Below are 60,948 nucleotides of genomic sequence, written 5' to 3'. Positions count from 1 at the left end.
GAAATATCAAATAAAAGCAAGTTTGGATGAAAAGCTCACGTATTTGCCAGTAGAAAAAGCTTGGAGGCGGTCTAAATATCTCAACCCGTACATTCTCGGATTTGTGTGTGTTTTGATAGCAAGCTATTAAATCTTTGTGACATATAATTTGTGTTCACATTTATAAAGAAATATCTTCTCTTCGTTCACAGAAACATTATTATTGGCGCATTATAAGATCTATTTTCTCTTCCAATTCATGTATGAAATAAGCCTTTAATTGAACTTAAACTGTCCTTCATTTAACGACAGAGATACACATGGAGAACAACAGTACTTAGCCTCTTCCGAAAGTTTGATGAAATAAAAGCAGTTTTTTTTTTCAAGAAATTTGAAAATTATCTACTGACATTCCTATTTATTCAGAATTCTTCTGCCCACATAACAATGACCCTATGCCATTTAAAAGTAACTTTACTACAAATGAGCCGCGCCATGGGAAAACCAACATAGTGGCTTTGCGACCAGCATGCATCCGCGCAGTCTGGCCAGGATCCATGCTGTTCGCTAACAGTTTCTCTAATTGCAATAGGCTTTGAAGCGAACAGCATGGATCCTGACCAGACTGCGCGCATGCTGGTCGCAAAGCCACTATGTTGGTTTTCTCATGGCGCGGCTCAAATGTGTTCAGTGCAAGATTAATCATAATCATAAAAACTTAAATATTATACAGGTCTTAAGTCAGTGAAACTGTCAAAATAAGATATGTTTTCCTAATCAAGTCTAAGACGTTACAATCTCCTTAACGTCATTCTAGAGAGCGGTCACCTTCAAAATCTGGATAGCTTGCAGCTCCTTCGACTGGTTTTGTTACATGTGTTGTGTACTCTGCATTAAGGCAGACACATTGACAAGAGGAATCCAAACACCAACCGGTATGGTGTACGGCCGCGCAAATTTAGTCAGGACTTGCATCACGTAAGCGTCATACGTTGAAAAATGGAAACCATCATGTCGTGAAAAAGTATCTTTTACAATGTAGCTCATCTCCTACATAAAAATCAAAGAAATAAACAAGTCATAGAAATAATATTTAAATATCTTTTATTGATATCATAGCATGTATACTGAGAATCTATTAACACTTACATATCTATTCAAGATGTCACTATTCCTGGGACCGTAGACTAGGTCCATTACCGTACAACCACCTGTTAGAATAATTTGTAAGAGTATGTCTACTGTTTTGATAATTCACTATGTGTATTATCTCTTTCTAACCAAAAGACTTCCGTAATATTCACTGCTTCAAGGACCACAATTAAATCAGTAAATTTGAAAATTGACAATACATACCTAGCCAAAATTCATCATTTATCTCTCCGAAGCCGTTATCATATTCAGAGGAGCTTCGAAAAAAGACGATTGAACCGTCAAACCGATTCTGAATTACCTGCAAAATGATGAAAAAAAAACAGTAAATAAAAAAATTGTAGAAACTGTACAGGGGCGTTTCAAAAATTCTGTTCATGCTCACAATAATTTATGCAAATGCATTTGATGCGCTTGGACATGAAAAGTTCTATTGCCGAGTTGGACACTCTGTATAGATTGGAAGTAGCCGGAAAATTGTATTTTTTAACAGAATATTTCGGTCTTCGTGATAAACATATCCGAAGTAAATCAATACATGTTGCCTATTTTATTGAGGCAAAATCTTAAATATTTATCTTGTCAATACTTAATCAGCATAGCTATGTTTCAAGTTTGTATGCATAAAATTCATTTACAAATTAGCTACCAATTAAGTTAACTTAATTAACAAAAACATGTTATTCGACATAATTTTATTTTCTGGCCATATGTAGGACATTCGTTGAAAGTCTGATATCAATTGCATTACAATCCTGCAATGCTTTGTAATATTATCAGTCACTTTGATGTTTTCCTTCAGAAACATTTCAGGTAAGCAGGCAGACAATATAAAAAGATTTTAATAAGCATTTAAAGAAAAAAAAAACAGTTCAAACTAAAATGAATAGTTTTGCCAGCTTTTAATAATAATAATACAAATTATGCCCAAAAAAACCTGCTTGAATTTCACAAGTGAATACAAACAGGCAGAGACAAATTCCGTATTGTACCTTTTGTATTGTATGTTGCCGAAGTATTTGCAATAAATATGCATGACCAGACACGGTTCTATAAATAGCGCACAGAAAAACTACATTCAGTTTGATTTTAACGTTATCAAGCTTTGCTTTGTAAAAAAAAGCTTGTATGCAACCCGTTGCCGATTTAATTTCGTGGAAATAGTTACTTTAACATGTTTTAAACTTTTAGAAAGTTTGTTCATATGTAATTTTATGATATGAGGATTTGCTAGATTTTACCAGAAATATTTATCGACGCTCATCGGTTACAACATGTCAGACGTTTGCTCCACTTTACATGTATAATCAGCGCGAAAATAGTTTATCGGATCCTATATCTGATACAAAATTATTATTTTTATACTAGTTAATTTAGGTGAATCCTGAAACAAATTCTACCAATTAGACATCAGTCTCCACATCTCAATAATACGAGATTACGATTTTGAGAGAAGAGCCATTTCTATCTGCATAATACTGAGCATATTAAGGGAGCAACTGGTGCCAGTTTTCACATCCTTGGTACGCGACCGGGGATCGAATCCGCGACCTTCCACACCTGAAGCAGACGCTCCAAGCATTAGACAAAATTATTTCCTCCGACACCTCTTGTTTCTTTATCTATTTTCAAGTCGTGACCTGTATTGGTACGTTTACATATTATTTACATTCCATAGCCAAAGTTTGGTGGTTTTCTTGCTCTTGTGTACTCATTTATTACACGGGTACATAAAAGTTCAGACATCTAAACCAGATCGATTTCACAGGCATTTCAATAACAGACATGTAACTGAAAATGGCATTGTACACGTAATGAAATAACACAATATTACCGTACTTAAATCAATTAATTTTACTGACTGCATTTTGCTAATTTATACACGATGTTTTTAGTAGTTTAGCAAGAGTTTTAATACATTACAAAGAAACCCAATCAGCAGCAGTTTTGTGGAAAAAGTAATAAGCAAGCATTTATTTCCAGTTTAAATACTGAGGATAATAGAACATGTATAAAACACGCCAAGGTCTGTATGACAACACAGGTTAGAATAGAGAACCTCTTCGTGATCTATGCAAATATTGTAATTACATATACCTTTGCCAAACCTTTATATTTTTTTGTTATTTCAAAGCTGAAATTGAATAGTATGTGTCTCGCGGAAAGCTAAGCTATTTAACAAATCCAGGCGTGTTGTTGAACGAAGCTTGTTGAATTTGAAACCTAATTGTTATCTTAATACAATCATCATGTTAAATGCCCCACGATTATTTTAATAGATATAAATCACATACAAACTTCTAAGGCTTGTTTGGTCCTTGTGTGTTTCTCAATATTTTACGTTAGAGAGGCAGTTGATACAATGACGACAGAAAAGCTACTACGGGCGCACATCTACACAAATAACTAAGGGTTGATTTCTTCTTCCGATGCAGAAAGTAGTACCACAAACGGTGTCAGTTTTAAAGACTGTTCACATATTTATTTGAACTACAATTCTGAACGGATGAAATCTGATAGTATTGTGTTTTAATTGAAAATTCTATTATGAGAATTATTTACAAATACGACTGGTCTAATGGCAAAACGTTTTGAACTACTGAAACATTTTATACATATATACCTAGAGCGTGTATGTGACAAAAGTCACGTTGCTTTGAAACAGGAGAAATAGACATAAGTAAAAATATTTGTCTTACGCATTCAAAATTTGCATGTGTCTGCAAAAAATATCATATAAAAAATACATTTCGGTTTAAATTAAGAACTACTAGTTTAAGTGAAAAATATGCTGCTTTCTTTCTGTTATTTTCTGAGTAGCTGAGTTTCCTTGCACATTTAGCATAAATTGTCCCTTGATTAAAATGATTACTTCTTTTAAATATCTCGAAATCATCAGTAATTGGATTCTAGTATTACAACTGTCGAATATTTCCCGTTGCTTTCGCTAATGATTTCATGCATTCTCAAAAGAAAAATTACAGAGTCTTACAATTTTCTTTGTTGTAAAAGGAGGCCGTTTAAAATGTTATGGGAAGATATAAATTATACTGCCAAATATACCATCAAGTGCTTAACCGTAATATGAATTTTAAATTTTACTATAATAGTAGTCTTCATGACTAAGTTAAGTTTCTTTTGATCAAAAGGTTGTTTACGATAACAGTGTACGTATAGAACATCGCAGAAGTTACTGCCACCAATTTAGTGTATATAAACAACCCTTGCTTTGAAATATATGGTAAAGGATAAAGCAATACACTGTCGTTAACAAAACCAAATTTAATGAAAACGAATATTTTGAGTAGTAATCTTTGCGTTCTTAGCGGATTTGTTCTTAGAGATTCTCTAAACTGTTATAACTTTCAACATTAAAATGAATAGATTTACAGTACACTATATTTCAATGTATCTTTTGCATAGCCCGAACAAACTTCAATTTACATTTGAGCCGCACCATTAGAAAACCAATATAGTGGCTTTGCGACTAGTTAGATTCAGACAAGCCTGGTCAGGATCCATACTGTTCGCTAGCGGTTTCTCTAATTTCAACAAGTTTTGAAAGCGAACGGTATGGACCCTGACCAGACTGCGCGGATGCGCAGGCTTGTCTGGTCCATGCTGGTAACCAACTATGTTGGTTTTCTCATGGCGCGGCTCATCTATAGATTCCTGAAAAGACAAACACGCATACGCAGTTCATTGAAATAGTGAAATCTAGACTATTACAGTCATCATATATGTTGTAAAACTCCCTGACTGAGATACAGAAAACAAACCATTATATGAGCCGTACCATGAGAAAACCAACATATAGTTGTGCGCATCCGCACAGTCTGGTCAGGATCCATGCTGTTCGCTTTCAAAGCCTATTGTTATTAGAGAAACCGTTAGCGAACAACATGGATCCTGGCCAGACTGCGCGGATGCGCAGGCAGGTCTGGATCCATGCTGGTCGCAAAGCCACTATGTTGGTTTTCTTATGACGCGGCTCATATGTTTATAAAATTATTATATGTGTAACATTGAGATACTCCTTCAAAGATGACCTTTTTTCGAAGCATGTATATTGTAACTTAAAAAACAGGTAAGAAGGAATGGAGTAGTCCAGTCAGTATTTATTATTTAAGAAATAATATATCTCATCCAGTGATTTGTCGTTGAATAAATCATTGTTTGGAGTTCAGATGCGAAGGAATTATATTACGAGGGCGCAGCCCGAGTGATATAATAATACGCATCTGAACGACAAACAATGATTTATTCAAGCGCAAATCACTAAATGAGATATATTATTTCGATTCTAACACGTTACCAGGGATTATTAAGTACATCCTTGATGACATTCATTAAATATTTGCCCGTTTTCAATTGGTTTCTTTTCCAGCGCGCCGCTATGCCGTTTGACGCCATGACGTAATAACTGTGATATCAGAACAGTGATTTGTTGTATAATAATTCACTGTTTTCTGCCTTCTTTGTTTAATAGGAAAATGAATCGGATCGTGTTAGAATTGTTTATTTATTTGTTACGAACCTTCTGTCACTAAGGGGAATGTATTGACGTATACCTGTCTTCAAACAATTCATTAAGGTACTGCGCAGTTACGTGTGAAATGTATTACAATATCGATAGAAAGAACCTCTTTGTAAATACTATTTATATGTATATAAAGAAAATTTAAAAAATGTTATTATTTAACAAGCTTGTGTTGCAGTTTCGTATTTCACAGCTTCATGTTAGTACCGCCTCTCAAAACAACCCTTTAATTTTATTTTAATCTGATCTTCAATAGCACTACTGTTTTAAAGCAAACAAAAACAAGGAAAAGAAAAAAAAACATATTCAGGATTTTGCCAGGCTTTGATCCCACGAGACATTTGCATTGACGGAAGTGACTATAAAAAGACACAGCAATAAAACAAAAGTATGAAAACTATAATCTAAAAATATAGAAAATTATGATTTGAGAAAAATAGGAATGAAGAAAACCATATGTTATTAAATCATTATAGGCCTAGAGATTTTTGTAGACCCCGTTTTTTTGAAGCCCCTTGTCTGTAGATCATATTTCTGAATTCTGCCATCTGGCAAGCGGGTTCTCTGTGAATTACAGCATGTTCTTTACGTTACATTAACAAATAGTTAATAAATGATAAAACTGGAATGTGTTGATTTATATGGTAGAAACAACCAAAATCATTAGCAAGTGCATTTAGTGATATGCAGAATATGCTGTTGTCAATGTTCCTGTTTAGTTTTGTTCTCTCAATCAATCAATTTTGTAATTTACGTTACATCATGTTTTATAAAAATACTCATATAAATTAATTCAGTAGGTTTAATTGTCAGAAAATATCAGATATGTCTAAAATATAGTATTTTCATATACACATTACATTTGTATTTAAGAATTTATCATTCAACAGTTTCAAGAATAAGTACGTTACCATTATTATATACGTTACTAAAATTGGTGATATAATATTTTCATTTCTTAGTCAATAGATTGTCTATGTAATTCGTATAATGGTGTTTAAACTTAGATAATGCAAGTATCTTATTAAGTTTGAACTAATTTGATATAAAAATGCATATAGCACAGCACTGACATTGTAACCTACGTTACGATACGTTACTGAATGTGTATTTTAGTAACTGAACAATACACGCTTACAACTGCTTATCTGCTTAACCAAACAAATTCACGTAAATCAAAATTGAGAAAACAATTAAGTTGTAGCATTCATCTTTCTTCTGCTACCTTGTAATAAGCAAATTAGTATTTACTGCTATTAAAAGTTCTTTTCAGATTGATATTTTCAGTCACCTAAGTGGTCATAATCACTGTCTGTTTCGTAACCTATATGGTGTCAATTATATTGGTCATCTCTACTTCTTCACAGTCATCATCAGAATTCTTTTCTATTTCCATGATGGAGATTATCCATGATTTGCATGAAAAAAGTGTGAAATACATGACATGAATTCCCAGTCCAATATTACCACTTTGTATTTTCGCAGTAGCGAACTGTGGCAAATCTATATCTGCATGTAGGTCTAGTGTGGCTATCGGTGTGTAACATTACCGTATTCACATTAACCGTTACTTAAAGGCTATAGCATTTATCTTTATACATCGGTATTCAAGAAATTAGAAGTGTTAAAGACCCACCAATACCGAGTGGTCTACTTTTCCCTCTCACATGAACTTGGTGCAAATAATCGTGCATACTACTATATTAATTAAATAATATTTAGACATAAAATACAATGTCTTAGCCTTATATCTGTTACTGTCAAATTGTAACTAGATACTTGTTATTTCTCATTTCTCCATACAAAAAAGGTATAATTACCATCATGGAAATACAAAAGATTACAGATATTTTGTGGTGTGTCTTTAAGGTAACTTGACATTAGCCACTACTGACCTTGACATTTTATAGGGTAAAATACAAGTATATATAACTCTCAAAATATACTAAGTATTTAGAATGGAAGCTCAAACAAGAGCTGGCACTATTAGTGACAAACGCCCCCGAAGTGTGCCTAAGAATGCAACAGTTGTCTGTGCAAAATATGCCAGAATAGTTTCGATATGACTCATTTTGCGACCAGATTAAACAAGTTCTCCGAGTGATGTGCATTTCACATTTCGTGCAGTAGATAAGTCAGCTGGTGATGTGCATTTCCGCCCAAAGTCGTTAATAACAAGCAATTGCCTTACAAAAATATTGAAATATTTTTGTCTTAAGAAACCATTAAAAGTTAAACCTACTAAAAATACTATGTTTTCTACAAAAGATAGTGAAAAATCAGAAACACCACTTCACTTGTTTAGGCGTTATGTCTTGTTGAAATATACTGCTCTTGTTCGTATTTTTGCTTTACGATACATACGTTATGCAACATTTAGGTGCACTTATTCACGATTTTATGGATACATACAAACAAGAAATTATTCGTGGTTGAAGCTATAACTATGTATACGACTTTTGATAATCATGATTACCTATTACATTATAAGTTAACGTTGGCTTCGAGTTATAAAAGAATATAACCTCGCAAGTTCGCTAGTAAATTTTATTGAACGAACATTTAACTGTTACAAAACATATTTAAATACATTAACAAAAGGTAAATTGCAAACATAATTGGCTCATATAATCATAGATACACTCTTACGATACCATAAGCATATACATTTGTTAGAGGAATTTGAATATTTGATGCGTCCTGCTTGTAAGTTAAGATACACTACAAACGTAACGTAAGTATCATTAGATTGAATGACATGGGTATGAGAGAAAAATACATTCAAGTTAGATGTATTATGTGGCAAATATGATTGTTATTTACCAACATTATGTGTCTGATAACACGAATTTAAGTTAATTTAATAAAGCTTTTCTTGGATCTACCATAACGCGTATTAAACTTGTCAAATCATAAAACATACAATTTTACCAGAATACTTCTTGACAACAAATGTTTCTGTTGTGGTTATACTTACTTTTGTAATGAAACCGTTGACATATAATCAGCATAATCTTATGCACAATATGACAATAAAGTCTTGGTTTACCATCTGATCAGAAATATGCTGATGGTAACGTATGTATCCTAACTTAAGTATAACGAATCAATTCATTTGCGGGCACCAAATATCGTGTTCAATATTGCCATCAAATTAAGGCCGTCCATTGTAAATCAAAAGAACAAATATTTATTAATTATTTCTTACGACTGTCAAATTAATGATTCGTATTTTCAAAGCCGGCTTTGATAATCTCGTCCTCTTGTATATTTGTAAGGTGGCAGCCCTTATAGCAAGTGCTATCCATGAATCACACAACATCAAGCTGTATATAATGATATGCACGCCAAACAATGCTTATTCAAATATTCAAAAAATAAATGCAACCACAAAGTCACCGTGTCCGAAATATTTACAAAAAATGAAGAACAGATGATTTTATTTAAGTTGAGCACCACTGCATTCATGCACCAAGCATCACCACAATCCGACAGTTCTACATATAAAATTTCTTTCAGAATGAACAGTTTTATTAAGTCTGTACTTACTGTAAAGACTTTTTCAAAATCTATTTACATTCTTGAAAAATGATTTAAAGGTGTATCGTGCTTGGAACAAACGTTTATGCCCTTTTACTGGAAGATTTTTACCTTAACAGTAATTAAAGGTAGCTGTTTTATTTTTACGGCAGAGATTCGTTTTGAGGTATCAATTTTAACAGAAAACGAAAAAAAAAACTAATCAGAAAAAAGTTAATAATTAAGAGTGGCGTACATTCTAAGTCAGCACTACAGACATTATCATTTCGGTTAAAGGCCCGTGCTGGAACAACCAAAGCCTATTCATCAAACTAAGAAACAGAATCTCCAGACTACGAAAGAAACCTGGTACATTTTCACAAGGAATGTATAATGTCATATTATGACATTATAAATTCCTTGTAAAAAGGAATGGGTTTCTTTCGGAATCTGGACAGTCTGTTTATTTGTTTTTTTTTTCTTATTTTCTTTCCTCCCTTCATTGTTTGTCCAAGGATTTAGCAGGGAGGTAATATTTTCACTGTCTGATACTCTCCTTTTCAAGGAGCGCACTGCCTTTAGCTCTCTCACGTTCACGATACTTCTTTTGAACTTCAGCCCATATTTACCTGATGTGCAACCCACCACAAGTCAACAATGAGTAATTATTACTGATATACGAGTAATTATTACTGATATACGCACACATACACCAATAACGAATGTATTGATACATACGTTACCGATCACTGTCCTATATTGTGCCACGGGTATGCTGTTTCCATTCATTTTATTTTTAATAAAATGTCAAATATGTATCTTTATAATAAAGATTCAATGACATACGACCAATTTTGTAAACGAAATCTTATAATAAGAAATAAATATCAACGCATGTTTTATCATATTTTAAAAATAGAATTTGCATGACATGTTTTGAACAAAAATAGTGTTAAAAACAAAACTTTTCAGCAAATTTAAACACCCGAGTGTTTTATCTTGGAACCTTAACTTAAAAAAAAATAAAAGAAGTCTTATGTTGTATAAAATGGAGAGTCAATAAAATATCAAGTATCTAAGATACTTACGTTACCATACGTAACGTATGTATCAATAGTTTGTACAGTGTTTATGACGTACTCAGTATGTATAACAACACAAATTAAATTTAAACAAACAATATGATTGTCATGTAATCACAAACAGGTTTTACTTTAAGATATATCAAATTTACTTACTATTTATACCGTACGTTATCAGGGGAGCCCGTTGGACATTTTCAGAAAAAGACAACACGTCTTCAAGGACAAATGTGCGACTTTACATGTGTGAAATCTGCATCTTATGACGTAGACGATACAAAGTGATGACATTATCAATTAAAACTGAGTGACACTTTCCTGCTTATGTTATTTTAAATTAGGCTGGTCACGTTTGTATCGATCACGTTTGTATCATTTTGCCATTTCTAATGTCACTTGAATTAAGAAGGACCTCTGCTTTATAACAGATTTATTGAAAATGCATGCACTGTTTTGGCATGAAAAAACTACACTTAGTTCAACATGAATTGCTGTGATTTTTAATGTCTTAGAATAAAGGTAACGTTTGTATCATGGAAAGTGGAATCTTCACATAAGGAAAATTTAAGTGAAAAATATATCACTATTAAGTATATCTTGTATCAAATATTATAGCCTGTAGTTGTAATGAGACTAGAAATAACCTTAAAAAGCACATAAAACGCTATTTTTCATACGTCAAGCTTATATATTCATAGAAGAATAGATGCATAACGTAAGTATCCCATCATCGGCGTCATATCTGTTTTATTGTTTAGGAATAGTAATAACACAAACATACACATTATGAAGCAGTTAGTAGTAATAAGGGAATATGTATTTTTTGCATTTACTAAAAAATCCGTCATTATCTCTAAAAGAGATCGAGCGTTGTTAATTTTTGTGTAAAACTTGCACATGGCGTCAGTAACGTATGTATCATTTTAGACTGTCGTTAGTGATTTTTTTGGATTATGGATCAGATAAATCCAATTGATATTAGGTAACAAGTATGAACATGTATTTATTGAAATTCTAGTATATTTAGTTTGCCCCTGATGCCTATGTTTAAACGACCACGGCAAGGAACACTCAATTGTTCGTCATTAACGACTTTGGGCGTTCACGTTTGGTGATGTGCATTTCACATTTCGTGCAGTAGATAAGTCAGTTGGTGATGTGCATTTCACGTTTGGTGATGTGCATTTCACATTTCGTGCAGTAGATAAGTCAGTTGGTGATGCACACTGGCCATAGCTTTATCAGATCAAGTGGTTCCAACGTTGTTTGAGCGGTGAATTTTACGCCGATCAGATGGAGAAATATGGCCGATACTACAAATTTCCGGAATTGTAAGTATGATTTAAAGGAATTTCGACCCGTCAAATAACGAATCAAATGAAAACGATGGGTGCATCTGGAGCGCAAATGTGTCTATGTTTTACCACATGTGTCTTTTTAGCTGAGATTTGTGCCGTTTATTCAAACACTTCTGTACAGTCCGGCGGGGGAAGAAGATTTTTGACAGTTTTTGACAATATCGCCTCAAATATAGTGTTTATCGGGAGCAAGTAACTGTTAAAACAATTTTTATGTAAAGGGCTACCTCTTAAAACAAAGCGTGTTTATTTTCATAGAATTATTCAGGGTTGTTTCTGAACAATCGGCCGGAAACCTAATGCAACGCCGTTTCGAGTGGGTCGCTATGCAACGCAATCAAGTGGATACCGTTCTGTGTCTTACTTGCGAAGTCTTATCCGTCTTAAAAACAGTCATTAAAGCCTAACAATGAATAAATTTGGAGAGTTTTATATCATTATAATGATCCCGCCATTTCTAATATCTTGTACTAAATATATATAATGCATTTTTATGCTCGCTTAACATTTAACATATTTTTGCGGACATTGTCAAAAACATCAACACAAAAACATAAAGCAAGGGTGAACATCGAACAATATCATTAAGTAAATAATAGTATTAGTTCGTTAAAACAAGAACCAGTTCAAGGACATTTATCTCCTCCACGAATGGTACTGAACAGCATGCCAAAAGCGGGTTGACTCTTTATGAGGATTGTTCAATATGAATGCATCTGAGCACATAAAAATGTATCCTTGATAGATTTCAATGAAAATTTTATTCGGTCCCCTCGAAGTATTCACCTCCAACAGATTTGCAAAATTTCAGTCTTCTAATCCAATCGTTGAAGCCTTTTTCGTAGTATTTTCTAGGTATACTATGAAGACACTGGAATATTGCAGAACCGAGGTGTTTGCGCTGCACAAAGTTTCGACCAGAAAGGTATTTTTGAACCTTGGGAACAAAAAGAAGTCACACGAGGCAAGGTCAGGCGAATAAGAAGAGTGATGGAGGGAGCACAACAACCTTTTCCTGCTTCAGAAAGTCTTCTACAATAGACGCCTTGTGTGGTGACGCATTTTCATGTAGCAATCTGACATTGGCCAAACCAGTTGCGGGTCTTCACGTTTTGAAATATTTCTTCAGTTTTCGAAGAACTTTAGCCTTGTTAAACTTCGAATTTACGGATTTGCCTTTAGGTACAGCAACCTGAATGGCAGGACCCTGAGTTGTGAAGAATATGGCATACATTACCTTCTTGACACTCATGGTCCGCTTTGCAAGTAACTGTTAAAACACTTTTTATGTAAAGGGCTACCTCTTAAAACAAAGCGTGTGTATTTTCATAGAATTATTCAGGGTTGTTTCTGAACAATCGGCCGAAAACCTAATGCAACGCTGTTTCGAGTGGGTCGCTATGCAACGCAATCAGGTGGATACCGTTCTGTGTCTTACTTGCGAAGACTTATCCGTCTAAAAAACAGTCGTTATTTTCAAAGCCTAACAATGAATAAATTAATTTGAAGAGTTCTATATCATCATAATGATCCCGCCATTTCTAACATATTGTACTTTTACATTTTTATGCTCGCTTAACATTTAACATTTTTTTGCAGACATTGTCATAAAACATCAACACAAAAACATAAAGCAAAGGTAAACATCGAACAATATCATTAAGTAAATAATAGTATTAGTTCGTTAAAACAAGAACCAGTTCACGGATATTTATCTCCTCCGCGAATGGTACTGAACAGCATACCAAAAGCAGGTTGACTCTTTAAATCAGTATAGTTACAGTTGGTTACTTTTAGTCCCTTAAAACCAATACATTGCGATTTCAATACTGATTTGTTGCGCATTTAAGCTGTTCATACAAAATAAATAAAGTTTGGTCCATGATAAAAGTATTGATCAGTTGTTTATATATATTTTCATTCATATTCCTGGTGAAACGTTCGTTTATTTTCAGAGAGATAAATCAACAGAGACCGTTAAAATTAGCCAGGGAAACATCTACATCTACATCTACATGATTCTTCCAACAATCATTAACGATTATGACTGGGAGGCGCTTGTCTGGGCAGTGTTAAAAATGAGAAAACTCATTAGGTGCAAAGAATAAAAATTACTACAGGTGCTATGTTAAAAACATAGTGAAGGAAGTTACTGCAGATGTACAGTAGCCAGCCGCTCAGCAAATATGTTGAGGCTGGGGCTGGACTGTACATAGTGAGGAAGGCCATTCCATAGTCTGATTGTACGGGGGAAGAAGGAGTTCATGTGGTATTGAGTACGGGACTGTGGAATTAGGTAGTTCAGGTTTCTGGTCGGAGTTAGATGGTTATGGTCGACGCATACATGATTCGTTCGGAGTTTGTAAAAATAGATGAGAGAAGATTGTATGCGCCGTTGTTCTAAAGTTTGCCAGTTTAGGGTGTTAATCATCTGGGTTACACTGCTTGTATAATTATAGTCGTTAAAAATAAACCGTGCAGCTGATCTTTGCACTTTTTCGACTTTGTATGAGAGGGACTTTTGCCAGGGGTGCCAGATGGATGAGCAATACTCGAGTTGTGGACGGACATAGGTGTTATAGGCTTTCTCTTTGACCTTTTTGTCTGTTGTCTGAACATTTCTTTTGATGAATTTAAGAGAGTTGTTTGCTTTAGAGGAAATAGTATTAATATGTTCAGACCAGTTTAAGTCTTTAGTTAGTGTAACACCTAAGTATTTAGCGGTATCGGTAGATTTGTGTTCCTTGTCATGCAGGGTGTAAGGAAACATGACAGGGTTTCGTTTGCGAGTAATTCTCAGCACCTCACACTTGTCTGGATTAAATTCAATTGACCAGTCCCGTTCCCACTTTTCAAGGGCATACAAATCTTTTTGTAGTGTTTGGGCATCAGATGAGGACTTGACTGTAAGGTATACTATGGTATCATCTGCAAACAGTCTTGCGTTACTTCTAATAGAATCTGGTAGGTCATTAATGTAAGCCAGGAAGAGACAGGGACCTAGGACGGATCCCTGAGGGACACCGGACAGGACAGGCATGGTGTCAGAAGTGCAGCCGCCTACAACTACTCTTTGGGTTCGACCCTTCAGAAATGACTTTATCCACTGTGATACCAGAGGGTGGACACCCGGCTCATTAAGTTTAAATATCAGTTTATTGTGATCAACCTTGTCGAATGCTTTACTAAAATCCATTACTATTACATCTGTTTGTTGACCTTGCTCAAGGTTGTCGTAAACTTCTTGTGTAAAGCTGATCAGTTGTGATTCACAGCTATGCTTAGATCTGAAGCCATGCTGGTACTGGCTTAAGAGGTCATTAGTGTCAAAATGTGTCATGATGTTGGAGACTAGAATGTGTTCCAATAATTTGGAAGCTATGCAGGTGAGAGATATTGGCCTGTAGTTACTGGCCTTGGATTTCGGGCCTTTCTTATAAACAGGGGCGACAACTGCACTTCTCCAATCTGGCGGGACACAGCCAGTTTCCAGGGATGACCTAAATATAATTGTAAGGATGGGCGCTATCTCGTGGTGTAGCTCTTTTAGAACTCTTGGTGAGAGTTCATCTGGGCCAGAGGCTTTGTTTGGAGTGAGCCCCTGCAGGAGTTTATCAACACCCTCTTCTGTAACGGAGATCATGGGCATGTTGGGTGCTGAAGTGTCTGTAGTAACTTTTTTGCAGAGTTGCTTCAAACTGAGTGGTTGTGGTTTTGAGAAGACCGACTCAAATTGCCTATTTAGTATATTGGCCTTGGTGGCAGGGTCAGTATATGTTAGACCCTCATGCTTAAGAGGTGCTACACCACAATTTTCTGTTTTCTTATGTTTTATGAAGGAATAGAATTTCTTATTTTTACCTGGTTGTGAATCGTCCATGAATATAACTGATTCTAGGTAAGACCAGTACAAGTTCCTTAGCTGTTTTTGGATGCTATATTTAAGGGCTTTGAAGGTGTTACTTTTGCATGGGGATTGGTTGGATTTCCTCAATTTGGTGTACATTTTATCATGCTTGCGGATTTGCCTAAGGATCTTGGGAGTTAACCATGGGAGGTCGCAGCGTGTCTTAGTAGTTTTTGTGGGAATGTGTAGAGAACTAAGTCGATTTAGTTCATCTTTGAACAGATTCCAGTCTGAGGCGGGGTCAGAGTGGTCAGAATCAGCGAATTTCTTTCCAAACTCCGCTGGGTCCCTTTTGAAATCATCCCAATTTGCTTTGCTAAAGCATTTTATTGACCTTTTGGGCTGGAGGGGACGGCCTTTCTTTATGTTGATTTCATGGAAGACAATGTCGTGGTCAGATTTACCTAGACTAGGGATTGTTTTAGTACATTGAACTAGGGAAGAGAAGTTAGTGAGGAACAGGTCCAGAATATTCTCATTTCTGGTTGGGATCTTGACCATTTGCTGTAGATTAAAGAAATTTATCCTATCAACGAAGTCCTCATACATTTCCTTGAATCTGCATTTGGACTTGGGGGCCTCAGATGACCAATCTATATCAGGTAGATTGAAGTCACCGAGTAACCGAATTGTACTATCTTGGGGTACTTTAGAAAGGGATGACCATAACTCTGTGAGGGAGTCCTCATCATTTTCGTGGGGCTTATAGTATGTGCCAATGTATATATCCTTGGCCCCTTTGATAGTAATTTTCGCCCAGGACAGGTTGCAGTTGGTTTTCAGTTCAGGTTGTTCTTGAGAAATGAGGTGTTTTGAGATTGCACTAAGGACACCTCCGCCCTGGCCTGAGGTTCTATCATCCCTGAAAACCTGGAAGTTTAGGTCCTTGGGAAAGATTTCAGAGGTTTGGATATCTGGTTTCAACTAGATTTCCGTACAAGAGATAATATCTGGTTTGACCTGTTGTATTAATTGATGGAGATCTGGGATTTTACTTTTTATGGACCTACAGTTAATATTAAGAATGGTTATTCTCTCGCTTTTGTCATGTTTGACTTTGGAGGGTTTTTTGACCTTTGTTTTGGGAGTAGAAGTATCTTTTGGGGAGGGTTTGAAATTTGGGGTATCTGAGAGTGACCTAATTGACCGATCTGGTCGGTGACTCGCATCTAAAATGGTAGAACTATAATCTAATTGGAAGTATTTGTTACTATCATTAAGGGAGTCAACGGATTCAATTAGGGAGTAGGAATAGTTTGCCTGTTCACAGTATTGACAGTGCCAGGCAAACCTTGAGTCAGAAAGACGATCATACGTGCTGTCTCCGATACCTTGACAGTCTGTGTGGTACCATTGTTCACAGGTGTCGCACAGAATGCCCTTCTGCGTCCAAGTGACTTTCTCTTCACAGTGACCACATAAGTATTGCGATTTGGAAGTACTGGGTCCAGGATTTAGTTCAATATCTGGGCATTGACAGACCAACAAGCAGTGTAAAAATACCAGGGTCGTTTTACCTAGGACAGGCCTACTCCTGCCCTTAACAGATCTAATGGCGTGGATGACAATGGCATTCTTGGTTTGGGCTCTCATTGACAAACCTGTAATATTGCTGGTGCTGACCAAGTCTGGGATCTGGTACTGTGCTGTTAACCTAAAACCAAGAATGATTATGAATAAGAACATGAGGGTTATGAAAAGTCTCATGTTTGGTTCAGCGGAAGTTACCTGGATCAGTCAGTGGGTAAACAGTACTGGCAGGAACTGTATAAAAACAGACACGATGTCTGTAATTAAAGACAACCCGGTGTTGTACCCTGGAAAGTCCTCAAAACTAATTGTTTACCCGAATTGAGTATTACTCGGATAAACCGGAAGTGACTGAAAAAAAGTTACAACCGGAAGTACTACCTAAAATTCCACAGAATTCCTAAAACTAACAGAACGATGTAAATTAGTAGGTATGTTATATTGGGCGATTAATTGGGCACTGTTTTACCTGTTTACCAAAGAGAGAGAGTGATTTGGGCCCTGAAAAGAAGTGAAAAATTAGTTTTGTTGTGCCGGAAGAAAAAGACGGTGACTGCCCGACGCATGCGCAACGTGTAATAAAAGGCAAGATGTTATTTGTCCTCCATAAAACAGAGAAGATGTAATAAAACTCTATGGTCGCCGTTTAAAACAGAAAATAGAAATGAAATACAGACACCAATGAAAAAAAAGTTTTGTTGGAGACAGTTAAATAGTACAACTGTAACACGTCTCTCTTAGTATTGCTAGTCCGTTTATTTTCTTTCATTGGTGTCTGTATTTCATTTGTACATTTATACATTGATACCACACCTATTAAAATCCGTTCACTTTAGCTGTGTCTATCGCTCGCTAAACATTGCCTACTCGTGTATACTAATACAAAAAATGGTTGGAAAAAGGTCAGCGTACGCCGTTGAAATACGGCCCTATATTAAGAATCGTTGTATTCTTGGCATAGGGTGTAAAGACATTTTTGATGAAATATGTTCTGTTTATGGGCATAATGAAATATTTTTTCGACAGTTATTTGTTGGTTTAAAAAATTCAAATGTGGGTTAGTTTCAACAGAAGATGAATCACACGGCCGTCGGCCGAAAACAGCAACGTCTGCCAAGATGGTTGCTGGAGTGAAAGAAATTGTTGCTACTGATGCAAGATACACCACTAGGCAAATAGCTAGTATGGTCGGCATCTCATAAGAGCAGCTCATACAATTCTGAAACGTAATTTGAAAATGAGAAAGATCTGTGCTACATGGGTTCCCCATCTATTGACAGATGAGCAGAAAAAGGCACGCGTGCAATGCGCAAACTTGTTGTTTAAACAGTTTCCAAATTACAATGCACGATCTTTCGCAAATGTTGTCACAGGTGACGAGACATGGGTTCACTTTTGGCAAAAAACCATGCATTGCAAAGCGGACCATGAGTGTCAAGAAGGTAATGTATGCCATATTCTTCACAACTCAGGGTCCTGCCATTCAGGTTGCTGTACCTAAAGGCAAATCCGTAAATTCGAAGTTTAACAAGGCTAAAGTTCTTCGAAAACTGAAGAAATATTTCAAAACGTGAAGACCCGCAACTGGTTTGGCCAATGTCAGATTGCTACATGAAAATGCGTCACCACACAAGGCGTCTATTGTAGAAGACTTTCTGAAGCAGGAAAAGGTTGTTGTGCTCCCTCCATCACTCTTCTTATTCGCCTGACCTTGCCTCGTGTGACTTCTTTTTGTTCCCAAGGTTCAAAAATACCTTTCTGGTCGAAACTTTGTGCAGCGCAAACACCTCGGTTCTGCAATATTCCAGTGTCTTCATAGTATACCTAGAAAATACTACGAAAAAGGCTTCAACGATTGGATTAGAAGACTGAAATTTTGCAAATCTGTTGGAGGTGAATACTTCGAGGGGACCGAATAAAATTTTCATTGAAATCTATCAAGGATACATTTTTATGTGCTCAGATGCATTCATATTGAACAATCCTCATAAAGAGTCAACCCGCTTTTGGCATGCTGTTCAGTACCATTCGTGGAGGAGATAAATGTCCTTGAACTGGTTCTTGTTTTAACGAACTAATACTATTATTTACTTAATGATATTGTTCGATGTTCACCCTTGCTTTATGTTTTTGTGTTGATGTTTTTGACAATGTCCGCAAAAATATGTTAAATGTTAAGCGAGCATAAAAATAAATTATATATATTTAGTACAAGATATTAGAAATGGCGGGATCATTATAATGATATAAAACTCTCCAAATTTATTCATTGTTAGGCTTTAATGACTGTTTTTAAGACGGATAAGACTTCGCAAGTAAGACACAGAACGGTATCCACTTGATTGCGTTGCATAGCGACCCACTCGAAACGGCGTTGCATTAGGTTTCCGGCCGATTGTTCAGAAACAACCCTGAATAATTCTATGAAAATAAACACGCTTTGTTTTAAGAGGTAGCCCTTTACATAAAAATTGTTTTAACAGTTACTTGCTCCCGATAAACACTATATTTGAGGCGATATTGTCAAAAACTGTCAAAAATCTTCTTCCCCCGCCGGACTGTACAGAAGTGTTTGAATAAACGGCACAAATCTCAGCTAAATAGACACATGTGCTAAAATATAGACACATTTGCGCTCCAGGTGCACCCATCGGTTTCATTTGATTCGTTATTTAATGGGTAGAAATTCCTTTAAATCATACTTACAATTCCGGAATTTTGTAGTATCGGCCATATTTCTTCATCTGATCGGCGTAAAATTCACCGCTCAAACAACGTTGGAACCACTTGATCTGATAAAGCTATGGCCAGTGTGTGATGTGCATTTCACGTTTGGTGATGTGCATTTCACATTTCCTGCAGTAGATAAGTCAGTTAGTGATGTGCATTTCACGTTTGGTGATGTGCATTTCACATTTCGTGCAGTAGATAACTCAGTTGGTGATATGCTTAATGCTGCAAACTATGGTGTTCAAGTGTAATTAATTCAATTTTATGTCTGATAATTTTTAAGATGAATTACACCTATTTTGTGTTTAACGAAGATTTCCTTCAAAAACCCCAGACCCAGGGACGTTAGAATGACGCCCATATAGTCGGTGTAAATATAATATTCCTTCTGCCTAATTAGTCCGCTACAGCACGACATTGTAAATGCACATCACGAAATGAGAAATGCTCATCACGAACTGACTTATCTACTGCACGACATTTAAATGCACATCACGGAATGTGAAATGCTCATCAAGAACTGACTTATCTACTGCTCGACATTTAAATGCACATCACGGAATGTGAAATGCTCATCAAGAACTGACTTATCTACCGCACGACATTGTAAGTCAGTCAAAAAAATGTAAATGCTCATCATGAACTGACTTATCTAATGCACGATATTGTAAATGAACACAAAGAAGTGTGAAATGCTCATCACGAATTGCCTTATCTACTGCACGACATTTAAATGCACAACACGGAATGTGAAATGCTCATCACAACCTGACTTATCTAATGCACGATATTGTAAATGCACACCACGAAATAAGAAATGCTCATCACGGACTGACCTATCTACTGCACGATATTGTAAGTGAACATCACGAAATGTGAAAGGCTAATAAAGAACACACATATCTATTACACGACATTGTAAATGTATACCACGAAATAAGAAATGCTCATCACGGACTGACTTATCTAATGCACGATATTGTAAACGCACACCACGAAATGTGAAATGCTCATCACGAACTGATTTATCTACTGCGCGATATTGTAAGTGCACATCACGAAATGTGAAATGCTCATCACGAACTGACTTATCTTCTGCACGACATTGTAAATGCACACTACGAAATGTTAAATGCTCATCACGAACTGACTTATCTTCTGCACGACATTGTAAATGCACACTACGAAATGTTAAATGCTCATCACGAACTGACTTATCTACAGCAGGATATTGTAAGTGCACATCACGAAATGTTAAATGCTCATCACGAACTGATTTATCTACTGCGCGACATTGTAAGTGCACATCACGAAATGTGAAATGCTCATCACGAACTGACTTATCTTCTGCACGACATTGTAAATGCACACTACGAAATGTTAAATGCTCATCACGAACTGACTTATCTACAGCACGACATTGTAAATGCACATCACGAAATGTGAAATGCTCTTCACGAACTGACGTATCTACTGTGACGCATTGGCCGAGAGAGCTAAGTCGTTTTCATACGGAGGCGAAGGCCCCTGGTTCAAATACTGGCTACTCCCATCGCAGTGTGTCCTCGGGCAAGGCACTTTATCACGATTGCTTCAGTCGATCCAGTTGTAAATGGGTACCAGCAAATTGCTGGGGGTAAGGTATAATTGGTTTTTAACTTTCTTGATATAGAGTCGCTAAAAAGTTCTACAGAGCTTATGTTAATTGTTCCACAAAGCGACGGTAAATAAAATTTACCTTTACCTTTTCCTTTACTATATTGTAAGTGCACATAACGAAATGTGAAATGCTCATCACGAACTGACTTATCTACTGCACGACATTGTAAATTTTCATCACGAAATGAGAAATGCTCATCACGAACTGACTTATCTACTGCACGACATTGTAAGTGAACATAACGAAATGTGAAATGCTCATCACGAACTAACTTATCTACCGCACGACATTGTAAATGCACATAACGAAATGTGAAAAGCTCATCACGAGCTGACCTATCTACTGAACGATCTTGTAAGTGCACATAACGAAATGTGAAATGTTCATCACGAACTGACTTATCTACAGCACGACATTGTAAGTGCACATAACGAAATTTGAAATGCTCGTCACGAACTGACTTATCTACTGCACGACATTGTAAATGCATATCACGAAATAAGAAATGCTCATCACGAACTGATTCATCTACTGCGCGATATTGTAAGTGCACATCACGAAATGTGAAATGCTCATCACGAACTGACTTATCTTCTGCACGACATTGTAAATTCTCTTCACGAAATGAGAAATGCTCATCACGAACTAACTTATCTACTGCACGACATTGTAAGTGCACATCACGAAATGTTAAATACCTATCACGAACTGACATATCTACTGCACGACATTGTAAATGCATATCACGAAATGAGAAGTGCTCATCACTAACTGACTTATCTACGGCGTGACATTGTGAATTCTCATCACGAAATGATACGTGAAGAGAAAAACGTATAGTTACATGTTTGTGGTATAAATTCAGATATATTCTTTGCGTTTTTGAATATTGTGTAATTTGAGTAACCACTAATTGAACGAGTTTACAACTACTAGGTTATTATTGATTTATCGATCATAACCGTGAACAATTTTGGTAAAAATACAATGTAAAGTAACGATTTGTGAATCATAAGAAGGTGAATTATGACAATCGATCCCAGTAGTTTACTATTACATAAAAATATACGATTTAAATCTTAAACAGGTCGAAATTTCAGACTGTAGAAAATAGGATTAATCATTAGATGATATATGTACTGACCTGCGAGGATGAGAAAACTAAGGTCTGTTGTTTTTTTGTTTTTTTTCTTCTTGTTTTTTTTTCATCTTATTTACTCTCAGATTGTTCCTTTTTGCAGTAATCTTAATTTCAGATATTTAAGACTGGTATACTTTTTATGTTATCATTAACATTAACTCTTCATGATATGGTTTCGTATAATTTACACAAATACATCCCTATGGAATGGGCAATGGTATAGCTCTTTGCGTTGTAAGGAATTTTCTCACGTATCTTATACACGTTTTATATGAATCGTTCAGTAACAATTATAAATATCGCCCCCTTAAAGCAAAAAGGTACCATGTGCCGATTATTAAAGAAGGTTAAGGCACCTTTTTGCATTAAGGAGGCGGTATATACGACTCATAAATGCGAAAATAGGCCATATATATGGAAACGTTAAAGGGCATCCACATGCTAGAAAAGATGTTGCAGTTCTAGACTTAAATTTGTGCATTTGTTTTTTGTCAACTTGATAAGAAAGTTCTGAACAAATGAACCGGTATGTTTCTTGACAAAACAGATCTGTCTTGTCGACTTCCGTTTTGTCGAAAAGAAGAAAATATTTATACAATTTGCAATGGTCTTATCAAGAAGTCAGAAACCGTAAAAATTTACGATAGTCGAGATATGTATCTAGATATGATACGAAAAGCACACACGTGTTAAAAGTACATGGCCACCGTTCTAAAAGGCGGGAAACCATGTTTGATTCATGGAGAGAATATGCAGGCTATTATTTGCCTATTCTATCTGTTTGTCCGTCCGTCTGTCTGTCTGTCTATCTGTCAGTAATAAAAGGTGGATTCTGCCATTACTTTTAAATAAGAGATTTTTCCTTGAATACTGTTTATAGATAGAAGGAAATATGAACATCATTTTATTTTATGCATTTGTTTCTTTTTTGACTTCGTGTCTGCCTGTTTATCTGTCTGTCCTTCAGTCACAAAAGGTTGATCTCACTTTAAACTTTAAAAGTACAAGAGATTTATTTAGGAAACATTGTGTATCGATGGCAGGAAATTTGGAGAATATGTAGGTCCTTGTATTTGGTTAGAATATATCTTAAAACAAAAGTGCAATATAGAGTATATGCAGGCCATTTTATTTTCTTTTGTTGATACATATAACATTGTGGGTGCAATAGCAACAAAAATCTGATTCTGGTAGGGGACTTTAATTGCTCGGCAATAGTCTAACGGTGACTTGTTTAATTTAATTTAACTTTTTATGCCTTAGTATCCTTACTAAACCGTTGAGAACTGCAACATCTTTTCTCATAAGTGGAGGTTTCTGCTTTTTGACAAAATAGAAGTCGACAATATAGATTTATGCAGGCTTAATGTGTAAAAGTAGGACGAGGTCGTATACTGAATGGAATTTTATGATTGAGTTATCGACTTTCCTTCAGTTTAGTAAAGTGTATTTAAAATCAAGTATTGCGCTAGGGTATTGATACAAATCATTAAGTGTTATATGACACTGTATTGGGACTCAGTGTTATAATCATTTCTATAGTCTTTTTGGAGCATAGAAGCCATTTTATTATACCTCGAATAAAACTTGAATACTATATTATTTGATATCTCAGGCACAAAATCGCATTTTTTTTTTTTTTTTTTTGGTTTTCTACTCATGTGATATCATTAATTTCATATCGCATGCGTAACAGCTTATTTTTCATATTTTCCGTTGGGTAATACAACTTTTAGCAATAAAATATGATTAAAAATAACATTTTTGTTTCCAATAAATGTTTAGATTATTTATGTGTTTTTCGATTCAATAAAATAAATATTGCAGAGGTTGATATGAAAATGTTCACACCTCGAAATTTGACTATAGACCACGACAGTAAAGTTGTTATGCGGCTGGTAGCTGATAGATGATCATTTGAATAACCAACTTCATACCAGTTGCCAGTTGTTTATTCAAAATTTATCGGCAAGTTCGTTTACTTTTTAAAGTCAAAATAAAGCACAATGTAGCAAATGGTATCCGTTCGGGTGTTAAGTTTCATCAGTTTTAATTTCGCACGAATATCCAACTGCTTACTAGAAGGTAATTTCAGAAAATATTTTTCTGTTACAATTTACCGACTAATTCAATTAAAAGAAGTGTACCTATGCTGACTATATAAGAAATTAGGTATTGCGAACAAACTTGATATTTGAGCAGCTTGCATATAGACCATTGTATTTTGGAGTGATTGGGGCAAAGTCGTTATTCCTTAAAGCAGAAATACGAATTTTGCTCAATAACTTTTTTTTTATAAATTAGGTGCTTTTACTGAAAACAGGTACACAGGTTCAGCTTCATAATTTCAGCAAAGATGTGATATTGACATCCATTTTGTAAAATATTTCACCTTTTTTGGTGGACAGAAAATGAAGCATAAAATTGGTCTGCGGGAAGCGGGAAGTACCAGTTCACTATATTTGTTTGTTTCTTTTTGGTGTTACTATATACCCCTCTACGGGAAGTACCAGTTCACTATATTTGTTTCTTTTTGGTGTTACTATATACCCCTCTACGGGAAGTACCAGTTCACTATATTTGTTTCTTTTTGGTGTTACTATATACCCTGTATTATTATTAGTAGTATTAGGGATATTACGGATATTAAATGTTTACTTAAACAACTGTGCGCAATAAAAACTGCTGTTTAATCCACCTTTTATGTAACAAAATCTTGCCTTGATTTCTCTATGCCATTGATATTATACGTAATTTTAAGGAATTTCAAGGACTTTATTGGCAAAACGTTTGTAGGGTATTTAAGTTAGCATAAAAGCAACGTTTTCATACAAAAATATAGATTCTGAATTTCTTTATTTCCAAATTATGGTTTTGCCCGATGATTTACTCACGAAAGATACATGCTTTGATTTGATATTTGATATAATTACAGAAACTGCGGCTTAAAAATTTTAAAAGTTCCTACTGCCACCATCGAAGACCTTTAAGGTAATGTATAGTTGATATCTGGATCTTGGTTAATAAAGTCGAAATTCACGAAAAACTCTGTTACGGACAGTAGTCGGCAACACCTTGGATCATTTTATAAATGTATTATTTGTCATCTCATTGTATTCTGACACTAGTGACAGACGTACATATGAGAGTATTTCAAATTACTTTAGTTAATAATAAATTAGACATATACATAAAAATGTACATAAACAGTGTAACTATCAATCAGAATACTGGATTTTTGTTCAATTTTCGCATGCTCACCTTAGTACACATCTACTTGGAAACTATCCTCAGTACATAATACGGCCATCCCCAGTACAGTAAGGTAAACATTTGTAAGAGTTTATTTTTAACAGTTTAACAGTTACATGGCTAGTTTTTTCAACAAAAATAGTTTGGCCACTGCTTGCAAACTCACGATTCTGAAGTTTTAATTATTCAAAATATCTTATATAAATAACACTACTGGTCGAAATTCTATGAATTCTATGAATTTCGAAGTGATCATATCAGATTAGAAGTAACATTTTTTCAAAGTCTGCTTACCCGTAGGCATTTTACAATACACCATAGCCTAACTTAATGTAGTTCTGCACGTTTGATTAAACGAAAGTAATGGCGAAATGTCATTTATCCGGAAAACGTAGGATAAAGCCTGGATTCAGCGCAAGGCAACGGAAATCATTTTATTAATAAATTGCAACAGGTAACTAATTTTATTACATTACAACAACGTTACTATCTTTCTAAAGCTAAAATATGATATTATAACATCGTTAAATGATTACAAATCATGTCTTAAAATCAGCTCGAAATGTGCGGATCTCTTTAATCATGTGCAAAACATCTCGAACACAAGCCCAAGGCCCTGTACATTTTATTTCACCATGATATTAAAAGTTATATGTTTTTTTCTGCGACTGTGAGTGAGAAGTTTCATTAAAATTTACATTGTAGAAAGAATTCTATTCACGAAAATGTTATCAAATTGGTAATTTTCCCATAGACTTTTATTCTGAAAATTTTTGTTTGGTCATCTTTTTTTTCAAATAAGTCTAGCAAAACATCGAACACACGACCATACCTTTTTAATTTACCGAAATTTCTGAGTATATTCTGGATTTTTGAAAAATCAGGTTTTAATCAAATTCTACATTGTAGAAAAATTTTGATCCGAACATGCAGAACTACCTAAAGCATTAACGTATTGGTTGAAACACTGTGTTTTATTGCGGATACGGAAGATAAATGTTAAAACAGCAAGATCTTACCTCTGGTGAAAAATGACAGCACATCTGTATGTTTACTTATCACTTTCAGAGCTATATTCGTTGTCCGTTTCCCAACCTTGTTAAATTCATTCGTAGCTTTAAAAATAATTGCTTGTCTTTATGTATTTTTTTCAGGAAGTGTGTACGTGTTCTCCTGTGTTTTTTATTCATTTGTACGACAATTGTTATGATGGACTTTCCGAATAGAGCCAAAAATACAATTAACCCATGGAAGCACACAGCAGGAGAAGACTTCCACGAAAATCTGACATTTAATCGAACTAAAACAACAAAAGTATTTGACATTAATGCCATCCGTCCGCATTCTGTAGAATGTGAAGATCGTAAATCTGGAAAATTTCGATTGTCAGCCAAGGAGCTCCCGTTGACGGCACTTGCTTCTCCCAACAGATCAGGAAATGCCTGGTTACGTCATTTATTACAGATGGCCACAGGTAAGAAATTGCGCATGTAAACGTTTGTAAAATTTGTAAATTTATGCATACATGATTTGTTAAAAAATATGTGTCAATCAGTTTAACTCAACAAAATACACTTATAACTGTTTTTATAGTTATGATTTCTTTTTACTAACTTCTAAATGAGTCGCTTTTACCAAACTGAAATGACTGAAATCCTTTTTTTAAAGGTACTGGAACGTCGTCGATATACTGTGACCGTGAACTGCACCGGAAGGGTTTTCCATTTGAATGCGATCATACAAACCATAGCAGAATGCTTGTTGTGAAAACACACGAACCTTGTCCACCTCTGCTACCTCAGAAGGGGAAAAAAGTGGTTCAGAAGCCTAGATTGAAAAATCCTCCATTTTATAGGGCTGTTATAATTATTCGGGATCCATACAAGATCCTTGTCGGCAATATGCACAAAAGCCATTTACAAGTTTTCAAAGAAGAGAAATATTTCAAGGAGAACAGCGGTATACAGTTTTCACTTAACGTTTTGCCTGCTAAATTTCTAAAATGGACTGATCCATCATTCAATGTGGGCAGAACCATTTATTATTAGAAGGGATATTCAATGAAAGTTTACTAACCGAATAGCGAACAGTGCAGACCATAATCAGGCCCGTGCAGTCTGATCTTGGTCTGCACTGGTAGGAAAGTCAGAATCACATTCCAGTTAAAGTGAATAGTCGTGTAGAGCAAAACAAAGTTGCATTATAACTGTATTTCTTACAGTTTTGATAAAATTGCCTCACTTAATTATCAGCTATAGACACGTGACATGATTTGTTTGTTTGTTTTTCTTTTTGTCGGGGGTTGTGGCGGGAGTGGATGTTAACGCCGTTTTTCACAGTATTTAAGTACATGACATGATATCCCATCTAGTCTTATTAAACTGATACCGGGCTGAACAGTCCTAGTTCTATCCTCTTAATGCTGAGCGTCAAGCGAGGAAGCTACTAGAACCATTTTTTTTTCACGGCCAGGGAGCGGACCCACGACCTTTCACAGTCGAAGCGGGCGCTCTACCACTAGGCTACCGAAGCAGTTTAGAAAATAAGCAACTAAAATAATTTATGGACGTATTCTAACACTGAAGAAATTTAAAAGTAGGGCTTACCTATAGATTTGAAAGTATTCGTTTTTAGAAGATTTTTCTAATGTGTATATTTACCTTAAACTCATTGAATAAGGGTATCAAGACGGTAACTTTTTGTGCTGCATGAAATGTGACTTACACTCGTGAAGCTGATATTCGTATTTGTTTTATTCTGATATACAGAGATTCGGTCGTCTGTAAAAAATATCGAATATCCGTGAAAGCTGTGATATCGATAAAGGATAAATAATATGGCTTTAAAATGAAATTGCTAAAATTGCTTTTATTCTGTAAAACTCATACATTAGTGGCGATGACGTTATTAAAAACGTCAGCGTGTTGTTAACAAAAGTGGGTCACTCGATCGTAGCCTGTTCGTTTTATTAACGCTGATTCTAGCATAAAATTGATGTTCTTGTCACTTTTCGGGGGTGTTTTAACAGGAGATAAAACGCGTGTAAACAGAGAGATTCTCGCGCTCTCGTGCTGTTAAAACACCCTTTTTTATATATACGCGTTCCGTGGCAAAGCGAAAAGGTCATTCGGTCCCAAAACGGATAATTCAAAAAGAAGTGACGTCAACGTAAAAAAATCAAACATTCCCGCGCATTTCGTTAAAATTTAATGACGTTGAGTGACAATGTATTCATTTATCAGTTATTACGCCTTTTATGCTAGAATAGCGTCAGCGCATGTTCATTTCGTGTTAAAACAGCTTCAGAAACCCTCGGGTAACGTTGGTACCCTCGCCGTAGCGGGCTTGGGTACCAACCAGTTCCTAGAGATTCTGCAGATGTTGTAACATGAAACAACATGTGTAATCCCTACATTATGACGTAACTAAATAACAGGATAGTGTTTGAGCCTGTCGCATTACAGTGCCTCAAACAAGATTTTGGATACGCCTACCTTTTACAAAAAAAATAAAAGTCGAGTACGATTCTAATAAAAAATGCTCAATTTTGAAAAGTAATGTTTGAAGGAGATGATTGTCGTCTTAAACATGTAATAAACGTTGATTTGTTTTTGTAAATGCACCTTGTGAATTTTGTATGAAATGAACTAAAACACCAATCAGCACTAAGGAATCAGGTATAATGAATACTCATAACTGAACACCAAAACATAATTATGTATACAAAAATCACGTGACCAAGAATAGGCTGGAGAGAGAAATAAAATCTTATTTGACTTTCTCGGTGAAATAAGACTTTTCAATTCTTGATATGGAAATAAAAGTTACAAAAAAAGGATTACATATTGAAAGAGTTTGTAAATGGTGGTTTGAAAATGGTATTGGTAACAATACTGGCGCAAATGAATGAATGGGCATAGTTATTTCCATATTTTCATAGCATACAATGTAAACAAAGAAAAAAGTAGTTTTACAGGTGGATAACTACATTTAAGCAAAATTTGTATATTCTTTATATTTTCTGTTAGAGTTTTATTTAAAGAACAAAAAAGGGCAATTAAACAGAGTAAGGTTCCTATTAGAAATGAATGTTGTATTACTTTTTGTGAAATTTTGAAATTGCCTTTCTTTGATACGAAAGCATATTAAAGGGGGACTATTTTATTTGATTTCAGTATAATTCCTAGTTCTACATTTGCATTTGCTACACATTTCTGACCCGAAAGGCAAGTTTTAAAACATCGTATTTCTTTCATATACATTTATTTCCAATGTATTTTGGTTGAACAGCCAAGATAGGTAAAGGAAGGAAATGATAATTTTACGAACTTGAAATTCTTGTTAAATTTCGACAGTCAGAAAGACAAAATTTGATATCAAGTTTCAAGGTGTTATGGATAACTTTTTCACTCCCGGCGATGGGGTATAAGCGGGTATCCATGGTTACCAATAATTTAAAGAATATTTCAAATACTGCCGTAGGTTTCATGCATCTTACTCACAATAAGCAGCACTATGTTCATGCCAGTTGCGACAAGATTTTGTAAAGTCTTAAAGATTTTAGAGCAAAATTCAACGAATTTATCGAACAACCCTCGTATTTCGGCAAAATATATAGTTTTTCATTTAGATCTTTTGCAAATATAAATTAATAGTTTTATATTCATATCAGTCCTTAGGCGCAAAGTACGTTTATCTAATTATACTTATGTTAAAATGACTATATCTTAGCTGGACAACCAGGATAGAAAAATCAAATTTCAAAAAAATCAATCATGTATTAAGCATTCTGTGAACACAGATCTGTATAAACGATTAGTCGCTATAGTTTCGAACAAATTCCTTGCTTGGCAAAATCTGATTAACACTTTTAACTTTAATTAGTAAGAAATGTTAGAATTAGACTCCCGGCGGAATGTTACGAGTTTAATGTACTGCTCGCTAAAAAAAGGTCGATACCGGGTATTATAAAAAAAAAATACGCATAATTTATGATATAAAAACTGAAGAGAACTGCTTATCAAGAGACTATTTTGTATTAAGTTTATATTTTTTGAAAACATAGCAAGAATAAGATCATTTTGCAATATGAAAGAGTTTTCCTTACTACTTCACTTCAAGGAAAATATCACTGTTTATATTTCAGAATGGCGAAGTGCACTACCAGATCTGTTAAATTGGTGGAATCATCACAATGACTACTGGTTAACAAAATTCCGTGGACCAGTTTATCCGCTGCTTTATTCAAAGTTGTTGATAGATACAGAAAATGAACTTAAAAAACTGCTAAAATTTCTGAATGTCACCTACACTGAGTCAGATATCAGGTGTGCAATGGATAACAAGGAGGGACAATTCCACCGAAACCAAACCGTTTGGACAAGAATAAAAGACATTACTGGATTGTTTGATAATACTTTGAAGAAAGAAATTGATGCTAGTGTAAAAGTAGTGTCTGAACTTTTGAACACTAAGTACGGTATTGAGTGGTTGGATGAAAATCATAGAGTTAGGAGATAGAAATACATTTAAGAGAGTATTTGTCAGTATGCAGTGTACACTGAGGCTTAAGTGACATTACATGCGTAGCTGTTTTCTTATTCATATAGTCCGTACGTTCATCAATAAGAAAATAAGCGCTGCTATTGATAAGTGTTAATAGCTATTAATTTAACTATCGAACCAATGGTTAATCCCCAGTAGTGAATTCATGTATACTCGACTCAGAGGTGACATAGCGGACGATGACAGTATCTCTACTGCTGAAAGCTGTCACCAGGAATAAGGTTTTGCATCGTGTAGAAAACTGCCTCGCTGATATCACCTCGTGGATACATTGCAACATACTGCATCTTAATTTGTAAATAAAACTGAAATACTGGTCTTCGCATCAAAGCATAGATTCAGACACAGTTATAACCAGGAGCTTAAGCTGATGCACGCCTCTGCCGAAAATATCCAGGTCACAAGAAGTGTAGGAATATTTGAGTGTAGGACTTGAATGAATGATCAAATTATATAATTTAGCAATAAATGCTGAACAGTCATACTTCTTAATGTATCTAAACAATTATTGTTATATCAAGTTTGTACCCAATTTCCAACTTCAGAGCTTTCATTTGAAAACAATTATGTAGAAAACATTGAACCAAGAGAGGAAAGAAATCCATACATATTTAAGACAGAGTAACGTCCTCTAGTAGATCTATCTTTCCATTTCTTATGATGTTATAACGTATGCAAGATCATTTTCATATTGATAATGTTTGATAACTCTTGGTTATATTCTTAGAATACTGTAAGAGAAGTTATTCGGACTGTGTTCGCATCAGTATTGCCAAATATAAATCATTCTGTACAATTCCAAAGGCAAAGTCTCCCAACTATGGCATGGTATAAAATTATGTTTATCCCGACTGTTCTTTTTGTAATGGTAATCATCTGGACGCAGTTGTTCGAAATTTTAACAGGTGATTAAGCTAACACTCGATTAAATTTAAGGGTTTTAGAAAACTTAGAAAAACAAATGTATGGTTTAAGGATCATTAATACTAAAATGCCTTTACAATAAAATCAAAACATCATACTAGTGTTTCACACCAAACGTAGTATTTTGAATCAAAAATCAACCGACGGTTAGATTAACAGCCAGTTAAAGTTTCTAAAAAGAATCCTAGCTAGATGCTTCAGAAACTGTATGAGAAATTCTCTGGACAAGAGCGTTCTCTAAAATCTCTAAAACCAGTCATACATATATCTCCTGACAAATTCACTTAAAACAAAACTTTCAGCAGTTTAAGCTAGGTCAGTCCAAACTGTGCAAGTTATCTGGACAAATATTTCGGGACCATGGGACTGTCGGGCGGACAAGGCGGCAGATATATGCCTCCATCCGAAAAATGTCCGGGGAACATAAAAGTACGAATTGTTGGTTTTATGATAATAGGAACGATCTGTTTAAGGAATGTCGGGGCTGTTTCAGACCTCGATACGTGTCAACTCTTCGTATCGGTCCGGATAAATACAATTACGCAAAATTGTCACAATAGACGGTATTTTAACAGGAATTAAAGAGCTTCCAGCTAAAGGATTTTTAGGGCAGATCTAGACAGACTGGACAAAAGTACCAAATTTTCAGTAAAGCTAGGTAATAATATAACTTAATAATATAACTTACAAGGTCACAGTTAACGAAATTACTATATTAGCACATCTAAAAACTTCAGATATACAGTTTTATACCTGGAAATCTGTTGATTTCAGGTCTACAAAATGTCTTATATCTTTACAAAACGGTCAAAGCGATCTCAAGCTTATATGCAATAAGTTTGCTATTTTAAGCACTTTTCAAAATGACCACCATATTGAAAAATCGAATATATGGTATAGTTTGGCTTGACAACTACATTTTTGTATGTGAATATAACCTACACATTTTTTACTTCTCATTATATTGACGTGTGTAGTCCAAGATAAGTCTTTAGACATGTCTGCCTCTACATATTTTGCTTTTGGTACAAGTTTTAAGCTTTCTTCATGAAGTGTATGTTTAAAAGTTATAGGTGAACGGTTTCTGAAAATATGTAAGACCTGACATTTCCTGGGGTTAAATTCCATGTACGGAAGGGTTTAGCAGTCCGAGATGAAGTTGATGGTGATGAAATTTATATTTACTAATTTTATAAATTGATAAAACAAAGCCAAGAAAGGGTAACATGGTCATGGGGAATTATGTTACAACATAGAACTTCCACAGAAAGTCCCTCTGCCACATCTTCCCTAGCAAACCTTCCTTAGACACCTCTAGAGATAATTATGCAAGGTACCCTGTACAATAACCATTAGCTTTCCAAGAGCATCACATACAAGGCTCCTGACATGAAAGTAATTAATGTATATCCATATGTTATCGTTTGAACAGACACACCACTGAATGACAGTATTTTTTACCCGAGGTACTGCCAAGTTGAAATAGGTTAAACGTTTTCTGGAAGGACCGTCGGAATTATTTACGACCACCAAAAGGTCGCAAAAGCACCAAGTTGAACAAAGATCGTCGGTCAGATCTTCACCAGCTACTCGTCATTACTATTTATATTCAAACCTATCACAGCAGGCGGCGATTATGACACTGTTTCACTGACACACATGCTTTAACAGAATTAAGCCAACAAGAGCTGAAATCGTCTTGCCATAGAATCATTTACTAAGCAAACAACAACTTTTTGCATAATTCCGTAAGGCAAGATAGGAATTATTTCGAAAAATCTAATCAATAGGGGGAAAAGCGAGACGCATCAGGTGTTTCCCTACTACGGAACAATGAAGTATCATTCCTTGTTAGTTAAAGACAGTTTACGTTAACAAAGACCTGCAAACGTTACCTGAAGGCGTCCTAAGTCCTATGCAAATAATCACAATTACATCGCCTGGTTTCGGGAAATAATTACAGAGTATTCAGTCATAAAAAAACACTAGTCCAGATATCATTCCGGCCCTAAGGACTAAGACATGCCACTGCAACTCAATTTTATATCCAAACAATCTTGAACTAAGACGCAGTCCAATATTAAAAAAGAACGACTAAAGTGAAGCGGCCAACTTTAGACTACTTATGTTCTAATGTGACAAAACATATCCTTAACTCTAACATCATGGGGCAAATCGAGAAACAGAATATCCTAAATGAATCCCAACATGGTCTCTGTTGAAGACGACCATGAGAACATGGCCTATAACCAAAGTCCAAAACTAGGTAAGAGGACTGTTTGAGGGCAAGCAAGCAGATGTCGTTTTCTTATATTTCGCTAAGCTCAATTTCATGAGCTTAGTGGAATGCTTCCTAGATGAATATAAACCAGTACTGATGGAAAGTTTCACACCTCCTCAATGGTCCCGATTTGAACTTTCATATTCCCCATTTTCTTTTGAGCGTTCATTCATGACCCCAGACACGGTTAGCTCACCATTTATGTTCATTCCCGGCGTCTGGTTCATTTACAAACCATCTGTCAGGATACTGGTTATATGACCCAGGGAAGTGCCTACGCCTTTAGTATCTTGAACAATGGTTTGGGTCCAATCGCTAAGGTGACTATGTCTTAGACTAGCTGACAAACGATGTAGAATGTCCTTTGTTAAAACGTAAAGCTAGTGAGACCAAATATCTCAGATATAGAATTTTCCTCTGGCTACCTTGCCTAAATGATTCGTGTACCAATGATTCGTAAATGATTTCTTATTATGAGCTGGACAATTTCAGGAATCAGGCAAATCACTAAATGTTTCAAACTAACAATTTTCAATTAAAAATGATTAGCTCAAACTCCTATAGGCTGGAGACTCTATACTTGACTGGTCTTTTTGTTGAAGTTCCCGTCAGACAATGTCTTTGAATCAACAACATACGAGTCCTATCGCATAGATGCTCGGCCTCTGTCCTCTCAAACTCTATAAGATTGCCCTGACTCCTGGATGCTCAGCGCCTATATGCTATCATATGTAGCATTCAACTACCATATAGGTATTATCCCCGATGCCTTGGCTGTACTTCGCCAATAATGCTGAACTGTCTATAAGCTGGAACTCTCCTACTATCTCAGTAGATTACCAAACTCTGGGTCTCTGTCTCAGCTTCCCGATGCTCAGCCTATATATGCTATCGTCTATAGCATTCAATTACCTTTAAGGTAAAGCTCCTATGCGCTGACCCTATAGCTCGAAACCTTATCAAAATTCTGCTACTCTTCTTTAGTCTAAGAACTTCCAAAGTCTTCTTTTTAATAATTTATCCGCCCTGACAGGGTGACCGCAATAGTCTCCTTCTCAAGGTACTGGGATAAATTATTAGTTGAATCCTCGATGTATCTTCTTCGACCGCTGGACACCGAATGAGCTCTCTATCATTCATCTACCTATTTATACCCCAGCAGACGTGCTATTTTTAGAACTTGTTTCTGATTGGTCCAAATTTAAACATAACGTTTTACAACGAGTACTTGCTCTATTAACTATCTGGTTCCCTTTTAACTTTTGTATATGACATAATGTGCGAAGCAGGGACCCAGCCATCCATATAATAAACCCAAATCAACCATAAATGACCCAAATTCTATTATTAACAGCAATTCAACAATAATTATAGCAACGATAGCATGAAAAGGGAGTCAAGCACTATCTGTGCTTATGTGTTACGTTATCAATATATTAAATATACAAATTATTCTGACACCATCAATGAAATCATTAATACAGCCAATGTTCAAAGAGACATGTTGAATTTGAAAAGTGTGAAATGACTTTTCATGACCTTTCAAACTGAAAAAGACATTTAAACCAGGTAACGAAAAAGAAACGCTTTGTTGAGGTCAATTACTCTCTATATAACCACAATTTAAAGATTTCCATGACGGCAATACATTGGCATGCACCTTAGCAGCGACCTGTCCCGAAGAGGCCACATCAGCCAGGCGCTAAATCTGGTAGGTTCTTAATACGGTATTAAAAGGAGCTGCCCACATGATGTCAAGGCACCACGGGCAGTCAACACACTTGTTCGATCTGTCATTGAATAAGCGTCATCAGCATTAGATCCTCATAAAAACTAACAAGTTCAAAAGCTTTAAAAGATCCATATCCACCACAGGTTTATGTTTGTTTGTTTTGGGTTGAACGCCATTTTTCAACACTATTTCAGTATCTGCACTCCGCCCATTGAGCCAGACGGGCGGGCTTAGGCTTAAGTTACTTTATTCCAAAGACCCTGAAAGTGACACATATATGATAAGTAGAATGGATACTTCATACAGTTTTTCTGTTTACCTTATTATTAAAAGATATGATGAAATAACGTTAATTGAATAGAAATAAAGATTATCGTTCGGAAACTTGGGATAAATGCACTATTTGTGCGCCCTGGATATGGATATCTAAAACATGAACGACGTATAGCGTTTCATTAATTATAAAATCATCACATTCTCTATACGATGTTTTAAGCACTTTCACAATTTTATACATACGGTCTCTGTCACCATTACTCCTTCGGGTGTCTGCTAATTGGCTGATTGATATAGATACACAAAATGAAATGTATATTATCCCCATTTTCTTGCAGAAGCTCGAAACCGGAATATTTCTGAAAAGTTATACAAGAAAGAACTATTTGTTTCGTATTTTACAAAGTAATTTAATTTTAGTTGTAATGACTACAGAAGGTTAAAAACACTCACGACATGTATTATGATAAGACATTGACTTATAGCTATACTCCAAAATAGAAGATTTAGTATCAGATATTCTCCAAAAAGTTTAATATATGATGTGAATTTGGTGGTTTACATTTTCCGCCAGAATGACATACTTAAAGCACATGTGATGCTATACGAAATTAATTACATTTAAATGTTGTGACAAATTTCTTGACGTCACATATCTAAATGCGCTCTGAGTCTAGTAATAAGTGATAAACTGAGCAACCACTGATATACAGCTAACGTATCTGACTTAAATTCAGTGTTTCCTTAGTTAAGTTAAATAAGATAATATACAATTATTGACTCTTGGGCCATTGGATATGATGAGATATTCACCAGAAGGGGGCAATATTGACCGAGACGATCCAATGGCTCAAGAGTCAATAACTGTTTTATTATATGGGTTCAGGTTTATGAATAGGTAACATATATTTGTTGCAGCATAGTAACAATACATAGCTTCCATTCTAGTTTTAGAAAGTCATGTTTAATGGGGAAAACCCACAAATGAATTAAACATGAAATATATTTTGAAAGATGATCAGCGGGTTCGGCCAATGAAATTTAGGTTATTTTTAGAACATATAATAAAGTAATTATTTTCTGTTAAGTTTTCATTGTGGAGCATTTCTGCCTTATATATGGAGTTGTGCTGTTTTCATGATCAGAAATCAAAGGGAAAGTAAGAATCTGTGAGGACAAAAGTCAATATGCATTAATGAATTTTACTTCAGTAGAAACAAATCAACCCCTTGTTATCTTTTCAGTTTTCATCAATGTGGGAAAACCTACCTGAATCGACGCTACAATATCATCGGAAAACCTGTCTGAATTGACGCTAAAGCTACCTAAATCGACTAAAATATTATCAGAAAAGCTACCTAAATCGGGAGACTTGGTCCCACCACAGCAACACTTACGTGGGATAGTCACCTTGATTTATTTGCAGGGTTTGATTGAAAAGTTTTTAAATCATTTCTATTTCTGTCCTTATACCCTCTTTTTAGACACAACAGCACGGGTTACTATAGAGGCTTTATAGTTTGAAATGAGAATTAAAGAAAGTAAAATGATTTTAGACACAATGTCTTTTATATCAAGACGGGCTACAAATGTAGCTGTAGATAAATATACATGTATATAAATATAAATAATAAATAAAATAAATATATATATATATATATTCAAACTTGTTCAAAACTGTTAGGCAAATAATTAAAACAGACTGGTTACTGTAATATATTCGTTCACATTTTTAACATATATATTTTCAATACAGTGAAACAAACCCACTTATGATAAAGAAGAAAGCTCTAACTCTAGGCCTATCCATCTTTTATATTTCACAAAAGAATTGACATATAGGTGAAAATAAATTGTAAAATATTTGACATAGCTATATGCCTATTACGGACTAGTTACATAAAAAGAGATCATTATTAGGCAATCGATCTTGATCGTGACCAATGCGATATTGTGTAAGGTTAAAAAGATGAATAGTGTTGTTTACAATTGTTTCAGGTTGATATATAATTTTTAACAAGAACAATAGTCATGGAAACGCTTTTAACATAAATTTTGAAATCGTGTTGAACGCATAAAAACGGCCAATGAACACAATACAAAAATGAAATTCAGATTATGTCGGAGTACGACACGTTATGTATTATATCGATCCAGGAGGATTAATCTCAGGTTGGTTCTCTATTTTTGTTCCAAACATTACATTTATTCGACAACACTAAAACACTGAGTTGTGTTACTTTGTACTGTCGCTTTAATTGATGCTATTGACAATGTGTTGTCAGTATGAGTAAGATAACTTTTCGAGCGATAGATTTTTAAAAAAATATTTAAGAAATGAAATATTTTTTTCGGTGTTCATGCGAAATGAACGACAGAGTAGGATCGGCAAATCATGTTTAATTTGCCGATCCTCTTTCTGCGTTCATTTCGCATAAGCTTCGAAAACAAATTCATTTCTTATATTTACATTATATTTCCTTCCCATTTGTAAACAAGATAACATTATACATTGTACACATTTTGATGTATTTACCACTAAAGACAGGTCAGCTTCCCGGCCATTCTGTTCACCAGACGCAACAACTGTGACGTCATCTAAGGAACGTTCTCCCTTACAATACGCGAACGTCATCAAAACAGCGGTCCGTTTTCACTAAGTCGCATAGACGTCATTTTGGCGCCTTCCCTTTTGTTGTTCATACAAAATGAACGTTATAATTTTAGTCGAAAAGAATAGGGCGAATGTAAATATTGTTTCTTGAAGTAAATGGCAAAGGTACAATCTTTATCTAACTGTTAATGGAGAGTTCAGGTTTATTTTAGCCATTGTGAATTATGAATATAAAATCTATTTTCAAAATAAAGCAAAGAACGCAACCAAGTGAAAGAATAGCAGTATAGGTCTGGTCGAGTCTGTCCAGGAGAGTTAATAGAATATGCAACACCACTAACCCAAAAAGTGGAACTCATCTTGTATACAGATACATTGAATGATTACGAAATTATCAACTACATAAGGTTTAATGGTATTAGCATTTACAATAATTCATTATGAAAACATTTATAAAGGGGCAGTAAAGTTTGAAACATTTTTAAACTTCCAACCGTTACAATATATTCCACAAAAAAGAAAAATCGTCTCCTCTTTCAGTAGTTTTGCACTGAGGCACGATGGAACGTTTTGACTGTATAAATAAACTTACAGGATCGACAAGTACACGATCACTGATATTATCATAATTGATTACATGTATAATAAATTATGTTCATTCTGGCTGCACTATAAATGAACAATGTCGACTATTGTATATTGACATAGCGTAAATTTATTATTGGTATATACATTTTTGGGCAAGTATATTAAAGTACGAGAGTTGAAAACTTAAACAAATGCAAAATAAATTAAATAAAAAATATATGAAAAGATCCTAGCATATCTTTTAACGTAATATACCCCAGTCACACATATGGCGCGGATAGCTACGTCTAGCCACGGAAAGAAACGTAGTAATCCGTATCGATCCGTACCTGAGCCGTACGAATTGGTACGGATTTATACGGATTTATACGGATTAATACTTTAAGGTACGGCTCAGGTACGGATCGATACGGATTACTACGTTTCTATTCGTGGCTAGACGTAGCTATCCGCGCCGTATGTGTGACTGGGGTATTAAAACTGAATGTTCTCCATGATCCCGGAAGTCTAGATAATATAACAGCACTGATTTTAAGCGCGGGGAGATCTTTTACAGCCACGACACGGCACTTAAATACTGCTGTTGTAATAAAGAAGCTCTGCTAAATATCACGTCGACGTGACGTCAACATAATATCGTTGTGATGATTTAAGCATAGCTAGTCATATTAGAATAGTTAATAAAATCTTTGAAAAGGCTCTGTAGAAAAACAAAATACAACCAACCCTCAGTTGTCTTTAGTCTGTTCATGACAGATAATGAAATGTGCAAAAAAGAAACACGCCCCAAAGCACCGGCTTGAGCCTAATAATATTGAATGTTCTCCATCTATGGATCTATGACGAATAAATCTAAATTAGTATCTGTTTGATCTTCATGCAGACTATTGTTAAATATCACAACAGCAGCGTTTAGTGTTTAGTGCCGTGGGGTTGTCTTAAAATGTCTCCCTGGACACAGTGTTGGCATATTTCTGGTCCTTTGGGATCATGGAGTCTATTCAACGTTTGTACAATACAGCTTTGCTTCGGGGTATTAGGGGTACACTTTCCATCACCTCTCATTGAAAGACGTAGTCGAGCCGAGTCTTCTATTATTTTGCTGTTTTTGCTATATTTTCTTACATTCTCTGATTCCAAACGATCATCTTATAGATTTTATTGGTAGAAACAAATTATACCTGGCATAGATAAGTGTGTGTGTAAGGTATCCCGTGTCCAAAATTCGAAATGGTTCGAACAGATTTTCCTTGGAAGCTATTTTTATACTTTGTTATCGTTAACACATTACGGATTTAAATAGCAGTAAATATTCATGCGTTTGAAGGGACTATTAAGATCAATCGTAACAAGTTGTGTAAAATTAATTTTTCCATTTTGTATTTTTCAGACTTTGGATAACCGTTTTCTTGTGTATTATATTTATCTATACTTTTGTGCGGTCAGGGCGTGTTGTAAATGATATTCAATATCAAGCAAAACATAAAGCTATTGGTAGAGGTCAAAATGGAAGTGAAAACATTCAGGGAAACAACAGTGCCAAAGATTTTAACAACACCAATGCTGAAGATTCTAAAAGTAGATATAAAACGACGATTGGACTGTTTTCGTCGATGATACGTCCGGATTTACATGATTGTATACGACGAAAAGCTGGATTAATAAGCTTGTCATTCGAGGAACTTCCGTTGACCGCACTTGCGTCACCTTTCAGATCAGGAAATACCTGGGTACGACATTTATTACAGATGGCAACAGGTAAAAAACTGCTTGTAAATGCTCTTGTAAATTCATTTACTTATACTACTATGAAACGCTAACCAGAATAAGTTCTACATTAGTAGGTTTATACCAAATACAACTTCAAATAAAAATATTGCTATTTAGGGTAGTACTACGTGCAGTGTGTAATTGCTAAAGTAACCGTTTCATTTATAGGTCTTGGAACCTCGGCGTTATATTGTGATGCTGAATTGCACTTCGACGGGTTTCCATTTGAATGCAATCACACCCATCATAGACAATTGCTTGTTGTGAAAACACACGAACCACGTCCACCGGGTCCTCCAAAACGTGTCACAGTAAGAAGTAGAAATGGTGTTAGAGAGGTATTTGTTCCACAGCCTCCGATAAAGAATCCTCCATTTGACAGGGCTGTTTTACTTATTCGCGATCCATACAATTACCTTGTCGGTAACATGTACACAAGTCATTTAGACACTGTGAAAGAAGAGGAGTATTTTGGAGAAAGCAGTAAATGTTTTGGACAATACTTTTTCTTTTAAGTAGTGCGGTAGAACATTGTAAAGCGCTTTTAAATGGCATATATACAAGGTTTATTATAAGACTATGGCATATAGGCATACAATATATTGTGGATTTAAGCAGTTACAATAAATTTGTTTAGAGCTTGTAAAGGTACTGGCACTATAAGGCCACGTATTACATTTAAAATCTAAATTTATTTGACGACTCGAAGAAAATATACAATAAAAAACGGAAGCCAAGAGGTCACCATACATGACAAAAATGAAAATGTGGAAGGCTCTGTTTAAGCCTGATCAAGGCTGTAGGCTCTGCTCTGCTCTGCTCTGCCGCTCTTAGTTTTCTAACTTATCTATTGGAATGATTTTTGTGAATTTCTGTCTTAGGTGTAAGTTAACGCCTCAAAGTCTGAATAATGTTAGCAGATTGTCAATGCGTTTTGATTTACATTATGTGATACGATTTTATTGCCATTTCAGTAGGTGTATTTATTTATCGGTTGCCAGTTAACCTTACTAATGTTCCCGAATTTTGTACCAGCACTGGTTTATTCTCTGTAATTAAAATTGAAATTCCAAAGCAGACATCAATGACGAAGAATTTATTTACACATATTGTCATCTTTCCAGTTGTAACTGAGAACATTTACTTTGCCTGGGGATCAAACTCGCGACTCCCGATTATTAGAGATATGATATAAAAACCTAACGAACTGGACTGGCTGCTGCTTACATTGTATAAGGAAAATTGGAAAGACTGATAAAGAAAATGTTCTACTTTATTACTTTATATTACGTTTTTATTCTTTTGCAGCTGTCTATGATCCATCGAAATGTTTATTTATGTATACACATACTTAATGATTTTCAGAACACAACCACTCTACTTCTTATTTCAGAATGGCGCATTGCACAACCTGGGTTATTGAAATGGTGGACAGATTTCAATGATTACTGGTTAAGAAAATTCCAAGGGCCAGTTTATCCGCTTCTTTACTCAAAATTGTTGATAGATACAGAAACGGAACTTAGAAAACTTCTGAATTTTTTAAACGTCACGTACACAGATTCTGATATTAAAGTGTGCAATTGATAATCAGAGGGGAAATTTTCGCAGAAAGCATTTTGTTTGGACTCGAATAAAAGACATAATTGAATTATTCAATGATACCATGAAGATGAAAATAGATGCCAGTGTTAAGCTATTGACTGGCCATCTGAGAACTAAGTATGGTATTGAGTGGGTTAATGAAACGCATAATGTTAGGATTGCACAAATGCATAAGTAAAGTAAGATTTTCCTACTCTTCTCCAGTCTATCTGAAGAATGTACAAGAATCCGGTTGAAGTAAATAAACAACCAACTAAATGCCCACCAGCGGCGTCTTGACAGAAGAAGAGATTACACATAAAACTGCTGTTGCATGAAATGAGACTTGGTTATTGGTATGAAGTGAAGAATCACATAGGCAGTTTATATTGTCGTCTTTTTATCCAGTCGTCAGCCGCATATGATTATTAGCGTATTGCTAATAATCATTAATTTATGATATTACATTTTGATCAGTTCCCTAAGGTATTGGAATAGCTATGTTCCAAGAACAAATTCCGACAGCAGTGTATGTGGTATGTTTAAACGATAGACAAAAACACATACAAAATAGACATTGTGAAAGAAATAGACAAACTAGACAAAAATATAGTGTCTGATATTCAAGTGGGGGCAGTTACTTAGGGAGAACAGGTTTGTTCTGGTACAGAATCCAGGAACACTGAGTAGCATTTTCATTGACTGCGACCTTAAACCTACGACCGGTGGCTCAAACCGGGGGCTCAAACAAGACTTGACGATAGCATTCAAGGACGTACCTTATTGTTTACATCAAAATAGCATTATATTCGAAATATAAAGAAGCAACGCAGCTGTACTGTTTACCTAGCCGTTTCATACCAATAATAAGGTCCATATTTTGAGTCCAAAATGTATTAATCAATGTTCTATCTCCTGTCCATTTTAAGTAATTTTCCTCACTTAAGTACAAGAAAAAGAACATACGCTCCATATATTATTTTATACTCAGCTTTCCTTTGCGTAGAATTGAGCAACATGCGTTTTATTCGCTAGAATTTAATCAAACCTTTTTTGTCAGTTGAAAGTATCCTGCTGTAAATTGTTCATTAAAATTGCCGCTGATTATTAGACTGCTAATAACATGAAATTAATGATTAATAAATTAATATTAAACAACTAATGATTGCATGTGTAATAAATATGCTAAGTCTCTTGATTTACGGTCGTTGTTTATGTCAGACAGATTTTTATGTATATTTAAATCAGCATTTCCATACGTTCGCGCATTGTTCTCAGGTGGATTTATATATATGCTTCATTCTGCGGCATGTGATGTCATTCTATCAAGTTTGTGACGAGGATTTGCTAAACTTAACTCACTGTTTTTCTTCGAGTGTCATTAAAACATAATGTTATTATAATTTGAAATGATTCCCTCTGGTACAAGAAAATCATTTAAGGCGGGACAGAGTTTAATTAAAGGATACTAAAACTTGAAAAACTAAACCAGACAGTTGAAAATTCAATTTATTCAAATTGATATCAAATTAAAATAAACAAATGACATTGAATTAGTGTCGCAGTATTATTCCCTGTACAATAACAACTATTTAGAATAACACTATGGGTTTATTTGACACGATGTATAACCATTTATATTATATCTACACTGGCCACAAAGGCAGAATCAATCGTGTCCAGCATAATAAGGGTTAACAGTATTCTTTATGCAGCAAAACTATTGTCATTGTTGCTTTCAGTTGTGTAGTTTTTGCTGTTGTTGTTGATTTAGTTTGTGCGCCCGTCCGATTAATATAACACTTAGCAGCTCTGAAACGAAAGGAAACATATTGAGAATTAAGATAAATCATTTATGAACCGGAAGGACAACTGTTTACAAATGATAGACTTCACTAGTACTGAAATAAGCTTGCATTAGTACGAATACGTTAAATTACTGGACAAGAGAAAAAAGGAAAAATTGCGGCTTTGGTTTGGCAAGGGCGTGTAATGTTCCTTTGCTGTTGTCCACATTTAAGTTTTACTTGATTTAGTTCTAGGTCTAAATGTTTAGTAAACCTTTAACACGTTTCATTAAGTAGTTCTTTTTCATTTAAAAAGTTACAGAACACTGTTGAAACTGCCAAAACTGAGGTTACATATAATACAATCGTTTCATTAAATTTGTGACTTCATCGGTTTTACGCGTAGTTGATCGCATTCATGACCGATTATTAATGATACATGTGAGTCTGTTTAGTTTTATAGATATGAGGAAATATTTTTATCTTCACTTAAAAGTATTCGTTTAAATGTCTATCGCTAATTATCTATGACACAACGATAGGGTATCCAGTCAAAATTGATATTTGAGAAACACATGTTTAAATAGTGAATAACGAAAATATGTTAAATAAAGACATACATTTAAACACAAACTGCAACAGAAAGAAACGAAGAAACTGGAAGTACGCATGTATTTTCTGCTTTGACCTTAAACTGAGTTGTACAATTTCGAATAGTTCAACAAAGATATGTAGAATAACTTTGTGAGGACACAAACTCAAATAGAACAAGTTTATGATTTACAACCATATGATGTAAAAGTAATATGAATTGTCTTTTTAACCACTTATCATGAAAGCGTGCTCGTAAGCGCAAGGAAGTCACATAATGTTTGGGAACAGAAAATGTATTAACTGATCGTAGTCATTTAGAATTGTAGATTTTCTATCATATCAAAATTACTACAAATGACATTTCAAACTGTGTATTTCATGCATATTCTGTGTTTATTATTAAACTATGGTGCACTTCAGTATAGTCCAATATTCCAAAATTATCTTAAATTTGATTTCTTACCAATATTTTACATGATATTTTCAGATATTTTCTGACAAATATGTTTGATATAAATTAGATATCGTATAAATGGTGATGAAGTAGGTCCGCAATTGTTACCTGTATAAATTGACTGAGATAGGTAGTAACATCTATTTAAAACCCTTATACGCTTTTCTAATAATTAGACTTTTATCAGAAGAAGTTTTAACATATGAGGCTGTTGTATATGCTGAATAATTTTCACAGGACGATTTAGTAACAATTAAGAACAACTATAATAGTATTAAAGTGTGGCGAGCTTAAGTTCGAATTACCTTCTTTGTTAAGAGTACTGGTATCTCCGTCTCTGTCTACTGCAATGAACAGTTGTCGAATTTCTGTATCTTTTAATGGACGTCCCTTCTCTTTCATAAACTTGCTAAATAGAAAACAATATTATGGGTTGATAGATCTTAAACAATTATCTATTTCCTTGACGTTATTTTATAAAATGTCTTAGCAAATGATATAGTTAAAGAAGGGCTTCCACCTGAAATACGAGTTTCTATGCAATCCATGCCCCGCTATGGTAGATTTAGATAATACACGGGAAGGGCGACTATGATTTTTATACAAAATTCTATACAACCAAATACGTATGAATAACAAAATAAAATGCTAAATGAGAAAACCAACATAGGTTTGGCAGATGGATCAGACGTCTGCGCATTCCGCGCAGTCGTAGGTTCCTGACTGTTCTTTTAAAGCCTACTGCAAATAGATAAACGTTAGAGAACAGCATGATTCTATGACCATGACGCGCTGATGGTGAGCTGGTCGGGTACATGCGGTGCAAGGCACTATGTTGGTTTCATGCACGTCAAATGTGTTTGTACTGCCTTAGGTTGGAGTACAACGATTTTTGAATGTTTTAATTCGCTGAAATATTTAAAGATTTGCTTTCTTTTACTATGTTTAGACAGTAAAGGAAGAAGGTTTTGTTAATTCTCAAAACTGATAGAGCAAAACTTATTCTAGAGGTTATGACTAAAACAAGATATAGGCCACTGAAAAGATTGAATTGCTTCACCGATCATCATTTTAACAAGGCTTACATTTCTGGGTGACCCAATATACCACATATACCAAAAAGGTTAGCTGTATTTTATACAGTTCATTTATTATCAATTCAAAGATGTGTAGTTTCATATATGTTTTCTAAATATGATACAAACGCCTGAAGCATTACATGTCACCTTAAAGACATCTTTTCATCTAACTTCACAAATCACATTATACTACAAAAGAATCATGCCAGTTTACGTAATGTACAAATAGACACAGCAATCAGATGTACGTAACGAAGGTGACGAATCCGTGTATTGAGACCCGCATATAATAAATGCTGGACTGATATCTTTGGTATTGCTAAGTCAAGTATATAAACAGTGGCAAACAGTAGCTACAGCAAGTCTGTATTGTAATATGTACTATGGACTTAAATGTGCATGGCAATTTGAGTCTGATTTAGGTGTCCCAGATCTGATGTCGAGGAAATAAGCATAGGTAATAACAAGTGCATTTAAATCTTGGAAGTAGATCCCTCGGAAGCACCGAGAACAAGGCAAACAGTGAAAATTGCAGACTCGGTTTTATTGAGTCTGTTCATGACCAGTAATGGAAAATGCAACACTGCCCACGCCCACTAGCACCGGCTTAAGCGGTATTCAATCTTCAAATCTAAATGAGTTGAAATCAATGATCCCGAAGGACCAGAAAATATAACAACAGTGAGATAATCATTCCACAAATATACTACTGTAATAGTTTAACTTTAAGCTACACATGGTTCATTCTCATACATCAGATGTTCATCAGGGTCCCTGCCATGCTTTTTGCAGACGCTATTGATTGGTTCGCGGAGGTATGTTGCTAAACGCCGCTGATTAGCTAAAACTTGTAAAAAGCTAAAATATCGATTAGAGATTTAACTACGAAACTATAGCCGACCTCGGGCATGCAAGAATGCGAATGGTTGTGCACGTTTTAAATATTTGATATACCTAAATTCTTCTTCGCTCAGTCTTCCATCTCTGTCCAAATCACATGCATTAAACATAATTTGTACAGCGAGAGCCAAGGACTTCTGTGGATCTTGAAGTGTGACAATCAGTTCTTTTATCCAGTTTCTAAACTCTTCTTTACTAACTGCACCATCTCCTGTCAATAAAATTTCGATTTAAAGCACAACTTTTATAATCTGTAAATAATTGCCTGAAGGTTTGAATATATCAGACAATTTGTTTGGTTTAACGTCGCACCGACACAATTATAGGTCATATGGCGACTTTCCAGCTTTGATGGTGGAGGAAGACCCCAGGTGCCCCTCCGTGCATTATTTCATCACGGGTGGGCACCTGGGTAGAACCACCGACCTTCCATAAGCCAGCTGGATGGCTTCCGCACATGAAGAATTTAACGTCCCGAGTGAGGCTCGAACCCACATCGATTAGGGACAAGTGATTTGAAGTCAGCGAGATTAACCACTCGGCCACGGAGGCCCCCGAATATATCAGATATATATTGTCAGTATATGTGTTCGGATCTGATCCCTTAAACATACAAAATATATTACGTAATTGATGTACTTCTATTAACAACATTACTCGTGTCGATATTAAATTTATGTAGAGTTAAAATACTTGAATTTTAATTAAAGTAACTTGTTACTCTCTTGATCAAAACGATTAACTTTAAAAATCATTAGTAGCTCTAAATGTTCCTTCAGGACATTGCTGTAGAATTCCCTTTTAATCTTTTAATGGTGACTGATTTCTGCAACGTGGAAGTGTCATTTCACGGACAGGAGACACGACAACGTGACAGCTCTACAGATTTTACATTAAACTTTGACGAGAAACAGTTTTCTCGAGTTTTTCTGTTGGCGAAAATAAAAATTTTGCTTTGGCATCCTTATAATTAATATGTCAAGCTAACGTAGTGTCGTATCTTCACCCCGTCGACACGATAGTACGACACTTTTTGGTTTTGTCGAGTTGGACGAAGACACAACATTCCAATAACCCAACAGATTTTACACGAATAACAACAATTTTAGGTTGCCCACTGTACAGATTTTGTCGTGTTTTCGTTTTGGTGGATAAAACTGTTGTCCTGGTGCCAATTATCTTTGTTGCTGCCATATTGTCGGGTCATCATTCACTGGCACGACAATACGACAGAACGACATTTTCACGACAAATCATCAAGGCAAAATCAGCCACCATAATCGTCTTATAAGACCCGGTTACATGTCATCGGACTGAAAGTTTTACACGTATATCAAACATGTAATCTATTATCTAGGACACGTGTTTTAGCCATTAAGGTAGAAGTACACTTACCGTCTTTATCTATACCATCTATGTATTGTTTAATTTCTGAGTCTGTTGGGTTCTGACCCATTCGTCTTAAAACACGTACTAAAATTCTGTCCTTCACTTCGTCAAATGTCAATTTTCCATTACCATCAGTATCAATACTATCAAACAGCTCGTTAAATTCTACAATAAACATGGTTTGTTTCATTTAAAAAAAAAAAAATAATGATATAACATCGACAATATTAAGGATATAATTGTTTCATTTTTGCTCTTTCTGAAACGTTTGAAAAGGTTGATATCTCATATTCAAAGAGTGGTTTCTTTTAATGATTGTATGATAACTGGATTCCATCAAAATGAAGTTCGTTTATTAGGAAGCTTGAAGCTCAACTTTTTTCAAAATAAGAACATACTTTCCTCTACTTTATCATTCCACTCGAACTTGGCCTGGAAAAAAATAAATATAACTTTGTTAACGCTAGCTGCTTTGAAAAATGTATATATGAAATATGTATTTTCTCAAATAAGTCGAACAAATGATTTTCATAGATAACAATTACTTATGAACAGAACAAACTCTTTCTCTTAAGAGTTAGCAGTCATGTAATGAATGAATGCGAGTTTTACTGTAATCAATGGTGAAAATGTACTATATCTTAATAGTAAACAAGAAATATCTTTAAAAATGATGGTCGGCGAATTGCAATAAGGAAAGAAGTTTATGAATTTTTCATCTAACATTCATCTTTCATCTAATATTTTTCAAATTGCAGAACTAAACACCGCACTTTAACAATTTAAATGGTTCTCTTTTAATTTTTCGCAAAGGTTTCGTAGGGTTGCAATTTTGTTTCGTTTATCCTTAGACGAATAATTACAGCAGTAGTTTGGTGAAGATTCACGAAGCGGTTCATGAGAAGAGGTCATTAAACGTGTTTATATTTTTAGCTAAATTGGGCCCTTATCCCAATTTGTAACAAAATAGCAGGAGACCTTACGAAATTGTTACACATCGAGTTTGATAAAAATCCATTACATTTTAGTGGTTAATGCGAAGAAAGGCATATCTACTTTTAGCTATAGTGGTTCCTAATAGGGCCCAAGTTCCTATATAAATAAATTTGGAAGAGGACCTTATAATGATGCTCCAGACCAAGTATGATAAAGATCCACCAAGCTGTTCATGAGACGCTGTATAAAGGCATTTCTAGTTTTAGCTCTAGCAGCCCCTAAAAGGGGTTAAATGTCCCAGCTGAACAAAGTTGGCTGCGGGCCTAATAAAGATGTTACAAATCAAGTTTGATTAGAATACATGAGAAAAAATCAATTAAAGGATTTTTTTTTTATTTATTATTTTTATTTATTTCTAAAATAGGCCAACTGATCCCGCTTTAACAAATGCATATTCGCTATTCATGAATCTTTGGACAATGACGTCACACCTATAAAAAAGTGAAGGTCAAGAAAAACATACAATTGTAATTATTTCAATAGTTCTGTTTCATAAGCAAAGTTTGACAGTAGTCATATCACATAGATAAACTGTATGCAGCATACCTTCATTTCAGAGCAATGAGATTCAGTTATTATATAGCATATATATAATAAAACAGATTTCAACTGAGTTCAATATTTGCATACCATACTAAAGAAAAATATTCTTATATAATAAATCAGTTAAATAATTTATAACAAATATATCAAAGCAAACAAGTACTCATTTTTATATGCAATCTGAATAAGTCACAAAAGCAAGACACCTTTTCATATACAGACGACAATTGTAACAAGGAAAATCTTTTAAAAAGCACTTCTCCACATAAAAAGACTCTTATCACACCCTTATTCATGTGATGCGCAGACCGTATTCAGCTCTTTCTTTAATTTGATATATGTTGGTATTTGAACAGGTTTTAATCATATTTATTAAACTTACTTATCATTTTGAGATATATCAATATTCTTGCTAAATATACTGAGCCAAAGTTAGCTTTAAAACTGTGAACAGCGTCGTTTAGGATAAACGCTTTGAGTACATTTCACTCAGCGTAGCACAATCAACAGAGTGAAAGAAATTGACACTCTCGTCCAATCAGACAGAGTGTTGCATAAATCTTCCATTTTGATAAATTATCTATAATATTCAGAAATATTCTATAAATACAGCCTGGCCGTCTGTACAGAAATTCATTAATATTATGTCATCTACTAATAAGAAAAGAGTGATTAATTATGCTAAATATGTAAGCGAAGCTTTTAAATTACGGAAACAAACCCTTGAAGTTCTAACCGCTTCTTAGTTTTGTTTACTATGTTATCTTTTTGGATGATATGTTCCGCTTTATTTGTATGTTATAATTGTTTCTATATTTTATGTCAATATGTCTTGACCATATTTGTAATAGATTTGGTCAAAGGCATTTGTAATGCCGATTTGCCAATAAATGAAATGAAATGAAATGAAATGAAATGAAATGTATAATGCGTTATCAAGTAGTTTGATTTGCAAATTGAAGTCACGTGGCATAGGTAACGAAAACGAATTTAGACGGCGTCGCCGAAAAACACCATTTAAATACAAATTTTTATAAACGTGCTCACCCCTGTTGCTAATTCTATAGCCATTTTTCCAGTGTTTGAAATTATAACTCCAGTAAAATTGTTAATATAACAATTTTATGAACAGCAAACTGTTAATACTGTTTGGGTATACACAAAGCGCTAGGTATAGTTAATATACCAGTTACAAACCTTGTGTTATTTACATACTATACAGTATTCAATACTTTCAATTATTAGATCAATATTGAAAATAGGATTTCAACTGGTTCGTGTTTAGTCAGTAGTTTAGAGATATCTGACCTGAGTTTGAAGTCATCTCTATGATTTAGAAACGAGAGAAAGATATATCATAAGAAATCATTTAAAAATGGAAACTAGAAACTAGAGAAAAACATTTAATAAGAAACGGTGGCAGAAATTGAAACTATAGAAAGACATTTAATAAAAAATCATTTAAGAAAATTTATGGAAACTAGAGTAAGATATTAAATGTGATATTATTTTAGAAACAGAAATTATCGAAAGAGATCTAATAAGAAATAATTTTAGAAATCAATACTATAGAAAGACATTAATTAAAAAGCATTTAAGAAAATTGATGGAAATCGGAGTAAAATATCTAATAAGAAATAATTTTAGAAATCGAAAGTACAGAAATACATGAGGTTAGGCTACAAACAATGTGTGTGTAATGCTGCAGACAGTTTACCAAAGTCATACCTTACTTAACTAGCATACTTCAAGTAAATCAAAACTACAAAATTTAAATTCATGTTGCACTAAACTTTTCTACAACGACGTCGTCCTATTTTATTTGTATCAGACTTTCTTTGTTAGCTTTTTGAAAATATGTTCTCTCACTTTTTAGTTGTCTCTACTTTAAGTAATTGGTGATTGTTAAATGAAAAAAAAAATAAATATCAAATTTCATCGTAATAGGTATTTTATTGCAGCAGGGACTTTTGCTTGATTAAACACATAATATGTAACATCGACTTTAACTATGTTTAAGATGAATGTCTTAAGGAAATTGTATATTTATTCAAATACATTTAAAAGAATGACCGCCTTTTACCATTTGAAAATTGGACGTATAAAGAAAGGTGTTTTTATAGCTTGAATATATAATGGTATAATTATTGGACGGAGGTCAGCCCGGTGTCAGTATAATGTAACTGGGTGGGGTATCATGCCACGTGTCTATGGCGTGATATTTCAGTGAGGCAGCACTATAAAGCTGGGCATTGTGCTCACTGCTACAAGTAGACACCGTCGTTTATATGACTGAAAAATTGTTGAAAAAGACGTTAAACCCGAACACACACACACACACAAACACACACGCGCGCGCACGCGCATACGCACGCATGCACACGCGTTCACGCAGGCACGCGCGCACGTACACGCGCACACACACACACGCACACTTATTGAACGGCAGCCTTATTGAAATTCAAGACGGCCACCAAACTTGTATAATTATGACCCCCAAAAAGGTACCAATCAAATTCTTAAAAGGTAACGAATAAATATATCATAAAAACATTACCCCTCAAAATATAGAAAACAAATCGCCATAAACTATATTGGTTATTGAATGACTACGATATTTACCTTGATAAGCCGATTATAAAAACCTACCCAACTATCAAATTACTGGAAGACTTACGTAAACCGATTCAGCGGCTTATCTCTGTTTGTTGGGGGTTAGATGGAGCAAGTTTATAAATACTTTACACAAAGGGTTCCGCAACGTGAGTAACAAATTTTGAAAATTATACTTATTTTTATAGTTATACTTGTGCATTATGCGCCTTCTTTGCTTAGTTATTTTTCAAAGATAGATGCATTATGTTTGTAACTGAAAAAAAAAATCCGTTATACAAAACTTCATTACATTTTACGAAGTTATGGAAGATTTTTCTACGGAATTTAAAATATTACATGTTTGTTTTGCACGCAGTATTTATGTTCTTTAGTAATAGCACTAGCAAACGTGTATAAATTTCTGATTTTAATTAAATGATGAAACGGATGAAACTCTCGAATTTTATACATTTCAGGTAGAAGTTTTAGCGGAGGTGAAGAATCATGCAAAAATGACCAAACTTGAAAGTTTTAACCATTGGATTACCTTTTGGACTTATTATATTAGACTTAGGTCACCATAATATGAAATAAAGATGAGAAAATGCATGTGTTGATTACTTGTTTTATCACAAATTACATTGAAAAATGGTAGGATTTTGGTTGGATAATGGTTGGGTTTACGTTGGAAAATGGTCGGATCTCGATGTCTAGCCAACGTCGGGATCTGACGTCTAAACGGTCTGCAAATCCAACCAAAATCCAACGTTAATCCGACGTCTATACAACGTCTAGCCGACGTCAACTGTTTACTGGGATTAATATACATGTATATATATTTCATTGCATATTTATTCGAAGGTTATTGTAAATACATAATGGTTGAATAAATTTGTGCATCTTAGAGACATGAAGCAGCTTTATGAAACGCTTTTTTGTTCAAACATATTTTATTCGTCGTTATCATATGCATATTATATAATTATTATTATTATTATACCAGATTTGTTGAGCGCCCTTTTCATATGTAATATACGTTCAAAGGCGCTTTACAATTAAACATGTGACACATCGCAGATATGTAGGAAAATAACAAAACATGACATATGCAATCACAAAACTGAAACTGAACAATTTGATTAAACGCCTTTTTTATAAAAGATATTTTCAATGGCGTTGTACATAATAATAAAAAATAATAGTTATTACAACAATATCATAAATGAACAATGATAATATTTACAGCCTTATTGTAACAAACAGCCATGACCACACCCCCACTCCCGAGGTCGTTTTACCCCTATTGCCAATACCAGTGCTTTAAACATCTGGTACGCCCAGACGGGCTGCATATAGTGGTTCAACCTCCAGGTAAATGGTGCCATCATGTACTGTTTTAGATAGAAATACCACACATTTCAAGTGAAACTCAAGTCTTGCGAAAAACACACACATAGAACGTCATAACCCTTAAAATGTGACATGATGAAATAAAAGATGAATTGTCAATTTAGTTAATTACATGATGAATTGTACAGTTAAGAGACCTTCGTCAGCGACGAATGACTTGCTGTAGTTCTGTATTACAAAAATAATGAGTAGAAACAGTCACAGTTGGTATCTATGTGTTGTAGAAAATTTTGAAAAGGTGTGTTTTGAGAGCTATTTTGAATGAATTGAGTGATGAATCTTTTCTGAGATTGTCAGAGAGAGAGTTCTATAGTTTTGCGGCGGCAACCCTGAAACTTCTATCCCCGTAGGTAACCAGTCGACTTTTTTTGTGGCACAAGGGTTGTTGCTGCATTTGCTGACCTCAGATTTCTAGTTGGCACGTACACCTCCAGTAAGTCTCTCATATACACCGGCGACTGTCCATGCAAGGCCTTGAATGTTTGAATGAGAATTTTGTATTTGATTCTATCTTGTATTTGAAGCCAATGAAGATCTTTAAGGATTGGTGTTATATGTTCAAAACGGGTTGTTTTCGTAATAAGACGTGCAGCTGTGTTTTGGACATTTTGCAGTTTGCTCGTTGTTGATTTTGGCACGCCGTACAAAAGAGCATTGCAGTAATCTAACCGTGAGGTCACAAACGAGTTTATCGGGGTTTTTGTGGCTTTAGTTGTCAAATATGGTCGAATATGACCAACGTGTCGTATTTGGCCGTAGCATGTTCGAGTCACAGAATGAACATGATGGTCCATGTGCATGTTCGAATCAAGCGTAGCACCAAGGTTTTAATACAAAATAATTGTATATTTATCAAACGAAATGTATCGAACTGGAAGCAAAATTCTTATAAAAGCTCTATCATAAAAGCTTTTTACATTCTCATGTTACGTCCGAAAAACATGAGTAACAGCAAAAACTGCCAAAATTAAGTTATCTTTTCTTTTATGGTTTGATAAAAACATAAACTACTTGATTAAAAAGTCTGATCAAGTTAAAATCTTAACCTTTGTTTTCTTTACTTTGATGCTGTCACATATTTTCCATTTACTGAACAGGATGGGCCATTTCGTTTCACTCAACCCGGGACATGCCGGTCCTGTGAGTGGCAAGAAAATAATTTTCACCGGTTTAATAATAAACGAACGCTAGAGCTGCAAATAAGAAAAGATAAATTTCCAATTTATTATGATTTTCGATAGAGGCCTTTTCAAAATAAGTTAGCAAAATATTTCTTGTGGTATGTTAAATTTCTACTTTTGCTGTTATTAACCCAAATTTTCAGATGTTTAACCGATTTTGTATCGCGAATATATATGATTTGCCACTTTGCCTATCTCACAAGACGAGCGCACATCGGCGTACGCCGGATAGACCCGAGAAGTGTCGGTAAAAAAAGCTATATACATAGCTTATGTTAACTTGTTGAAATCTCTCCGACAAGCCGGGGATAAATAACACTGGTATATATAGTACACAGAAAACACAAGCTCTGAAGAGCTTTTAAAGACGACTTTCAAATGAAATAAACATAAAAAGCATTGCATCAACATATTACGTAGCATGTAAGACAACTTTAAAAGGTTAGATAATACTAAGGTAGGAATGTGAGGAGTTAATAGTTACTATAATAATATCAGTATACACACACTAAAACATATTACTATATCACAATTATCTGTCTAATGAAAGAACTAGGTTCTAAGAGCATAAGAGCTAAGCAACATAAAAAGCAAAAATTAAAAACTGTGTGAAAGCTGCTGATTTGACATAGGTCTAAAATCTTCCATAAAAAAGGGAGATAAGATCTGAGGGTCAAAAGGAGAAAAAGAGTGCGATCATAAAAAAGTATAAAAGAATGATTATCTTCCCAATTCAAAATTGGGAGGGACTCATCAGCAGATTCCTCACAACACAAACAAAGGAACATGCATAAATAAAATAAAAGCTGCAGAATACAGGGGTAGCACATAAAAGCTGCAGAATACAGGGGTAGCACATATCAAGCATAAAACATTGAACAAATAACAAGCATAGAAACATCGAACCATGATTCTATTCACCAGCCAAGGTGCAGATCCCCCTACCCGGCGCATGCAGAGCAGTGACACGCTGGCCCACTCCAACTTCCGATCAGAGATCTGAACTGGCTGTACGATGAGTCCGGTAGCGAGTTCCACATCTTGGCTGCCGAGTAGCGAAAAGAGTTTCTGCCATACCTCTCAGTTCTGGGTTGAGGAAGATCCACACAGTATTCGTACCTAAAATTATATTTAGAATTTTTAAAAGACATGAGATCATACAGATAGCTAGGTCCCTGTTTATTTAAAATTTTGAAAGCTTCTAGAGCGATACTTCTCATCCGTCTAACCTTAAGAGATGGTAACCCAGAACGCTGAAGTAAAGTATGATAAGAACTTTGATTATCATCATAAATAAAGCGTAACGCTCTTTCCTGTATCTTTTCAATTTTCTTTGTATTAGTCTCTCCTGTAAAATGCCATGTTAGAGGGCAATAGTTCAGGTTTGACATAATGAAAGAGTAATATACATAGTTAATCTGCCAAGTTTGTTTATATTTCTACCAATTCTTTTCATGACATTTAATTGTCTGGCAGCTTTTTTACATATATTAGATATGTGTGTATTAAAATTCAACATGAAATCAAAAGTAACACCTAGAAGTTTAACCTCGTCTTCGCATTTAATATTTACTCCCTCAAGATAAAAAAATCCAACTTATGTGTTTTCTTGCCAAGGGCGATAGCCTGAAATTTCTCAGGATTTGCTTTCATGTGATTTTCACTAAACCTCTTGATAAGATTCATACTATCATCTTCCAAGGTTTTAACTAGAGTATTGGGACATTTACTTTTAAAAGACAGAGTATTGTCATCTGCATAATTATACAAGTCGCTATGAAGAACAAACTCAAAAATGTCATTAATAAAAATATTGAAGAAAAGGGGGCAAGGATTAAACCCTGTGGAACACCTTTGACGATTGTTTCAAAAGAACTAAATTTATCACTAATTTTGACAGACTGTTTTCCACCTGTTAATTTAAGTAACTATTTACAAGTTCAAGAGCTGATTCAGATAAACCATAAAGCTTACATTTTAGTACAAGTAAATTATGTGGTAGACAATCAAAGGCCTTTGAAAGGTCCATCAACACAGCTGCTAGATAGTAATCTTGGTCTAAAGCCTGCTTCCAGTCTTCAGCAATTTTTAGTAAGGTGGTACTGCAACCTTTGCCAGACAATAAATAAATTTTGATTTGATTTGGGAAACCAAACAAACGCCTAGCCAGTTCTCCGAGGCGAAACGGTGTACGCCGCAAAAGTGAAACGAACTGACCCTATGTAAACTGTCGAAATAACATTATCAGTTAAGTGGACAGTGTATGAAGGTTATAATACAGTAATTCGGTCCAAAATGTGCTTCCGTGGTGTAGTCGAAAGAAGTCCCTAATAAATAAATCCTAATTTTTCCATTTTTTCGCGCATTTGCGCGTAAATCGGGGGCCAAATGGGCATTATTTCACTCGTGGAATGAATTTTACATAAAATAGGACACGTTTCATGCTAATACTCGCATGTTTTCGAGTTGTTTACTTGAAAACGAAAGTAGGGTGTTTATTCTGCGGACCGCTTTCTGAAATGCGGCAATATGAGGGTACCTGACTTCAGTTGACTTGCATTTCACTGCATACTATTCAACACCCCTTTTTCTTTTCGTTTCTTGAAGCAATTGTATGGATATCTTGTGGAAAATAGGTCTACGACGGAGTGAAAATCTAGAAACTGTAACAAAATTGGTCTGAAGTAGCTGAATTTTATATGAAACAAAGAACAAATTCTTTTATTGGTATATAGCCTATAAGAGCTGAAATAAGACTTTTCTCGGAACACATCACAATTAGTCTTCATAGTCATAAATCGATTGTATATGTTATAAAATGATGTTTTCAATGCAAAATAATCATTAAATTTGAAAAAAAATTGAATTTTGACCATATTTTGAGTAGATGCGCCTATTTCGGCAGCAATTTCTGCAATAGAAAGGCCAATATTTTGTCTCCAGAATGTGTGAAAATGCACAAAATGCGTCCATTTGAGTCATATTCATGACGGAATGAATGATATTTCAGAATCAAAGTGAAAAATAATGCATACAGGTGAAACCTTTACCAAAATGTACAATGAAGCGACCACAGAGCCTAAATTTAGCCCAGAAAATGGGTAGGGGGTGGCCTCACTTAAATGTCTATATTTCTCTAAAATCTCGAATTTTCACAATGAAACTTGTTAACTTGTTCGGTATTACATCTTTCTTGAAAATAGAGATGAAAATGTTATGAAATTTGATAAAAAGATATCTCTTATAGGTTATAATACAGTAATTCGGTCCAAAATGTGCTTCCGTGGTGTAGTCGAAAGAAGTCCCTAATAAATAAATCCTAATTTTTCCATTTTTCGCGCATTTGCGCGTAAATCGGGGGCCAAATGGGCATTATTTCACTCGTGGAATGAATTTTACATAAAATAGGACACGTTTCATGCTAATACTCGCATGTTTTCGAGTTGTTTACTTGAAAACGAAAGTAGGGTGTTTATTCTGCGGACCGCTTTCTGAAATGCGGCAATATGAGGGTACCTGACTTCAGTTGACTTGCATTTCACTGCATACTATTCAACACCCCATTTTCTTTTCGTTTTCTTGAAGCAAATGTATGGATATCTTGTGGAAAATAGGTCTACGACGGAGTGAAAATCTAGAAACTGTAACAAAATTGGTCTGAAGTAGCTGAATTTTATATGAAACAAAGAACAAATTCTTTTATTGGTATATAGCCTGAAATAAAGAAATAGCTTGTTTTTGTGGTGTTCAACCTGTACGGAGAAACCGGTAAGAGGAAGTACGGAGAATAGCCTGCTCCCACTAGGAAGGGGAATAACTCTAAAAAATGTCAACGGACACCAATTAACGTAGAAAATATATCAAAATAAACAAAATGACGACAATTCGACAGTTTACTTGTGATGATTTATTTAGATTTAACAACGTGTAAGTTACAGTCTCTAAAATCTTAAGTTTGATGAATAATTTATTGGTGAATGTTGGATACTGGAGCCAGTAGCCGGACTGGACCAGTTTCCGGACACATGTAATATAACCGCTTTATTTCGTTGTTATTTAATCAGTTGTGTCATCTGGACCATTTGAAAGTTTGTTCTTCATGTTCCACTGTTTCACAAGTCTGCATAACCTTGAGCTTTATGATGATACCTTGTCTGTTGGCAAAAAAACTTCTGTCCTAACAGGTCATGAAGATATAGTAGCAGGGCTCTCGTTTGGCAAATTTTGGGGCCGAATATCGGCCCCATTCCCCCTCCAAATAATGTGTTTTTTCCCCCTATTTCAATAAAATTCCCCCCCCCCCCTCAAAAAAAAAAAGAGGGATATCATCAACTGTTATGGCACTTTATACTTAGTAACTTACCACAGTCCGATCCAGACAGAGTTTAGTGCAAGTTGTTCCGTAAAAATATCAGGTAGGTTTACGCTGTCGATCAACTACAGCCATTTTGCTACAAAAAATAAATGTTGCTCCGAAAATTTCTAGTTGGCAAAAACGGCCTGAAGAAGTTGAAAAGAATGTTTGTATTTGTTTGCATAAATTTCTTTTTGCGTTTGAAATTCCCCCTCCAAAGAATTTGTTTAAAATCATGAGAATTTGTTTAAAATCATGCGAAATTCCCCCCTTGCATGGACCCTGTCCAGTCCTTTTTTTGTAAATTTGGGGAAGGGTACCAGGTCCCTTTTGGAGGGGAAATTTACGTTGCGAAATCATTGTTTGGAGGAATATATTTGCTGAAAAGTTGTTAAAATCAGGACTGAAAATCAAAACTAATTTCATTTTTTTTTGCATGGGGAATTTTTGGCCAAGGTGGGGAAAAAAGTATACTTTTTAGA

At 34.9% G+C, this 60,948-nt stretch overlaps 3 protein-coding genes across 6 annotated transcripts in view; 2 read left to right on the top strand and 1 right to left on the bottom strand.

Moving 5' to 3' along the window:
- The first annotated feature begins 22,484 nt into the window (after positions 1 to 22,484).
- LOC123532633 (WSCD family member GA21586-like) lies at positions 22,485 to 31,900 on the top strand. 4 transcript variants are annotated; one of them, XM_045314108.2, is made up of 5 exons: positions 22,498 to 22,623; positions 25,534 to 25,589; positions 27,005 to 27,324; positions 27,519 to 27,809; positions 30,997 to 31,898. In XM_045314108.2, exons 1-5 carry the CDS (start codon positions 22,585 to 22,587, stop codon positions 31,368 to 31,370), a joined length of 1,080 nt encoding a protein of 359 aa, XP_045170043.2. In that variant the 5' UTR covers positions 22,498 to 22,584; the 3' UTR covers positions 31,371 to 31,898. The 4 variants fall into 4 exon arrangements, with proteins under 4 accessions (XP_045170050.2, XP_045170043.2, XP_053408225.1 ...); XM_045314115.2 differs by lacking the exon at positions 25,534 to 25,589 and having other exon boundaries at positions 22,485 to 22,623; positions 30,997 to 31,900; XM_053552250.1 differs by lacking the exon at positions 22,498 to 22,623 and having other exon boundaries at positions 27,009 to 27,324.
- A 12,775-nt stretch (positions 31,901 to 44,675) lies between these two features.
- LOC123545440 (uncharacterized) lies at positions 44,676 to 52,093 on the bottom strand. Its single transcript, XM_045331756.2, has 6 exons — positions 51,974 to 52,093; positions 49,786 to 49,819; positions 49,394 to 49,552; positions 48,053 to 48,209; positions 46,325 to 46,428; positions 44,676 to 44,996 (listed from the first exon to the last, which is right to left on the bottom strand). The coding sequence occupies exons 1-6, from the start codon at positions 51,995 to 51,997 to the stop codon at positions 44,923 to 44,925; spliced, it is 552 nt and encodes a 183-aa protein (XP_045187691.2). The 5' UTR covers positions 51,998 to 52,093; the 3' UTR covers positions 44,676 to 44,922.
- A 7,801-nt stretch (positions 52,094 to 59,894) lies between these two features.
- The window catches only part of LOC123532645 (N-alpha-acetyltransferase 20-like), a 22,631-nt gene continuing 21,577 nt past the window's right edge, over positions 59,895 to 60,948 (top strand). Inside the window, exon 1 of the mRNA XM_045314131.2 lies at positions 59,895 to 60,039. Within this exon, the coding sequence (XP_045170066.1) occupies positions 59,987 to 60,039 (53 nt within the window). The 5' untranslated portion in view covers positions 59,895 to 59,986. The remainder of the gene's footprint in view (positions 60,040 to 60,948) is intronic.

This window comes from Mercenaria mercenaria, chromosome 1 (assembly GCF_021730395.1).
Source record: "Mercenaria mercenaria strain notata chromosome 1, MADL_Memer_1, whole genome shotgun sequence".
Lineage (NCBI taxonomy): Eukaryota > Metazoa > Mollusca > Bivalvia > Venerida > Veneridae > Mercenaria > Mercenaria mercenaria.
Note: the sequence above shows the minus strand (reverse complement) of the source record. Positions and strands in the feature narration are given on the sequence as shown.

Coding starts and splice junctions, on each gene's coding strand:
- LOC123532633 (XM_045314108.2), top strand. CDS start 22,585: ATGATATATGTACTGACCTGCGAGGATGAGAAAACTAAG. Junction 25,590..27,004: donor CACCATCGAAGACCTTTAAG/GTAATGTATAGT, acceptor TATTTTTTTCAG/GAAGTGTGTACGTGTTCTCC. Junction 27,325..27,518: donor TTTATTACAGATGGCCACAG/GTAAGAAATTGC, acceptor CTTTTTTTAAAG/GTACTGGAACGTCGTCGATA.
- LOC123545440 (XM_045331756.2), bottom strand. CDS start 51,997: ATGGCTATAGAATTAGCAACAGGG. Junction 49,553..49,785: donor GAATGATAAAGTAGAGGAAA/GTATGTTCTTAT, acceptor TGTTTATTGTAG/AATTTAACGAGCTGTTTGAT. Junction 44,997..46,324: donor CAGTACTCTTAACAAAGAAG/GTAATTCGAACT, acceptor CTTTCGTTTCAG/AGCTGCTAAGTGTTATATTA.